Source organism: Neoarius graeffei, chromosome 17, assembly GCF_027579695.1.
Source record: "Neoarius graeffei isolate fNeoGra1 chromosome 17, fNeoGra1.pri, whole genome shotgun sequence".
Lineage (NCBI taxonomy): Eukaryota > Metazoa > Chordata > Actinopteri > Siluriformes > Ariidae > Neoarius > Neoarius graeffei.
The window spans coordinates 61,571,986-61,644,074 of record NC_083585.1 but is presented as its reverse complement, the minus strand read 5'-3'; the positions used below and the strand labels follow the sequence as shown (position 1 = coordinate 61,644,074).

Sequence of the window (72,089 nt, the reverse complement as noted above, 5' to 3'; positions counted from 1 at the left end):
AAAGGCCCTGAAACCTTGTTTGTCAGTAAGGGTAGTATCTCAGTGGGCTGCGACAGCTTGCGACAAATTGCGAACGTCATTCGCGAGAGTTTCAAAAGTGTCTTGAAACATTCACAGGGCTTCTCAATTTCCTCACATGAGTTGCAAAGTGTCGCTCCTTCGTCGCTGAAATTTTGAACATGTTCAAAAAATTTGTGCGACAAAATTTCTCTCAAAGTAGCCACAAATGCGTCGCTGGTGTCGCAAAGCCGTCGCGAACCCTTCTCAAGTCAGTTTCCATGAGGCTTCCTCTACTTCCCTGCCTGCTGAGGGAAAGCCGGGCTACAACAGCCTGCGACTAGTTGGAGACACAACAATTGCGGTAAAATATGCGAATATCAATTCAGTGTTATTCCAAATGAAAATTGTCGCTAATTCGCATATTTTATCGCAATTGTTGTCTCCAACTAGTCCCAGGCTGTCGCAGCCCAGTGAGATACTGGCTTAACAGTGTTGAAAACACAAGTTCGGAACAGCCTCCAAACATGGCTGCTCCGGACTACGATACCGAAGTGTCACAGTGCCCTCTGTCACCTGATTACTAATTGCACCTGTCTCTCGTTCCTCAGCAATCACCTCGCCGACTTAAGCCCAGTTCTCACACACTCGCATCGCAAAGCATTGTTTAGTGTTTCCGTGCCTAACTTTACAGAGCCGTTTACTTTCTACCTGACTTCCCATGTTTAGACCATTATCTACATTCAGTCCCTGACCTCACTGTATTGTTTTCTCTGCGTTATCCTGTTTGCTGATCGACCGACCCCTGCCTGTTACTCCGACTACGATTCTTGCTCTTCGTTTTGGCTCAGTCTGCAGTTTGGTTCTCCACACTCTCCCCTGCGCCTGCATCCATAAGTGCCTGCACCCTGATATTGTTAGGGTCCATGGCATCATGGACTCCATTAAATACCAGGACATCTTAAATCAGAATCTGGCTGCTTCTGCTAGGAAATTAAAACTGGGTCATAATTGGATCTTCCAGCAGGACAATGATCTGAAGCATGCGTCCAAATTAACAAAAAAAAAAAAGAAAAAAGGTTCACTGAGCACAGAATCAAGCTTCTGCCATGGCCATCTCAGTCCCCTGAGCTGAACCCTCGTGAAAACCTGTGGGCTGAGCTGAAGAGGAGAGAGCACAAGAGAGGGTCGCGGACCGTGGATGATCTGGAGAGATTGTCTAAAGAGGAATGGTCTCAGATGCCCTGCTCTGTATCTCTAATCTTATAAAATGTTATAGGAGAGACTCAGTGCTGTTAGGTGGAACCCCTGATTAATACCCCATAATATTGCTGTAGTATGGCTGCCCACTGCTTTGGGTGTGAGTGTGAGTTCAGTGCTTCAGATGGGTTAAGTGCAGAGGATGAATTTCACTGTGCTTGAGTGTGCATGTGACAAATAAAGGCTTCTTCTTCTTCTTTTACTGGCAAAGGAGGGTGTACAAAGTATTAAATGCAGGAGTGGCGCATGTGTTTTTGTTGAAGATAATTATTCCTTGATGAGTGATTTTGTTTTTCTCTGAATAAATGTATTTCAATTAAAGGTTGGATTTTATTCATTGTTTTCAGTGCGAGATGAAGCAATTTCACCAAAAGGTGGAAACTAAAATCTGTGCTCCGAGGTCCAGCATCCTCCAGAATAGGAGTGTATGTGGATCACAGTGCAGGAACTCTGTCCTTCTACAGCGTCTCTGACACGATGAGGCTCCTCCACAGAGTCCACACCACATTCACTCAGCCTCTATACGCTGGGGTCGGGATAGTTCATTATGACTCAATGATAAGGTTATGTTACCCAAAATGAAATGTGAGCAAAAACGTTCAGTGAAGTTGCATGTGTTGCGCAATCTTAACGCAGCATTTAATACCATAGATCACATTTACCCATATGTAGACAATTTACACAATGTTGGAGATAATGGAACAGCTCCTTCTTGTCTCATGTCTTATAAACCTGATCATTGTCAGTTTGTTCTTTTAAATGCTGACTTCTCTATGTATACAAATATACTATATTCATTATAGCTATGAAAAAAAATTAAGAGACTACTTGTAATGGTGGCCATCTCATAATTGTTTTCGTAGATGTACCGTATATGGCCAAAGGTATGTGGACACCTAGCCATCATAACTCATATGTGCTTGTTGAACATCTCATTTCAAAGTTATTTCCACTTGTGCTGCCATAGCATCCTCCACTCTTCTGGCAGGAAATTTTGGAACATGGCTGGAGGTATTTGTGCCTATTAAGCCACTGGAGCATTAGTGAGATCAGACCCTGAAGATCATGTATGTAAGTTGGTATTCCAGTTTAATTTTATACAATTTTCAACTTCCTACTTTGTGGCAACAGTTTGGAGAAAACCCACATATGGGTACCCACATACTTTTGGTGATAATATGTACATGACTGTGGCAGCGGGGGCATGGCCATGCATCAGTTTGTGAATGGAGGTCACATTATTTTTAAATACATTTCTGAGTGGACAGTATCGCCATCCTTGACTCTTGTATGCTGCATAAATGGGGAAAAAAAATTTTTTTTTGAGAGTTAAAATCGACCGCAAAGTTGGCATTCAAGCTGCCCTGTTGAGCCAGCCAGTCCTGAGTGCGTGACATCACAGCGGTAACCAGTTTTAAGGCCGAGGCCTTTTACAGCTATAGACCAAAGCCAGACTTGGCAGGCGAGAGTGGTTGCAATGGCCTCTTCGTTCAGATTTACTGGAGATTCTTCGGATTCCTCAGATAGTAGTACATCTGACTGTGATAGTCCTGAAATTGGAGTGTGTGCACATGCTACTGCTATACGCATAGAACCGTATCAGTTCGAACCGTCGGAAAGTGAATCGTCGGCCACGGAGGCCCCCACCTTACGAAATAAAGCCTGAGAACAAAGCCGCCTAGAGAATTGGATGGAATTGAACTGACAACCTCATGTGACTCATTAAAACAGGATAGGTGTGTTAACTTGTGCAACATACATGTACATGCATGCATTTTCACTGATAAAACATAAAAGGCTAATTAAATAATCAGATGAACTGAGACAATCACATTCTGAAGCAAATTAAATAAATCTTAGACCGGTAACTTAAATACACAATACAAGTTACATGTCTCATCTCATCTCATTATCTGTAGCCGCTTTATCCTGTTCTACAGGGTCGCAGGCAAGCTGGAGCCTATCCCAGCTGACTACGGGCGAAAGGCGGGGTACACCCTGGACAAGTCGCCAGGTCATCACAGGGCTGACACATAGACACAGACAACCATTCACACTCACATTCACACCTACGGTCAATTTAGAGTCACCAGTTAACCTAACCTGCATGTCTTTGGACTGTGGGGGAAACCGGAGCACCCGGAGGAAACCCACGTGGACACGGGGAGAACATGCAAACTCCGCACAGAAAGGCCCTCGCTGGCCATGGGGCTCGAACCCGGACCTTCTTGCTGTGAGGTGGCAGCGCTAACCACTACACCACCGTGCCGCCACAAGTTACATGTATTAATCTAAATGCAGGTAAATGACGAGTGGTGTTGTTGTTATGTAACCAAATGAGAGTCGGAGTTTACCCGTCTGTGTTCTCGTTTTTTGAAGGCCGATCTTGTGGCTGATTGTTTTGAAACAATCTGACTTTCAGTTCTTTGTTCAGTTCTTCGTTCATTCGCTTCTTCCACATAAGGGCTAGATGTTGCTGCTGAGGCGAGCATATCCAGCGGAGAAATCTGACAACTGGTCCACTCATTCTCCATTTTCTCCATACTGAGTACTCCGCCATTACTGCTCGGCTCACACTCCGGGAGAACTGGTGCAACTGAAGTTACTTTCCTTTTCTTGTAGTTGTCTTTTCTTTTAATTGTTGGTACTGCACCCTCTTTCAATACAGGCTTATAGCCAACGCTCCTCAACAGATCAGAGGTCTCGTACGAGTCTTCAGTAAAATATGCCCGTGAATTTCTCACAAAACGTGTCCAAATCTTTGCAGTTTGAACATTCTTGGGCCATAAATGCAACATAAATCCACCTTCTGTCGTGTTACTGCACCCACCAGCAACACATCTACGTGGCATGGCGATAAATTAGCTCAGAATGGAATATCAAAGTTGCAGCTAGCTGTGTTTTAGTATAGCGAAAATGGCGATGAAACCGATAGCCTTCCTGCTGTGACGTCACAGATGTCAAGGTCATTCACTCAGACCGCTACCTATATGAATCATTTTAATCATAAAACTTACTATATTAGATTTATTGTTAACACTTAAAACTATTTCTATGCCATTCTTGAGGTCTCAATAAACAAAAAGTGAGGCCATGGTTCTGTATATCTCCTTTAAATAAACGTGCTTCTGTACTCCACTCACATCAGGGAAAATGTTACAGTTTGTTACAAAGACATTGGAGACTCGTTCCATAAAATGTTAAGCTCACACACTTTATAAATAAAATTACACACTTTATAAATCTGTTTATGTGGAATGTTATCTGTACAAGTGGCCACTTGCATTACAAGATGACAGTGCAGTGTAGTTGGAAGCATGTTTTTTTTTCATTCCAAAGCACTGGAATTCACATGCAATTCACAGACAAGGAATTTCCTTTGTCATGTCCTTCTGGTCTGCAGGTAGCTCTGTAGTCTACGCACTGTGGATTCATCCAAGGAGAAAAGGTCGAAGTCAAACGTGGTTTTGGTGACGTTGAAGTGTCCCGTCTTTTCAATAAGGTTTACTATCTAAAACACAAACAAAGAAATGTTAACTATGTTTTTGGGTGAAGAAGCCACAATATTAAAAACAAAAGATATTTCAACCAAGCAAAATTGGGCTCTCAGGGAAGGAGGGGTGGCGTACACTCTCTCCCCTGTTCATTACACTGACGCTAGCCAATCATGGACATCTGTGAGCGGAGGTGGGCAGATAACACTTTCCTCTGAGTGTGTTATGCTGCCACTGATGATGCATGAAGAGCAGTTCAAGAATATCTGGTCAGCTGGCATCACACACCTCGGAGGAAGCATGTGATAATCTTTGCTTTGGTAGCTGTCATGTGGGTGGGAATTGGCCATGACTAAATTAGGGATAAATCTGGGACATAAATTGTATTTCATATGCTTGGGTCAGTTTGTCGAGAGATGATGTCCAGCTTATTTCAAATAAATACAAAGTAAGCTGGGCGGCACGGTGGTGTAGTGGTTAGCACTGTCGCCTCACAGAAAGAAGGTTCTGGGTTCAAGCCCAGTGACCGACTGGGGCCTTTCTGTGTGGAGTGTGCATGCTGTCCGCGTGGGTTTCCTCCGGGTGCTCCGGTTTCCCCCACAGTCCAAAGACATGCAGGTTAGGTTAACTGGTGACTCTAAATTGACCGTAGGTGTGAATGTGAGTGTGAATGGTTGTCTGTGTCTATGTGTCAGCCCTGTGATGACCTGGCGACTTGTCCAGGGTGTACCCCGCCTCTCACACATACAGTGTGTTTACATGCACATAGAGAAAATCGAATTTCTGCCGTAGCTCGACTGAAATCGAAGTTCTAAATGCCATGGAAACACCTTAGCTCGGCTGAAATCAAACCGAACTGGATTTCTCATAATCGAGCTACGCGACCTAGATTATGTGATTGTAGCCGAGCTACTTAGTGCATGTAAACCCTATCGAGCTACGTAGTCGAGCTACTTACTTCAGCACTGGAAGTGACGAGTGACGAGACCACAAGCGGGAAACACAACAGCCTCGGTCGGCATGACAACAGTAGTAGAAACATGCACTTCTGGAGCAATGAGGAGATAGAGTTCATGCTCATTCAGCTTAAGGAGTTGAGAATATATATATATATATATATATATATATATATATATATATATATATATATCGATGTTGCTGTCCTCGTCGTCGTTCTTCTTGTGAACACGGAACTGATAACTTTGTTTATACTCTTGAATAGCTCTTCTTCATGACGACAACCGGAAGTGTACCAACACGATGGGGCGTGTAGTGCCACCTGTGGCTCGGGTGCACAATGTACCTCACACAGTAGCTTGATTTCCTTGTGTGCATGTAGGATTGGATTTCTCTGGCAGCCCTGCTGGGACCCTTAGCTCTATTACCGACAGTAGCTCGATTTGGATGTGCATGTAAACGCACTGATAGTCAGCTGGGATAGGCTCCAGCTTGCCTGCGACCCTGCACAGGATAAGTGTTTATAGATAATGGATGGATGGATGGATGGATGGATGGATGGATAAAGTAAGCCTTTAAAATGACTGGTGTTTAGTAGTGTCAGTGAGTCAGTCAGTAGGTCAACTGGTCCAGGAGTGAGTCACTGAGCCGCTTAGTTAGAATTTCAGTGAATCAGTCAGTCAATCAGTGAGTGAAATCTAAACTGAGTTAGTGAATCAATCAGTAAGGTAATCGCTAAATTAGTTAGTGAGTCATTCAGTCTGCGAAACCAAAATGGGTAATAATAATAATAATAATAATAATAATGTACGTCATAAAAATAATTTTCACTGACACCCAATTATTTTTGTTTAATGGACTGAAAGCTGGGGCGGCACGGTGGTGTAGTGGTTAGCGCTGTCGCCTCACAGCAAGAAGGTCCTGGGTTCGAGCCCCGGGGCCGGCGAGGGCCTTTCTGTGTGGAGTTTGCATGTGCTCCCCGTGTCCGCGTGGGTTTCTTCCGGGTGCTCAGGTTTCCCCCACAGTCCAAAGACATGCAGGTTAGGTTAACTGGTGACTCTAAATTGACCGTAGGTGTGAATGTGAGTGTGAATGGTTGTCTGTGTCTATGTGTCAGCCCTGCGATGACCTGGCGACTTGTCCAGGGTGTACCCTGCCTTTTGCCCGTAGTCAGCCGGGATAGGCGCCAGCTTGCCTGTGACCCTGTAGAAGGATAAAGCGGCTAGAGATAATGAGATGAGATGAGACTGAAAGCTACTGAATTCAAATCACAGACTTCCAATTTTATTAGTTTTTTTTTCTTTTAAATGGAACAATTAATAAATTTAAGACCTTGTGGCCCTAAATTCTCCGCTATTTTTTCCTGCTTCATCATGATCCAATTCAAGATACTACGTCATGCATCCTGCGGTGGGCTTTCCCCGTTCGCACAAGGCATTGTGGGATACAAATTTGAAACAAGAGAGAAAAATGGAGGACGTGAGTGTGCGAATGAAACGTGAAAGACCGACTACAGTAACGGAAAGTGAGAAAAAAAGACATTATGTTATATATGAAGGAAAAGAAACGCAGGACCAAACTAATAAATATGGGTGCTCAGCGAGCACCTCGGTGTGATCAGCTGTTCGTTTAGCTACAGAATGATGGAACTGTCAGTGCACGCTCAAAGGGAAACCTGTAGATGGCAGTAACGCAACACTGTGGATGCCAGCTGCTGTAAAACCCAAAAGAAGAAGGTAAACCTGCGCATGCACACACGGACTTCCTCTGTCTGCTTGACTGCGCAAAGTGAGCGATTTCATTCACATTATTTGCTTTAATCCCCTCAAATTAAATAACTTCCCAGCCACAGAATGGCCTGATATTGTATGAGATATTACAGAAATAAACATATATCACAATCACCACGTTTCAGACGGAACTAAATTTCAGCGATTTTATGAAACCGAAAGGCCGTTTAGCTTTAAATCTGAAAACAATGATTTGTAAATAATCTTTGACCTGTATTGCACTCAAAACATTACAACAGCACATTAATTAATGTTCTACCTCATGAATTTTATTATTTTTTCAAAATAAACACATTTCAATTTTGATTCTTGCAACACATTTTTTTTTAAAAAGTGGCACAGTAAAGTATGTACCACTTTATAATGTTCCCATTCCTTCTCACAACACTTAAAAGATGTTTAGGGACTGAAGACACCAAGTGATGAAGTGTTTCAGGTGTTATTTTTTCCCATTCTTCCTGCAAACAGGTCTTAAGGTATACAACATTACAGGGTCATCGTCATAATTTTTGTTTCAAAGTTCACCACACATTCTCTACTGGGGACAAAGGGGACACACCCTCTTCTTCCACAGCCATGCCTTTGTAATGTGTGCAGAACCAGCTACAGATGAATGACGGTTCTTTATGCAGTGCCGTCTGAGATCACAGGTGTTCAGATTAGGCTTGCGCCCTTGCCCTTTATGCGCCAAAATTCCTCCAGACTCCTTGAATCGTTTAATGATGTTATACACCATCTGATATTTGTTGACAAACTGGAGAGCCTCAGACCAGCTTTACTCTTCAAAGATTCAGCCTTTCCTGGATGCTGATTTTGTACCAAATCATGATTACAATCATGTGTTGACATCACCTGTTTCAAATCACATCATTATTTAACTGTTTTACCTCATTACTTGCCCTAAATTGCCCCGTCCCAACATTTTTTGGAACGTGTTGCAGGTCTGAAACTCAGGAATGGATGTATATTAACAAATGAAATGAAGTTGACCAACAAAACATGAAATATCTTAGGTTCATTCTGTCTGCAATGACATATAAGTCAAAGTACACTTAGAAGTCACTGCTTTCTTTGTTTTATTTGCATTTTCCATACCGTCCCAACTTTTTCTGATTTGGAGTTGTTGGTTAATCAGTTAGTCCCTTAGGAAGCAAGCGAGTTTGTTAGTCACTAAATAACTTAAGCTGTGTTTACATATATACCGGTACGATAGTGGTATAACTGTATCGATACAAAGTATACCGGTACAGTTTAGTGCATCTGTCCACACTCGCGAGAAATGTTTGCGGTTTTCTTTCACGATAGCTGAAATGCGCGTGCGCGAAATGTTTCCGTGGTTACCGAGTAACTTCCTTCCGAGAATATGGCGGATGAAACGTGTGTGTGCTTTTTGTTGTCAATGTACAGTCTGTATTTCTGGTGGTCGTTTATTCAGTCGAATCGTATAAAACGCGCGAGGCAGTTGAGAAAGAAACAAAGAAAACGAATCTCCGTTCTTCACTATTTTATTCAGCGAAGACATCGATTGAGGTGTGTGACTTTGTGTATGCGCATTATATTTGTATCGATACAGAGCCGCTTCATCTGTCCACACTACAGCGAAGCGCTACAGTACCGATACTGTACCGGTACGAAATCCATACATTTGTGGGTTTCGTACCGATACAGTTATACCGCTACAGTACCGGTATAGTTGCTAGTGTGGACAGGTGTTGCGGTACGAAAGTAGTATCGTATCGGTACAAAATCCCTAGTGTGGACAGGGTAATAGTGAATTAGTCTGTAAATGAGTGAGTCTGTCTGTCAGTGGATCAGGCAGAGAGGCAGCCATTAGTCAGTCAATAAGTGAGTGATCTGTTAGTCACTCAGTCAGTCTTTAAGTCATTAAGTCACTGAATTACTGACTCAAAATTCCTCAGCTAGGTAATTTAAATAAATAACATTAATGACTTTTATAATTGTACAGTTTACAGAGAAGACCTGGGTCAGTGGAACAGAATATATTCAGACTTAAAAAAAATCTCATCTGGAAAAAAATTAGAGATAAAGCGCTGGTTTCTGACCTGTTGTAAGACGTTCCTCTCTCTCAAAGCCATCAGTCTGCGATGGAGGTCCACCAGCTCCTCTGTGTAAGACTTACAGGACAAAAATCGCAGTGGCACACCACACAGTCATGGTTGCAGTTACTGAAACATGTCCTTCATTTATTTTATTAATTTAATTATTTACCCTTCTTACCTTGTCCCCCTTAAGAACCTTTTCTCTTTCACAGGAATCTGGGTTCTTCTTCAACATCTACAAACAAACAAACAAACAAACAAACAAACAAACAAACAAACACAGGAACTCTGTCAGACCCGGTGAAAGAGGTATGGCCTCTGGGTCTGTCAGAAAGAATTCTTCTTCTTTTCCCAGCTTGTCCCAGTTATGTGTGTAGGGTTGCTGCCATGTGGACACACATCATATTAATTGGAGCATGGTTTTATGCCAGATGCCCTTCCTGCTGCAACCCTCCCATTTTCCAGGCTTGGAACTGACACCAAATGGTGGCTGGGCTCCCAGACAACCAACCATTCGCACACACATTCACACCTATGGGCAATTTAGAGTATGCAGTTAACCTAACCGCATGTCTTTGGGAGAACATGCAAACTCCACACAAAAAAGCCACCCATAGAGATCTTGCATGTGACGTCACAGCCGATCCAGATTGTAACAAACGCCATCTTGTCGGTCAAACGCCATATTTCCGCCTTCTACTTCTACCTTTTCTTCTGGAAAACCCTACTATATACAATTCTACTACAATGGCTGCGGCTACAAGCTCTCCCTACCTGTGCACGTTTTTTATGTTTTTTGTGTGTATTTTTGCATGTTGTTCGTCTGTACTGGACTTCAATATCCACTACAACCGTATGGACTTACTGGACATTGGTTTCCAGCAGAAAATGACGATTTGTAGCGATTTCCATCGCATGCACAACATTCCGGACGAGATAGCGAGATCAGCAGGGTCTCCGTGGATTGTTATCGGGTCTGGCAGGCGAAGGAGACGAGAGGAAGCAAAAGCGAGGCTACAGAGCCGGCCTGTTGACTAAGCTCAGGAAACAGCCACTCAAATCTCCACTGCTAAGCCTCTACCTCTCCAACGCCAGATCCATGGTAAACAAGACAGACGATTTGGAATTACAGCTGGAATTACCTTATTCTATTCTATTCTATAATCGGCTGGTCAGTGCTATACTAGATACTGATATAAATAGTATTAGTACTCAATACTTAAGTGACTTACTGTCCAATGAGGATTATTTTCTTGTTTACAAGATGCCGCGGCTGACAAATCCTGAATTTCTGTAAAGATAACTGTCCAGAGATTTATAAGCATGCAGTGCTTCACCACTGAACAGCGAGGGAAAGTTGATGAGGTAATTATACACGTCTGGGTATTCCGCTGGCAGTTCAATATCCACTGACACAGTTGTGAAAACTCCGTCCGGTAAGCCATAAGGGTCACGAATCTGTAGGTCGTTTATTTTAGACATATATCTAGTTATCTGTTCATTAGAAAAATGAGCCGTGTAGTCCGTTGGTTGAAATTGATCCATTCTGTACACGAGTGCAGCAGTATTCAGCTGTGTTTTTTACCGACAAGATGGCGTCTGTGTACTTTCCGGTCACGTGACTGCAAGATCTCTATTGGCTACAGGGCTTGAACCCAGAAACTTCTTGCTGTGAGGCGACAGTATTAACCGCTTCCTGCATCTGTCAGAAAGAATAACTTACCTTAAGGCCCTTTGTATTGAGTTTGGGTATGGGTGACAGCACCTCCTGGCTGTGTGGGTGAGACTCTTCAATATCATCACTGTCACTGTCCATGAACAAGCTGGAGGAGAACACGAGTAAAAACTGATAAATGACTTACACAAATATAACACGACGTTATGGTTCATGCTATGTAAACTCTTAGCATCTTGTGGCTCAAAAGAATATTGTAAACTGTGATAAAACCAGTGAGTGGAGGTTCAATATGTGAGTGGAGGTTCAATATGTTCAAAGTACAATAAGTTTGAAACAAATGCAAGAAGAATTCATCTTATAAAAATCAAAACAAACACAAGCAACAGCATTGACTGTAAATGCTGAGGAGTTCATGTGGCGTGTACCATGAGTCCTGGATTGTGGGTGTGGCTTTCATGGCTGCCTCCACCTCAGGGATTCTGTCCTCATCAGAGCGCTCTGATTGCAGATGGTTCACCATGGAGTGCAAAGGTCCTGCATACAATATTCTCATACTTTCAGTAATCTCACTCGCATAGTCTATTATCATAGACTCTACCAAGTCCATGTCCTTTAAATCTCACTTCTGAAGAACTCAAACTCCAAACCTGAGTCCTGTCTTCCCAGAGTCACCTGTTCTCAAAGCCTGGATTCCAAAGGTAAAATGTTCCAAGAGTCAACTGTTCGTAAGGTCACTTGTACCTCTCCTATATTCTCAATCTCAGGTTCTAAAATTCCTCACTTCTCAAAGTTTATGTTCTCAAAGTCCTGGGTTGCCAAAGTCCCATGTTTTCAATGTTATCCCTACTTGAAGTCCAGGGTTCTCAGTCATCTCTACTCAAAGTCCTGTTCTCAAAGCTCTATATTCTTAAAGTCCCATGTTGTTAAGGTCCAATGTTCCCAAAGTCTTTTTTTCTTAAAGTCCTAGGTGCTCAAATACCCATGTTCTCAAAAAACTAGGTTCTCCAGGACACATGTTCTCAAAGTAATAGATTCTCAACATTTTCTTTTTTAAAGTGCTATATTCTCAAAGTCCCATGCTGTGAAAGTTGGAGGTTCTCAAGCCCGATGTTCTCCAAGTCAAAGGTGATGAAATGGTCATGCTAAGTGAATTTCAGCCTGCACTAAATCACACTGCAGATACAAAAAAAAAAAAAAAAAAACACCTTTAGTACAGTACATCAGGGCCTAGATCCATTTAGTCTCTCTTAGTTCATACCTCGTCTTTGCATCTGGAAGGACTCAAACTCAGAGTCGGAGCTGGAAGAGGAGCAGGAACTGGATGAAGTGGACTGGACTGACTGCTTCAGGGAAACATAGTTCATGATCATGTTACATATACAAGTTTCAAATTAAATGCTTAAACAGCTAGCAAACACCGCGAATAGTCATTAGCTTGCCTCACCATAGATCTAGACAAAGTCTCATCATCTGAATTGGAGTCTGAAATTGTCCATCTCTTCCCTACCAGACTCTCATTTCTCATTTTTACTGAATGGCTTTTTTCTTTCATCCCTTTTTTCTCCAGGTTACTGGAGGGAGGAGCAGCAGTAGTTGAGAAGATCTGGGAGAAGACGGTGATGGAGCTTTCTTCTTTACATCCCTTCAAGCTTAAGGGGCAAATACATATCATCACAATGTTTTTAAGAACGTAGTGGAAATTTAATAGTATTAATATTTTTCTGTTGGATGATTGATTAAGCTATTACATGAAAAAAAATTGTCTAGATAATTGTCTTGCAAAAGTATTCATCCCCCTTGGTGTTTGTCCTGTTTTGTCACATTACAAGCTGGAATTAAAATGCATGTTTGGAGAGTTCGCACCATTTGATTTACACAACATGCCGACTACTTAAAGGTACAACTAGTTATTTTATTGTGACACAAACAATAATTAAAGTGAAAAAACAGAAATCTGGAGAATGCATAAGTATTCACCCCCTTTCGTATGAAACCCCTAAATAAGAGCTGGTCCAACCAATTCACTTCATAAGTCACATAATTAGTTGATTAAGATCCACCTGTGTGCAATCAAAGTGTCACATGATCAGTCATGTGACGTCTGTATAAATCAACCTGTTCTGGAAGGACCCTGACTCTGCAACACTACTAAGCAAGCAACATGAAAACCAAAGAGCCTCCAAACAGGTCAGAGACAAAGTTGTGGAGAAGTATAGATCAGGGTTGGATTATAAAAAATATCCCAAACTTTGAATATCCCACAGAGCACCATTAAATCCATTATAGCAAAATGGAAAGAATATGGCACCACTACAAACCTGACAAGAGAAGGCCCCGCCCACCAAAACTCACAGACCGGGCAAGGAGGGCATTAATCAGAGATGCAACAAAGACACCAAAGAGAACACTGAAGGAGCTGCAAAGATCCACAGCGGAGATGGGAGTATCTGTCCATGTGTGGCACAAACCCAACACTTCCCATCACCCTGAGAACACCATTCCTACAGTGAAGCATGGTGGTTAGGGTTATGACTGTGAAAGTGTTTTTCAAAATTTCTACTTTCTTGATGTTGCATTTGGTGAACTTTTACTCATATATTACTTTTTTGAAGTTATTTTTATTGGGTCATGCAAAAACCTCCCGCACCCAACATCAGCTCACTTTTGATAAATACATGTATATTAAATAAATAAATCATGATTATTAAATAAATTCATCGAAAGATGTGTAAAGTACTTTTATTGTTAAAGTATTAAATTATTTATTGTTATATAAAAGTACTTTACACATCTTTTGAAGAATTTATTTAATAATCATGATTTATTTATTTAATATACATGTATTTATCAAAAGTGAGCTGATGTTGGGTGCGGGAGGTTTTTGCATGACCCAATAAAAATAACTTCAAAAAGTAATATATGAGTAAAAGTTCACCAAATGCAACATCAGGAAAGTAGAAATTTTGAAAACACTTTCAGTCATAACCCTAGTGGCTACAGATAATGATATATGATATGATATATATACACACACACACTGTATGGACATGGGATCAGAAAACTATTTTATCTATAAGCAGCAGCCACATGGACCCATAGGGTACCTATTTTTTTCCGCGATATCTTCCTTCATATTCATCGGCACAGTGGTGTAGTGGTTAGCACTGTCGCCTCACAGCAAGAAGGTTCTGAGTTCAAGCCCAGCGGCCGGCGAGGGCCTTTCTGTGCGGAGTTTGCATGTTCTCCCTGTGTCTGCGTGGGTTTCCTCCGGGTGCTCCAGTTTCCCCCACAGTTCAAAGACATGCAGTTAGGTTAACATGGGGCGGCCCTGGGCTGAAGTGCCCTTGAGCGAGGTACCGAACCCCTGACTGCTCCCTGGGCGCTGTAGTGTGGCTGCCCACTGCTGTGTGTGTGTGTGTTCACTGCTTCAGATGGGTTAAATGCAGAGGATGAAACTCACTGTGCTTGAAGTGTGCATGTGACAAATAAAGGTTTCTTCTTAAAGTGCTACCGAGCGAGGTTTGTTTTGCCTGGCAACACTTATCGTTTGTGTCACAATAAAAAAAAAAAAAAAAACAATTTGCACATTTAAAGTGGTAGGCATGTTGTGTAAATCAAATGGTGCTAACCCTCCAAAAACCCAGTTTAATTCCAGCTTGTAATGTGACAAAACAGGAGAAACACCAAGGGGGATGAATACTTTTGCAAGATACTGTAAGTGTACCTGTATACTGACTGCTTAATCCAAAAAATACTGATGTTAGATTACAGCATGATGGCTATAAGATAGGTGTGTATTATAACAGGATTATGAGCAGATTATGATAGACACAAATAAAAATATGAGATTTCAAGTAGATTATAATGTATTTTATTTACAGATTATGATAAATATGAAATTACAAATAGATTATACACTTATTATCAGATTCTCTATAATTATAAATTGGTCATGATTTAAGGGTATGGAAAAGATTGACATACTGTATATAAATCAAAACTTATGTATGATGACGAGTATATCATGAATAGATTATAAAATTAGATTCTGAGAAAAGATTATGAACAGACTTAGATAAAAGATTCACAGATTATGACAAATATGAGATTATGAGTAGATTACAGGATCATTAACAAATAATATAAAACTGTAAACAGGTTGTCATTTGTGATAATGGAAATATGATGTAAGATTATTGATAGATTATAAGGTTATGATCAGCCTAACCGCTTCAGCTTTTTGGTGCTCAGGTTCGATGACTCCATAGTGGGTGAAGGGCGTTTGTTCACAGCTTGTAAATCCACCTGCCCTCCAGCTCCACCTTTGGACTCTCTTGTGGTGATCTTGGGTTCTTTAAAGGCCACTTTGGCCATGTTTTTGCTCTCCTCCTTCCCCCAGTTCTCTGTGCTTTGCTTCAAGGAGGAGGAAGATGGCAGCTCCAGTGTGGACTTCCCTCCTTCACGCTCTCTGCCTCTGGAAGTGGTCTTGCACTCAGAGTTTCTGTCTTCTCTGTGCTCTCTGTTTGGTTTGTCATGTTTGTGGCCTTTTCCCGCCCCACCTGCTCTGTCTTTATTTGACTCCTAAAGGTGAGAGGCTCGAAAGTATAAATGCTAAAAATGATGAGAAACTATCAGAGTAATGTTCTGCACTGTACTGATTTATTACTCAGAACTAGCGCTGACTGATATGTTTAACAAATTATTTACTGGGTTGCCAGAAAAGCTAATGGACAGGCTGTAGCTCGGGTTCTAACAGTTACACACAAGAGACAACATGCAAGAGTATGTCCATCCTGACTACTTTGGCTCCACCAATACTGACTGGGATTGGCTCCTAGCTTTGTTCAGGATTCATCTTAAAGTTTTAAAGCGCTGTATGTTCCCATATGTTTACTAAGATCTAGTACTGGTCAACATTCTGCACTTAAAATGCAATGATTTTCCAATTAAGATCAAACAGGTAATTATAGCATATAATTTTAAAAAGCATTAGCAAATTTGCAAAAGCAAACTGTATTCTTGTTTTAGTTTTAATTTTATTTTATTCATGCTTTTCTTTTACAAACTCTAGTTTTTTGATTTCCTCCATTTTTATTTACTCAAATCAAATCAAATCAAGTTTATTTGTACAGCGCTTTTAACAATAAACATTGTCGCAAAGCAGCTTTACAGAATTTGAACGACTTAAAACATGAGCTAATTTCATCCCTAATCTATCCCCAATGAGCAAGCCTGTGGCGACGGTGGCAAGGAAAAACTCCCTCAGACGACATGAGGAAGAAACCTCGAGAGGAACCAGACTCAAAAGGGAACCCATCCTCATTTGGGCAACAACAGACAGCCTGACTATAATATTAACAGTTTTAACAGGTATAACCCTCAACTGTCCTCATGGGGCCGTCCTTCACAGGAGTGGGGCGATAAAACTCCGACCAGACACAGGGCACCAGGATGGATCAAGCAGGTCCGAGGGGCAGAAGAGGCCAGCATCTCAATCCCAGGATCAACATGATCCTTATTTACTCTTATTCTTATTTCTCTCATGTTGGTTCTTAATGATTTATATTTTATTATTGCTGCTCATATAAACTCTCCATCAATGAAGAGTTTATAACTTCAGCAAAACAGACTTCATGTTAAAACTGTTAAAAATGTTATAATCACATCGTCTGTTATCACCCACATGAGGATGGGTTCCCTCTTGAGTCTGGTTTCTCTCGAGGTTTCTTCCTCATGTCATCTGAGGGAGTTTTTCCTCAACACCATTGCCACAGGTTTGCTCATTGGGGATAGATTAGGGATAAAATTAGCTCATGTTTAAAGTCATATTCTGTAAAGCTGCTTTGTGACAATGTCCATTTTTAAAAGCGCTATTAAAATAAACTTGAATTTGACATATTGTTTCTACCTGTCACATCTGCCCCGCTTGCTCTCAAGACTCTATTTCTCAGAATTCACAGCCTCACAGCCTCCTGATTATTGATTGCACACATCTGTTCACAATCACCACAGCACACCAATGTAGATATTTACTCACTGCCTAAAAGTGGATCTCCTGATGAGTTTATCTCATCTCATCTCATTATCTCTAGCCGCTTTATCCTGTTCTACAGGGTCGCAGGCAAGCTGGAGCCTATCCCAGCTGACTACGGGCGAAAGGCGGGGTACACTCTGGACAAGTCGCCAGGTCATCACAGGGCTGACACATAGACACAGACAACCATTCACACTCACATTCACACCTACGCTCAATTTAGAGTCACCAGTTAACCTAACCTGCATGTCTTTGGACTGTGGGGGAAACCGGAGCACCCGGAGGAAACCCACGCGGACACGGGGAGAACATGCAAACTCCGCACAGAAAGGCCCTCGCCGGCCCCGGGGCACGAACCCAGGACCTTCTTGCTGTGAGGCGACAGCGCTAACCACTACACCACCGTGCCGCCCCTGATGAGTTTATGAGCAAAATATTTGCAAAGGCACAAAATCTCCCTGAATAAAATATTACAGCACCATGAATGAACCATCGAATTGTGTCGTGTTTTTCACCTCAATAAATCACTGCATTGCCTTGTGACAGTGAGACCAATAATGAGATACACATCGCAGTTATGATACATACTAGTGCATTTCAAAAAATTAGAATATTGTGAAAAAGTTCAATATTTTCCATCAGTTATTTAAGAAAGTGAAAATGTTATATATTATAGACTCATTACACATAAACTAAAATGTTTCAAGCATTTTTCTATTTTAATTTTAATCAGTATGGCATACAGTACAAAAACATAAAAAACATCTCAAAATATTAGAATATTTCATTTCGAGTTTGAGTAAAACAGTATGAACACAGTGTATCTCTCGGTCTAGTTCAGTACACACAACCACAATCATGGGGAAGACTGCTGACTTGACTGTTGTCCAGAAGACGATCACTGATGCCCTCCACAAGGAGGGTAAGCCACAAAAGGTCATTGCTGAAAAGGGTGGCTGGAAAAGGTGCACAAGCAACAGGGATGGCCGCAGTCTTGAGAGGATTGTCAAGAAAAGTTGATTCAAGGACTTGGGAGAGCTTCACAAGGAGTGGACTGAGGCTGGTGTCAGTGTATCAAGACCCATCACAAACAGACATCTTCAAGAAAGGGGATACAACTTTCTCATTCCTAATATCAAGCTACTCCTGAGCCAGAGACAATGTCAGAAGTGTCTTATCTGGGCTAAGTAGAGAAAGAAATGGACTGTTGCTCAGTGGTCCAAAGTCCTCTTTTCAGATGAAAGTACATTTTGCATTTAATTTGGAAATCACGGTTCTAGAGTCTGGAGGAAGAGTGGAGAGGCACAGAATCCAAGGTGTTTGAAGCCCAGTGTGAAGTTTTCACAGTCTGTGATGATTTGGGGTGCCATGTCATCTGCTGGTGTTGGTCCACTGTATTTTATCAAGTCCAAAGTCAACACAGCCATCTACCAGGAGATTTTAGAGCACTTCATGCTTCCATCTGCTGACGAGCTTTTTGGAGATGCTGATTTCCTTTTCCAGCAGGACTTAGCACCTACCCACAGTGCCAAAACTACTACCAAATGGTTTGCTGACCATGATATTACTGTGTTTGATTGGCCAGCCAACTTGCCTGACCTGAACCCCATAGAGAATCTATGGGGTATTGTCAAGAGGAAGATGAGAAACACCTGACCCAAAAATACAGATATGCTGAAGGCCACTATCAGCAACCTGGGCTTCAATAACACCTCAGCAGCGCCACAGACTGATCACCTCCATGCCACACCGCATTGATACAGTAATTCATGGTAAAGGAGCCCCAACCAAGTATTGCGTGTATAAATGAATATACTTTTCAGAAGTTGGACATTTCTGTATTGTAAATCCTTTTTTTGATTGATCTTAGGGAATATTCTAATAATTTGAGATACTGGATTTCTGATTTTCATGAGCTATAAGCCATAATCATCAAAATTAAAACAAAAAAGGCTTTAAATATTTCACTTTACATGTAATGAACATAGAATACAGTGGGGCAAAAAAGTATTTAGTCAGGCACCAATTGTGTAAGTTCTCCCACTTAAAAAGATGAGAGAGGCCTGTAATTTTCATCATAGGTACACTTCAACTATGAGAGACAAAATGAGAAAAAAAAAATCCAGAAAATCACATTGTCTGATTTTTAAATAATTTATTTGCAAATTATGGTGGAAAATAAGTATTTGGTCAATAACAAAAGTTCATCTCAATACTTTGTTATATACCCTTTGTTGGCAATGACAGAGGTCAAACATTTTCTGTAAGTCTTCACAAGGTTTTCACACACTGTTGCTGGTATTTTGGCCCATTCCTCCATGCAGATCTCCTCTAGAGCAGTGATGTTTTGGGGCTGTCGCTGGGCAACACGGACTTTCTATGGGGTTGAGATCTGGAGACTGGCTAGGCCACTCCAGGACCTTGAAATGCTTCTTACGAAGCCACTCCTTCGTTGCCCGGGCGGTGTGTTTGGGATCATTGTCATGCTGAAAGACCCATCCATGTTTCATCTTCAATGCCCTTGCTGATGGAAGGAGGTTTTCACTGAAAATCTCACGATACATGGCCCCATTCATTCTTTCCTTTACACGGATCAGTCGTCCTGGTCCCTTTGCAGAAAAACAGCCCCAAAGCATGATGTTTCCACCCCCATGCTTCACAGTAGGTATGGTGTTCTTTGGATGCAACTCAGCATTCTTTCTCCTCCAAACATGACAAGTTGAGTTTTTACCAAAAAGTTCTATTTTGGTTTCATCTGACCATATGACATTCTCCCAATCCTCTTCTGGATCATCCAAATGCTCTCTAGCAAACTTCAGACGGGCCTGGACATGTACTGGCTTAAGCAGGGGGACACGTCTGGCACTGCAGGATTTGAGGCCCTGGTGGCGTAGTGTGTTACTGATGGTAGCCTTTGTTACTTTGGTCCCAGCTCTCTGCAGGTCATTCACTAGGTCCCCCCGTGTGGTTCTGGGATTTTTGCTCACCGTTCTTGTGATCATTTTGACCCCACGGGGTGAGATCTTGCGTGGAGCCCCAGATCGAGGGAGATTATCAGTGGTCTTGTATGTCTTCCATTTTCTAATAATTGCTCCCACAGTTGATTTCTTCACACCAAGCTGCTTACCTATTGCAGATTCAGTCTTCCCAGCCTGGTGCAGGTCTACAATTTTGTTTCTGGTGTCCTTTGACAGCTCTTTGGTCTTGGCCATAGTGGAGTTTGGAGTGTGACTGTTTGAGGTTGTGGACAGGTGTCTTTTATACTGATAACGAGTTCAAACAGGTGCCATTAATACAGGTAACGAGTGGAGGACAGAGGAGCCTCTTAAAGAAGTTGTTACAGGTCTGTGAGAGCCGGAAATCTTGCTTGTTTGTAGGTGACCAAATACTTATTTTACCGAGGAATTTACCAATTAATTCATTAAAAATCCTACGATGTGATTTCCTGGATTCTTTCCCCCCATTCTGTCTCTCATAGTTGAAGTGTACCTATGATGAAAATTATAGGCCTCTCTCATCTTTTCAAGTGGGAGAACTTGCACAATTGGTGGCTGACTAAATACTTTTTTGCCCCACTGTATATGAAAGTTTACCTTTTTGAATTAAATTATGAAAAAAAGGAACTTTTTCATGGTATTCTAATTTTTTGAGATGCACTAGTATTTATTCCTTTCTTGACACCACATGCCATGCGCCAGAAACAACACCACCACATTTATTATGGTGTGACTCTGCTGGGTGCCTGGGGGACAGCAATGAGCCAGCACTTTCACTTTACAGCACTACTGTAGCGTTACCATTCAATATCACACTCCATACATCAAACAGCTGTCTGGTTTCATCTCTCACATCCATGTGCAGCACCATTAGGACTAATCCCTATGCACCTGTTCCTGATTAGAGCTCAATCACAGCACAGACATTTATATAAGGACTCTGAGTAACACATAGACTTTGTAAAAGCCTTGTATTCTGTATTACTTTTCTGGTTTTGACCGTTTGTGTTTTTGGACTGTGAGTATCGTATTCCCTCTGATATCCTGTCTGTACCTCACTCCACCACTGCCTGTTTTTCAACTTGGCCTTCGTCTCCATTTTGGATCGGTTTGCTCACGTGCTTTCAGTAAAACTCTTCCTGCGATTACATCCGTCTGTCGCCCTTACACGACACAAACTGTCAACTGTCCAAAAAGTGAGTGGCCTAATAAAACGGTTTTAACTCATTTTATATGAAACTGTCACAAATATTTTCTGTAAAATGCGTTAGCAAATAATCCCACATTATTTTTTTTAAAAGCAAATGAAAAATAAGCACTGGATAAAAACCCATCTATCTTATGGAAATAAAACATACAAATTTCGCTGTCTGATGGTCAAGTGATTATGAGATATGTTGCCATGCACTTCTGATCAGGTTCCTTGTGGTGGGACTTGTTCGTCATACATATGGATGTCGTACAGTCAAGACATCAAAAACCAGGTCAATACTTTTTTATAAGTATGGGGCTCCACTAAAAAAGGATTCCATTTTTTTTTTTTTTTAATAACCAGTGTGAAGTATACGCTCAGTCCATTGTGTCTAACTTTATCGAGCCTTTGTTATTGCTCTGCTGATTTTGGTGTTGACTTTGTTTATACTCTGGATTTTGCCTTTGCCTCCGATACCCTGTTTGTTCCTCGTCTGACTATTGCCTGTTTTATGATGTGACCTTTTACCTCATGATTTGAATTTGTCTGCCAGCATTGCCTAAATAAACTCTCTTCCAGCTTTTATATTCATCTGTTGCCTGCTTTCCTGACACTACCTCTATCCAAATTCTTATCATTATGTCCTTTATTGTATCTTCATTCAGAAAGTGTATTTTATATATGAAATGTGCTATACAAATCAATTAATTCATTACATACACTATGTGGCCAAAAGTATGTTGGCACCTGACCACTGAACGTTCCCATTACAACACCATGGGCATTGATATTGAATGTTTGTGTGCCAAGATCAACCTCCAGTTTTCTGGGATGGTATTTGACTAGATTTTGATGAGTTTTTGTGGGGATTGTTTTCATGGAGCTCTGTTACGTTGGAGCAGGTTTGGGCCTCTTAGTTCTAAATAGTAGGAAATCGTAATGCTACAGAATGCAAAGACATTCTATACAATTGTGTGCTATGTACATTGTGGTAACAGTTTGGGGTAAAACTACATACAGTATGGATACAGTGCTCTCCAGGATTATTGCCCCCCGTAAAGATTAGTAAAAATATATATAATTAATTCATTAATTTTTAAAAAGGTTAGAAAAAAATCCACTTTTTGGTGAAGTCGCTTCATCTCACGCTGAAAAAATGCGAAAAATACAACCTTTAATTGAAATAAATTTGTTCTGAGAAAAACAAATCCATCATCAAGAAATCATTATTTTCAACAAAAACATGTTAGCCAGCAGAACGTTGTTTATTTATTTAAACGCGGTCTGTGTGATGCAGACTATGTCGGCTACACCTGCAGGCAACTGTACCAACAAACTGAAGAACCTCGCCACTCAACTATTGGTAAACACCTTAAGACTGAGCATGGCCTCCTAGATGTTCCTGATTTGAGCAGTCGATTTACTATTCTACAAAAATGCACTGGGAAACTGGACTGTTTGATTTCTGAGATGTTACTCATCCAAGCAAAAAAGCCAAAAATAAAACATTCAATCTGATTCTCTTGGGACTTTATAAAAACTTGAACTGACTCAATCACCTTAAACACTTTAGTTTACTCTGATGATGATTATGTCACTGACGTCGAAAAGTCAGTTTATGATATCGCTAGCTTTTATTTAGCTTTTATGCTCTATGAAAGTGGAACTCATGTCTCGCATTCAGGCAACATTGTGCGCATTTGATCGACTGCGGAAAAGGGTGTTTGACTCCGGTGATCTAACAATTTCGACCAAAATCACTGTGTACCGCCAATGCTTAAAGGAGACCTGAAGTCATTTTTAAACTTGCTTTATTTCTTAATTAACATGTTATTCAATTACGTTTTCGGTTTTAGTAACCTTATATCGTGACTCGTATTGGCAACTAATCGCAATTAAATATTATACTTATTGGCTTTTTCGGTTTTTAACCATGTTGAATTTAGTTCGTTTGGTCCACGGCAGGCGTCGCTTATCCGCGCGATCTTCACGAGACTTGTGCGAGACTTCGAAACGTGAAGCGTCAGCCAGGTGTCAGTGACGCCATTTTGAAAACTGTTTTCCAAACGAAGTATTGCACAAAAACGAGTTTAAATGACGATTACTGCCGACTTTTTTCAAACTTTCCTGATTGCTATCAAAACAAACAAAACTTCCAGCTTGATTACATCAGCATTCGAAAGAGGGCACGCGGCTTTTGACAACGTTGGCAGATGTTGGTCATTTTGATTTCCGCTGTACGTTTTACTTCTGTCCTACGATGTCTCGCACAGGTCTCAGCGAATCTCGTTTACGGCCATTGCTTTGACATATGGACTGATATATTACAGAGCAGATTTCAAACACTCACAACTTGCTATAGCAGCAACAAAATAGCGATCAAAAATGCATTAGGTTAACTGGTGACTCTAAATTGACTGTAGGTGTGAATGTGAGTGTGAATGGTTGTCTGTGTCTATGTGTCAGCCCTGTGATGACCTGGCGACTTGTCCAGGGTGTACCCCGTCTTTCGCCCGTAGTCAGCTGGGATAGGCTCCAGCTTGCCTGCGACCCTGTAGAACAGGATAAAGCGGCTAGAAATAATGAGATGAGATGAATAGAATTTTGATGATAAAAAATTTGCCTTCTGTTCTCCTTTAATGTTGCTTCTAATGTACGGCAGTGAAACATGGACACTGTATCAGCACAATGTCAGGCAACTCTGTACAATGCATCAGTGTCATCTCCACCTCATCTTGAACATCAAATGGGATCATTTTGTAAGCAATGAAGAGGTGTTAACACGCAGGTGTTGAAGACATCGAACCCATGTTAATCAGAAGCTGTCTACAGTGGCTCAGACATATTTGCTGGATGGACGACACAAGAGCACCCAAACAACTGATGTACGGTGAACTTGTTCATGGTTCTTGCCCAGTTGGTCGACCGAAGCGCCATTTCAAAGACACTTGCAAAAATGTGGGGATGTCCTTAACGGTTGGCAGTCTTCCGTCAACTATAGGCAGGAGTGGCAGAGCCTAATTGAGACTGTTTGTGGAAACTATACCAAGAAGAGAGTTCTTGCATACGAAAGGTGAAGGGTACTTCAGATAGAGAAGAGATAAAAACCGTGTATTTATCCGTCTGTGGGTGTAAAGTGTGTATATAGCTTTTATCATCAAATGAAAAACACATGTGCCACTGCTATTGGCACCCCTGCATTTTGTCAGTAAAACCGTTGAGAACGAAAGCAATAGCCAGACTACAAACATGGACACTTTGAACTACAACTCCCAAAAAGCACAGCGCCCCCTGTCACCAGCTGAATGATATCAGTGGTCACTCATTCGCATACTCATCAGCCACACTACTGAAGCCTCTCACTTACACACCCTCAGTGCGAAGTATTGTTCTGTGTTTCTCTAGTTCATACCAAGCCTTCTATTCTCTGCCTGCCTCTCGTTTTTCTGACCCTCATTTTATCTCTTCGTTTATGTTACCTGTCTTGCCTTTATTGCTCCGTTTGCTGATCGACCGACCCTTGCCTGTTTTCTGACTATGCTTCCTGTCTCACAATTTGGCTTTGTCAACAGTTTGCGCCCCGCTCTGCCCTGCACATACATCCATAAGTGCCTGCACTCTGACACATTTAATACTTTGTATAATCTCCTTTTATTGTAAACAATAAACTTTCTAGTTTAGCTAAAAAGGTGGAACACAACTCACTATTATTAACATTAGGATATTTATTACTAAACTATTTCACTTAATTAGCCTCTCTGACTGGTCACCTTTAAATGGGTTGAATCTAAATCTCACTAGCTCCTATAGCCTATAAATAACATCTACTGGGACCTGAGGCCATCCTTAAAAAAAATCCATTTCCTGTCCACCGGGTGAGCAAAAAAATTTTCGGGAGGGAGGGATTTTTTTTTATATATATATATATATATATATATATATATATATATATATATATATATGGATGGATAAGAAATCGCAATGCTGTGTTTGCTTTTTCTTTCAGTACTTTTTTATTACAAAAGCAGACACATTTAATAAAATGACAGTTTAATCAACTGAAACTTGTACAAAAACTAAGTTAGCATTTTAAATGCTGACTGCAACATTTGCAAAACTTTTACAAACATACTTAAAATGTCAGACACACGGACTTTTTGTAGTTCTAAATCGAGCGTTAGGCCTAGTTCGGATGAAATTACACTATTAAAATGATCACTGAATGATTTGTTTTTCTGAATCTTTACTATTTTGTTGTTCGCTAGAATACCATTTTGCGATTTCACACTTAAGCAAATGTTTGAAAACTCTGGATCTCCTTCCTTCATGGTGGCTGCCATTTTTTTGTGCCGCACGGCGCATGCGCAGAGCTGATTCAGTTCAGAGTACGCGCGCACTCGGCGGAGGCAGTAGTGTGTTGGAGGGAACAGAAGCAGAGATAACGCTTATTTTGTCTCTGGTAAACCAGTCTTCTCTCGTTCAATTACGTGCTGGCATCAAAAGACACCGTTGGTTGTAAATGAACCCAAACTGAGTGGTTGGAGTGTATTTTCATACACAAATGGAGAAATGTTCGCTGAGTGTGTAATTGTGTAGCCCCCACTGCAGACCGTTGTCGTTGTTAATTCATAGCATGCTCAGCTGCGTGAACGTGTCATGCACCGAAAATAAGAGATTTACAAGCCAGGAACTCCTCATGATGCAATACGCAAGAAAAGAAAGAAGATTTACTGCCATTTTACTTTGTATTTGAGTAAAGTGAATAAATAAATGGTCTGTGGAAAATACATTTAATCCTGGGAACTGCGTGCACAGGAGTTTATTTTGTGTTTACTCCCCCCCGGCTGGCTACTTATTTGTCATGGCTGGCTAGTATGAGCCTTAGTGGAAAGCCCTGGGAATGCGGAAATGTCAAGTTCGAGTTTAGATTTACGAACCCGAAAAAAATGTCGAAAAACCGGCGTTTAAAAAAAAAAAATTTTCAACCGCACAAACAGCACTCACCCGGCCGGTGGACCGGAAACAGAACATTTTTTAATAATGGCCTAATGTGTTCTCTCAATGGACAGTTCATGAATAGAAAGCTCTCTGGATCGAATAAGAAAGAACCATACTGTAATTGTACACATTTAGTGATTATCATGGAATTTGTTCTAACGTTAAAGGCTACAAAATGTTTGAGAACCACTGCTCCAGAACAGTAAAAGAAATTTTTGACTAGTGCTGATCCGTAACAAAATGTACTAACCTTCATAGCATGGTGCGGTTTGATCTTTTTGTGGTCTTAGATGGCAGATTGTTGAAAGGTTGGAGACAGCATGGAATCATCTGCAGCAGCTCTGGGCATCATTTTAGTTCCTTCAGATAGTGGAGTGGAGACACGGAGCAATGAAGAAGGAAATATCACAGAATTGGGAACGAGCAGAGAACCAGAGTGACTTGACTGAAGTCACCCCTCTGGTTTTGATGAGTTTGTGGTGGAACTTGTGTTTCTTGTTGTAAAATGTGAGCTTCTCATGGAGTAGGTGATTGACCGGGGGGTTGCTCTCCTGGTTCAGGAAAAGGTCGTGGTCAAAGCAAACTTTCCGACACGCCTCCTTTTGATAAATAAGGGTGGAGTGATGAGGGGGAAAAAAACATTTACTCACAATAGTAGAAGATATTTTCACAATACAGGTGTGACACTATATAAATTTAATTACGATGAAATCTGATATATTATATAAATACATGTACTTAGTAAACATTTTTCTTAAGTAGCTAAAGGTTCTTAAAAAAAGAAAGTAATTCAGTTAACTGATTTTATCATCTCATACACACTGATGAAGCATGTTAACGGCACACGAACGCTCGAAACACACACCCTTGCCCTTAACAACAGATTAAGAGCCGATAGTATAATATTCGAAAATCTATTCATGCCTCTGTTCCTGTGCAGTGAGACAGATGGTTGACGCTGTAAATATACTGTGTATTATTATACATACAAGAGACTTTTTCAATGGAATAAAAACGTATTCTATTCCCTTCTTGCGGGTTTCGTTCATTTGGTTTGATAGCATGCAATATTGTTAGCATATCGCTTACCTTACATGCATTACATCACTCTACCCAGTGGAGAATGAGCGTTGAATATGGTTTATGATATTGCACGGTTGTCAAGACAACATGACATCACACGTCGGAGACGTAAAACTTCCGCGCTAGCGAGTGACTGTGACAGTTTGTAAACAAACATGGCTGCCAGGTTTGCTTTGTTAAATACAGAAGATTTTGAGAGAACTTTGGCTGCCAGGTTGCTCTGTTGTGTGTAGTTGTTGATTTTAAAAGTAACTCAGTAAATTACACAGGGAAAATAATTATAATCGGCTTGACTGCGGTAGCGTGAGGCCAACTGGAAGGTAACTGGGCTGCCACACTAACAGCACAGAGTTGCAGGTAAGCTAGCGTTGGCCTTCGCTAACACTACTGATGAATGCTATGCTGGCTGGAAGGTGACTGCAGTGCCACTCTAACAACACCGAGTCATGGCTAAGCTTGCATTGGCCTTCGAGAATGCTAATATGAAGAGTGTGTATGTATAATAATAATAATATTGACTGGCTTTTTTTTTCATGGTCTATCAGATATATTCCATTCAGCTACTCGTCTTCGACTCATTCAGCATCATGCTAGCTGAATGGAATATATCTGATAGACCACGAAAAAAGCCAGACAATATTATTTAATTGTAACATAATTGATGGCTGCACTAACAAAATATTGTTGCATGTTTTGTCTGAAGCTCATCTCATTATCTGTAGCCGCTTTATCCTGTTCTACAGGGTCGCAGGCAAGCTGGAGCCTATCCCAGCTGACTACGGGCGAAAGGCGGGGTACACCCTGGACAAGTCGCCAGGTCATCACAGGGCTGACACAGACACAGACAACCATTCACACTCACATTCACACCTACGCTCAATTTAGAGTCACCAGTTAACCTAACCTGCATGTCTTTGGACTGTGGGGGAAACCGGAGCACCCGGAGGAAACCCACGCGGACACCATGCAAACTCCGCACAGAAAATCAGCCACGAGGTTCGAACCCGGAACCTTCTTGCTATGAGGCGACAGTGATAACCACTGCACCTCCATGAATTTGTTGAAAGTTCTCAGCATGTCTGCACACAATATTGGAGGGGATCCAGGTGCCTCCCACCTGCCCTCACCACACTTCCATATATATCTCAGGTTTTGCTCCGACACGAATCTTTTGACCTTCAACATGCACCATTTGCTGATTATTTTTCCACAAAAAAAAAGATAAAAGTAGCTGACAGGATCTCTCGTGTTGGCTTAGTGGTTAATGTGTCCTTCAGCAATGCTGACTCACTCCCAAAACTGAGAACCGTGAGAAAAATGTATTTTTTTTCCTTGCTCATATGGTTTCCTACAGTTAGCCTTCATATACGTACAATGTTTAAATTAAGAACAAATAAATGACAGGAATTTACAGGTAAACTTGAAGTGTTGTTAGTTCATCCAGCTGATAGGTGAGGAGTTTACGCCATCGTGTGTTGTCCATCCGGCGTCATCCACATTTCACAAAAATCGCTTCTTCTCTCTCAATTCTTCAGATCTTTATTCTTTTTAGCAGGAAGGTAGGTCTGCCTAGGGAGCATATAGCTTCTACCCAGATTTGCTTCATTACAGTTATTAATAAAGTTATGGACTAGTTAAGCCTTAATGAGCAGTTCAACAAAAATCGCTTCTTCTCGGTCAATTCCTCACCGTTTTGGATTCTTTCTGGCAAATAGGTCGGTATTCCTAGGGTGGATATCGCTTCTATATACAGCTTATAGTGTATATACAGTAGCTTGAAACATTTATTGTGCAAGGTGGCCCACTTTAGATCGTTCCTTCTGGACTAGACAGGGCCGGAGTGAGAGACACGCTCACTGACGGCCTCATTTCTCCATTGCATGACTTCCACACAATTTTTTTTTTCCAAAAGAAAATTTCAAGTGACATTAAGTGACACAGCTGGAGTCCAAAATATCAGGCTTCAGGGCTCTACATTAACTTTTGAAACCACTTGTCCTGTCGGGCAATTTGAAAGGAAATTTACTTGTCCGAAGAAAAATTTGAGAAAAAAAACCCACAAAAACTATTTGTAATAAACTAATTTCACCAGAATTACTTTAACACAAAAATCTATTCACTGCGGAAAAAAATTGGACTCCAATCAATCATTAATTTATTTATGAGAAATTGAAAACCAGAAAATTATAATTATACAGTATATTTTCATTTTTAAATTATTAACTTTGAATATATATCCTCCACTGATTAATTGTTGTTGTCTAATTATTCAGTGTGGCTCCTGTATGGTATTTAATGGTTGCGATGAAAGTTGCGGTGTTTTTTAGGTTTTTGTTGCGATTACATTGCGGGAGGAAGTGAAAGTTGCGAGAAATTGTTGCGATTTTCTCTTTTTGTGATTAAAATTGAGTGATATGTTAAATATTAAGTTATTACTGAAAAACTATTGATTAAAAAAACAAAGACACTGAGAAATGGTCCTATAAACAACTTTACCAATATAAAAGATTACCAGGACTACAAAAATGCAGAAAAATAGGCTTTACTTATCCAAATGATCCTGTTGGTTCAAAAGTTAAAGTGCAGAGAACCTCACAGCACAACATGAAGTTACCTTAAAATATAATATAAATGCCTCAGCTTTCATGTAAGAAAAAAACACTATTAATACTAGTACTGTGTGCAGGCAGTCTCTCCTGAAGACTAAATTAAACAATAATTATAAACTAATAAAATAAATGGCTCAGGCTTCATAGAAGAAAAAAAAAACAATTTGAACAGAATCTCACAGTATGATGCTGAAGCTGCCTAAACAATGGAAAATAAAATACCATTTTGGCAAAAATGTTGGCATCCATTAATTTCTTGTATTAAGTAAAAAAATAATGTAAAGTGCACACAGTCCTTCACTGTAAACATAACACTTTCAGTAACAGAATTTAAGCCTATATATAAACACTGACTTGCACATGCTGCTTCTCTTGAACGTTTACACGGAAGTAAGGTGGAAGGTAGTTTGTGACGTCACCTCAAGACGACGCCGATTGGTCAAATTTGCAGGAAAGTTGCGGTGATTGGATAGAATTGCAACACCGCCCTGAATTCGCGGGGATTGGTTGAATTTGTGTTGAAGTTGCAAATCGCGAAATCCTGGAGGGTCTGGTAAACGACCGTTTACTTTTCAGCTCAAATACACGAAGCGGTATTGGCCGGTTTTGCAAGTGGAATATTGCGCATGCGCACATTGCTCTTTCCGAAGAGAAACATCCGGCGATTCATCAAAACAATATGTCGAGTGAGATGCTTCGGAAATCATGTGAATAAACTGATAAATCTGATATGTAACCTGAATATCGGCGTATTTTGGCACTTGTCCTATCAGACAAGTAACCGAGACGATGAACTTGTCCGACATAAAGGATCACTTGTCCCGGACAAGCGTTAATGTCGAGCCCTGTGGCTTGGAAGTGATAACATTAGGGATAAAGTTATAAATCCATACATTTAAAATGTATATCCGGAATTGATATTTCTCTAAAACTGCTTTGCAACATTTCTATTGTTAAAAGCGTGATACAAATAAAAACTGAACTGAATAGAATAATGCATATATAGGAAAGGTTTTTTTTTTTCAAGCTTGTCGTCAAATGTTGTTTATTTCAACTATTTCCCCAACAAGTCAAAACCTTCAGCACTCTGAAACCTTTTCCACCAACATGGAATGGGTTCTATTCTGGTTTGCGTGTAAAGTTCAGAGTATTTCGACCAAAATAAATTGGTTCAGAACGGTCTGGTTTACGCCTATACTTACCATTTTATTCGAATTAAAAATTCTGAAAGCCTAGCTGGAAGACTTCTGGATCTCTTTATTGTCAACAGAATCATCTGTACAAAGCTAAATCTAGAACTAGTCAGCTAAAATTTTTAATTTCTAACTATCGATTTGTCATTTTTAAACAGAGCAGATAATCACCAAGTGGCATGCTTTTCACTTGCTTGGAAGTTAGTAAAGATTTATACATTTTTAATGAAGTTCACTGGGAGAAAAATAAATAAAAAATGCAAATTTGAAAAATACCTACAACTAAAATGCTTTCGTGAAATGAATTTTTGACTTTGGCACAGTGTCACTTTTTAGGCTGAGGTTTGAATATTTGTCTCACAATTCTTTATTCTTCATAACTACTTGCAGAAAGTCAATTTACCCAATAAAAACCTTCTACTTTAGCAAGACCGAAGACTGAGAAATAAGGAGGGCAGGATGAATGCAATTTCACACCATTTTAATATTTTACTTCGATGTCAAAACATTGCAAGAACAAAAATGATGCACTTACATCCGTGTACAATCAAATTTAAATCAGCTACAAATCACTACTGAGGCAAATACGAGCTTCTACTGGATGCTTAAAATGAGCTACAACACCTACGGTAAAAAACAAACAAAAAACACCCCACACTATATTTACAATCAAAAATGAAAATAAGTGGAACATCAAGTTGTTGGAGGGATTCGGTGATAAATTAATTACTTAGTCGCTTTAAAATACGAATGTGCATGCTGCATTACTGACTTTTCCAATCTGTTCATGTCATGTGAGCTACAACATCCTTCCAGTTCTGAAGTTTATCATCTGGTGCGACTCTAAAGCTGGGTGTAATTCGTGTTCTCAGGATGTGTTGAGGTTTTCACCAGGGATGAAGGTGAACCGACTGCTGGATCTATAATAAACAAACGAACACAAAAACATCCAATGTTATTCAGAAGTATGGAATGATTTCTGTTCAAAAAAGATCCATCCCGATTCATAAACCAGAGCCACGTGAATGAAACTTCCAGCCGCTGTTTAGTTTCGATCTCCCAATGACTGTAAAAAAAAAAAAAACACCCACTAACATGGACGGTGTGGCTCCATGTCCCTCCATTCTACAGAAATGAAGCCCAAACTCCTCAAATTTGAAGACAAGCCTTGACGTCAGGTACGCCTACTCATTTAATAGGCCCTGCCCCCTTTACCCAATACCAAGGTCCAGCGTGCCAATCAGGCTGCCAATCACTTCATTCCCAAGTGTATCCAGGTCCTCTTACAATATAGGAGAATAACGTTTAAAAACTCATTTCTGTGGGAAAACAAACCAGAACGTCAAGGCCGTAGTCGCTCATCTGACCCGCCATGGCGACCAAAACATCAAACAGAACTGAAATGTAACGATGTGAGACAGGACCAACCTCCACGACTAACTGTTCACGACAGGAAACTCAACAAAGGACTAGAGCTGTGCAATATATCGTATTTTTATCACGATATCGATATTGGTGTCAAACGATATCAAAATTCATAATATCGATATGAAACGATTTTTTGTCATTTGTCGAAAGGGACGTGCACAATATTTCTACAATGGCAATAAAACAACAATAACATTGACGTGACAGTAAGGTAAAACGAACCCTTCTGTCCCCTAAGGCACACCGTAGCCTTGCATACGTCATCCATTCTACTCCCGCGATATCTCCGCAACAGTAAAAAATCAGTTCTTCTGTTTTCATACGTGTCGGGTGATTTGATATATTGATTTCTTAATATGTTGTTTGATTTGCTTGCTAATAGTTATAACAATACAATTAACATATATTTACGTCATATTTTTGGATGTGGGACTGGGTAATGTAAAAATGGCATCTACGGAAGAAAACAAGCACAACAATATTAGCACATATCCAGCTTGCTAGCTGTGTTAGATGTGTTAAACCGTGTGGATTTAAGTGGAATAATTGCGAGTCGTCCTGCGGTCAAGGCAGCGTTTTAAGGTAAGGCAATCTGGTTATTAATGTTGCCCGCCGCGGCATGTTTACTTGGGTTCATTTGATTTTGACTTGTGCATCTGCAGCTAGCATCATGCTTTGAAGTAGGTTCTGCTAAGGACGGGTTTATTGCGCGATGTAGACGGACTCAGATGTAATTACATTGTTTTTAAAATTCCGTGCACTTAAAACGGTGTCCCCCTGCTAATCATGTAGCCCTAATCATGTGTTGCTTTTACTTTTCTTAATGGCGAGTGAAATATCTCTGCAAATGGTATTTCAATGCTGACATGCCGAAAAGATAGCGGAGTCCACATTTGGAAGATGAAGGAAGAGAAGCCTATTTTCATGTATGTTAATTCTTAAGGACTTGTCTCTATATTGTGCGTGTTTAATGTTGGTGTCTTAACAACACACAAGCTTACGTTGTAGTGTGTGTGTGTGTGTGTGTGTGTGAGAGAGAGAGATTTTATCCTTGGCTGGCTACGAGCCAGTGTGGACATTACGCAGTAATCACTGGTAATACCAGCGCTGGCTCCATCCTCTGTGATCGGAAATGTTGAGTGAGGAGAACGTGAGCCTTGTGCAGGCTATAGGACCTATGCAAAGTACGTGCTTGCACAGTAAATAGTTTAAGTAAAAGGCGTTTCAGGGTACAACGGGAAGGGTTGACAGGTAGCCTATGAGGCCTGTACTATAAAAATGTGGCCCGGTGCCTCAGGTGTTGATGATCAGGGCTTTAAAAAAAGGTGTATAAATATCGTTTTAAAAATTCGCGATATCGATATATACTGAAAAAATCGTGATATTGATTTTTTACAATATCGAGCAGCCCTACAAAGGACTAAATTTTGTTCCCCAAGGGAAGATCGACCCGAACCGAATTCACATGATCAACGAGAGAGGAGATACAATTCTAGTCAGAAGAAGTGTGTGAAGTTGAACTAATTAATCTGTTCACAAAAAACTGACAATACAATGACCAGGTGTTGTGCAGAAGGTCGAGTTCTTTCAAATGAAACAATCAGAACTGAAATCAATTGAGAACTGAGGGAGGGAGGAGCCACGATTTAACTGAAAATAAACAAAGTTGTAAACAAATGTTTACAACAAGAAAATCAACCACGTTTTGTTCCCCGAGGGAAGATCGACCCAAAACATCAATCGGCGCTGGAATCGGATCAGAAACGAGATACAATTCTAGTCAGAGGCCTGGAAAATTCATTAATTTGGCCTAATTAGTAACTTGTTAGCAAAAAAAAAAAATTGACAAAATAACGACCGAGTTGTGTGTGGAGTGATGAGTTCTTTCAAACAAAACAATTGGAACTGAAATCCGTTGAGGACTGACGGAGGAGATACGATTTAACTGAACTGTGGACGACAGACGCAACGCCATGGCAACAGCTCATCAGCCTTATGGTCAGACGAGTTAATAACGTGCAGACATCAGAACTGGGAAAATAACTGCTCGGACTAGACACTGCAGATGGAAAGACAGTTTAGATGAGAAAAAAAAAAAATCGCCTAGATTTGTCACTTTTATCACTGAAACACATGGGGATGGGTGGAGCTACATGCTATACTGCAGCCAGCCAGCAGGGGCACTAGAGCTGATGGAGCGCCACTTTTTAGACTTTTTTTTTTTTTGAAAGTCATTCAATTGAAGATAAAATGTCTTTGCCTGAAGAAGTAACTGTGTAAACAGCTAAAAACAAGATTTTCCCCACTTTATAATGAAGCTTTGATTATTTGCCTTACTTTTCCTTTTAAATTAGCTTTTATTTATACACACACATTTTATACCGTTATTTCTTTTCTGACAGTGCTATTACTATTTTTTTGGATCACTTGCCTATTTTACTATTTTATTTTGGCTACCTTTTGTTTCTTTCAGTTTACGACAAAAGACTGAAACCTAATTTCCACAAACACAAGGGGTGCTCACACGGCACATATTTGCATCGATGCTGCACCGATGTATTTTGTTGCGATATACAACCCCGATTCCAAAAAAGCTGGGACAAAGTACAAATTGTAAATAAAAACGGAATGCAATGATGTGGAAGTTTCAAAATTCCATATTTTATTCAGAATAGAACATAGATGACATATCAAATGTTTAAACTGAGAAAATGCATCATTTAAAGAGAAAAATTAGGTGATTTTAAATTTCATGACAACAACACATCTCAAAAAAGTTGGGACAAGGCCATGTTTCCCACTGTGAGACATCCCCTTTTCTCTTTACAACAGTCTGTAAATGCCTGGGGACTGAGGAGACAAGTTGCTCAAGTTTAGGGATAGGAATGTTAACCCATTCTTGTCCAATGTAGGATTCTAGTTGCTCAACTGTCTTAGGTCTTTTTTGTCGTATCTTCCGTTTTATGATGCACCAAATGTTTTCTATGGGTGAAAGATCTGGACTGCAGGCTGGCCAGTTCAGTACCCGGACCCTTCTTCTACGCAGCCATGATGCTGTAATTGATGCAGTATGTGGTTTGGCATTGTCATGTTGGAAAATGCAAGGTCTTCCCTGAAAGAGACGTCGTCTGGATGGGAGCATATGTTGCTCTAGAACCTGGATATACCTTTCAGCATTGATGGTGTCTTTCCAGATGTGTAAGCTGCCCATGCCACACGCACTAATGCAACCCCATACCATCAGAGATGCAGGCTTCTGAACTGAGCGCTGATAACAACTTGGGTCGTCCTTCTCCTCTTGAGTCCGAATGACACGGCGTCCCTGATTTCCATAAAGAACTTCACATTTTGATTCGTCTGACCACAGAACAGTTTTCCACTTTGCCACAGTCCATTTTAAATGAGCCTTGGCCCAGAGAAGACGTCTGCGCATCTGGATCATGTTTAGATACGGCTTCTTCTTTGAACTATAGAGTTTTAGCTGGCAACGGCGGATGGCACGGTGAATTGTGTTCACAGATAATGTTCTCTGGAAATATTCCTGAGCCCATTTTGTGATTTCCAATACAGAAGCATGCCGGTATGTGATGCAGTGCCGTCTAAGGGCCCGAAGATCACGGGCACCCAGGATGGTTTTCCGGCCTTGACCCTTACGCACAGAGATTCTTCCAGATTCTCTGAATCTTTTGATGATATTATGCACTGTAGATGATGATATGTTCAAACTCTTTGCAATTTTACACTGTCGAACTCCTTTCTGATATCGCTCCACTATTGGTCGGTGCAGAATTAGGGGGATTGGTGATCCTCTTCCCATCTTTACTTCTGAGAGCCGCTGCCACTCCAAGATGCTCTTTTTATACCCAGTCATGTTAATGACCTATTGCCAATTGACCTAATGAGTTGCAATTTGGTCCTCCAGCTGTTCCTTTTTTGTACCTTTAACTTTTCCAGCCTCTTATTGCCCCTGTCCCAACTTTTTTGAGATGTGTTGCTGTCATAAAATTTCAAATGAGCCAATATTTGGCATGAAATTTCAAAATGTCTCACTTTCGACATTTGATATGTTGTCTATGTTCTATTGTTAATACAATATCAGTTTTTGAGATTTGTAAATTACTGCATTCCGTTTTTATTTACAATTTGTACTTTGTCCCAACTTTTTTGGAATCAGGGTTGTATCTTACACCGGTGTAAATTTTGTGGAGCGTTCACACGTCACAAACCTGCTTACTAGAGAGAAGCGTGTTAGCACCGGTGCAGCCCCACTTGCGTTTACACGGCAGTTTTCGCGACCGTGCTATACGATAGTAATAATGCGGAAATGAAATATGCGCATGCGTGAAAATGTACTTCCTTTTCCCGGTTGTCATGGCATCACCAAGCGCCGGGAAAACAACGTGGATGAAGACACCAGTGTTGCCAGATACTGCCGACGTTTTCCAGCCCAAAATATGTTCAAATCCGCCAAAATGCACTTAAAACCGCCCAATCTGGCAACACTGGAAGACACGCAGTTCTGCCATTTTGGAAGCGCAAAATACCAGGATGCAAATTATGCAATGCCCGTATGTAATCAGCTCTCCTCACGCGTAGCGAGTCTACCCCTGTAGCGTTCAGACGTCCCATTTTATATCGGTGCTGCCCCGCAAACTAGCATTTACTCCGGAGTAAATTTCTTAAACCACCTCCCGAGCAGGGTTAGATTTGCACCGGTTTAAGCAGCTTTCAGGGGTGACACCGGTATAACTTTGTACCGTGTGAACGCTCTACCGGGGCAGCCCCGGTGCTACACCGGAGTAAAAGTTGCCGTGTGAACACCCCTACAATCCTCATTTTACAATCACGAATATGAATTCATATCCACAGTTTGCGTACTTGTAGGTTTTAATTGGAACACCTCACTCGCAACTTTGTGAGAGGAGGGGCTTAATGAGAACTAAAGGGGGCGGGGCATAACCAGCAGTTTTTCCAAGCACGCATGCAAAATTTAACATGTTTACAAAAGCGAGATGTCTCAAGTTACAGCTTATAATGTCGATATATTATGATTATTAATAATATAATATTTGAATTATATTTAATTATTATTATAATAATCTTAAGTCATCATATTTTGCTCCACCCACTTTAGGACATAGTTACAGGAAAACTGTCCAGCACTAATGAGAGCATCAGCGATACCCGTGTCGTTAGTTTTGGCCCCTGGGCTCCTGTGCTGGCCCTCGATATGTGCCGTCATCTCCTTGCGCTCAGCGGTGGAGTGACCACACTGAAGGCAGCTGTAGCGCCCCCTGGTGTGCTCCCAAAGGATCCGGCTGTTAAAGGACTGACCTGTGAGAGACGGTTTACACACGCACACAGAACTGAGACAACAGAGATGATGGATCCTTTACAGAACCCAAAAGCCTGTATCTCAAAAAATAATCAACCCAATCAGTCTTTCAGCCAATAACTGCACAATTTTGTACATGCATTTGACGACTAAAAATAATAATACATGGTGAACGTGAGCTCAGGCTTTTGGATTCACAATAAATGGTAGTGTCCAGGACGCAGATTAAGCCTAAACACAGACTACAGAACACGCGTTAAAATTATAGTTTTTCCATCTCCAATTCTGATTTACTGGACTAGGCTTGATCCGTGCCTGCAGGAAAACAGCAAAATAAACCCAGATAAAGCAAAAAATTCACTCCAAAAAGTATGCACAATTTCACCTTTACCTCAAATGCAGCCAATCAGCTCGAAACATGTTTTGTACTGGAGCTACAAGGCTAATATAGCTAACAAGGAAGTGAAAAGTGAAGCCTATAGCGATATGGTTTTAAAATAAAATACAGAAGTTGTTGTCGGTATTTATAAAACGTAATATGAATCACAGCTCCAGTTTTGGACACCAAACACATCTCGGGATGATCAAGTACATTTGCGATATGAGGAAAATTTCGTACATTTATTTAATTCTCACGATTTATGGCTTGCTTTCAAACCTGCCTTTCCTCCCCCTCTTGGAAAAGTCACAGGCTGGAGCAGCTTCTTGTGAGCGGATCTTGCAAACTTTTCTCTTGATTAGGTTTATTCTTAACAGTAATGCAGATCAAAAGGTGGTGATGAAGACGTTGGCGTCACTCAGAGCATTGTGGGGTTGAGGTGGGGGAGACAAATAAATAATAAAGTTAAAATGGCACAGGTGTGAAAGCAGCCGGGAGCAGGGATGTGAAAGCACTGTCAGCGTCTCAGCACACGTCCACCAAGAAGCCCAGAAATCAAGCTGCTGATTAGCCACGGGAAGGATGGGGGTTCAACCAGGAGGACAGAACAGAATTGTGGGTAATAATTATATGATAATCTGTGATGTGCTGTAAACCTGTTAGTAATAATGAGATTAAATCACACAGCCACATGATTTTCCAGGAAGCGCAGAAGCAGCAGCGGTGATGAGAGCTTCCAAAGCAGATTGGAGGGTTTGGGGTTTTTTCCCCCCTCCCCCCTCTAGCATCATTCATATACGTGTGTGTGTGTGTGTGTGTGTGTGTGTGGTGGGTGTATACGCGCTTGTCCATTCCTCACCTGGACTTCCTCTCTACTCAAAGCCTGAGGAGAGTTCCATCTGTGCAAAATGGGCGCAGGCAAGTCTGCTGGGGGTGACAGTGTGACACGACAAAAACACAGTTCACTCAACAGCAACGACACAGTTTAACCCTTACGACTCCGAGAGTGCAGAGGTGCGAGGGGATACGTGGAGGGAAGATTATGTGAGAAACTGAATGGAGGGGGGGAATATATATATATATATGAGTGATTCCACGCTTATGGGTACTGAAATGGGGACATGAACTTATTTTTAAAAATTCACCTAAAACCATTTCTTTTTTATGATGAATGATATGTTAAAAGATAACTTTAAGGCCGAATCCCATTTCACCCCTTGGACCAACCCCTTGGCCCTTCCCCTCCATTTTGCGCGTTCACGTGAAGGGGTAGGGGTATCCCAATCCCAGTTAACGCAGAGGGGTAGGGGAAGGGGTAGGGCTTCTGTACCCCTCCAAATGGAGATTTTCCTGGAGCTGACTCCGAACGAAGGGGTTTGAGTGATTTCCCACAATGCCATGCGGATTTCAGCGAGATTTCATGCGGATTTCAGAAAGATGGCGGTTCCCGCGGCGAAAGATTGTCATAAATGTATTTTCTTCATTATTTACGTGTTTTAAGTTGTTATCCAGAGGAAACACGCCGCTTGATTCGCTTTCGAGCTGAGAATGAGCAGCGATTTCTGAAATCCAAGCTGCTGCTAAAAAGCTTTGGGAGTGAGTATTGTTTTCGGTTGCTTGACTGCGTACGTTTCGTTCTGTTATTCTCGCTTTTATTGTTTACATGAGTGTTCTGACACCTCATTCTGTCGGATGTGGTGCACGAAGCGCCAAAGATATCCCATTCAGTGGTGTTAGTTAACAAATCACACCCTGCCAGCAGAGATTTCTGTTCTGTCTCTGACTGTAGCGGCTGGTCGCAGCCAATGACGCATTTGGTCGCGTTTTGCTAACGTAAACGCTGACGGAGGTACGCGATGACGTATGCGATCGTTGAAGGGCTATCCCAATACGTAAGGGTTGAATTTCAAGCCCTATCCCTTGTAGCTCAGTTTCAAGGGGAAGGGCCAAGGGGAAGGGGGAGGGGTAGAAATTAGAATTGGGATTGGGCCTAATTTTCTGAGATGTAATAAAAACATATTTATATGCCAAAGTCAGAACGTAACAGAAGTGTTGTGGACATATAGATTCTCAATTTTAACAATGTAGAATTACTTTTTGAAACATAGGAAGGTGATGTTTTAGCAAATATAATTAATAAACATGTGTAGTAGAATAAACATACACATTCTTTCAATAAGATTAACATGGTATAGAGCTAGATTGTAATTAATTTGTAACAGACGCGAGATGGACAATCGTAACAGAAGTAATGGAACAGACATCATTTTGGAACTCATAGGCTTGACTTTGGCATATAAAGATGTTTTTATTACATCTCAGAAAATTAAAGTTATCTTTTAACATATCATTCATTAAAGATTACATGTTTTGTGACCTGATGGTAAAAAAAAGAAATGGTTTTAGGTGAATTTTTAAAAATAAGTTCATGTCCCCATTTCAGTACCCATAAGCGTGGAATCACTCATATACATACAGATGGGCCACTCAGAAAATGTAATAATTCAGTTTTAAACATGAAGTTTGTTTGTTTTTCCCCCTAAAACCATTAATCCTGGCCCTCTATTATACATTTAAGAAAAAAAAAATAACAGAGCAGTTTAAATAAAAAATAATAATAAAATCAGGCAACTTGTCTGCATTTGCAAAAACTTTATTTGGCCTAAATATACCAAAATCTCATTTCCGCCCCGTGTCTAAATGAGGATCAGTGAAATCTGAATGAAAATAATTCCTTTGTTTTTAATTTTACTTTCACTTTTCCTTTCTGAAATATTCAGGGATGAGAGTGGGTGGTCACCAAAAAAAGCAGAAAACAAGATGGCGCCTGAAGCCGGGGGTCTGGGAGGGATACCCCCACAGGAAATTTTTGAAAAATAAGGCCTTACAAACCACTTTTCCTGCAATCTGAGCTGTAGTAGATAAAAAAATCTGTTGTCTTTTTTATATATTTACATGAAAATGTGTTTCAAGTCAATAGGAGTATAGTTTGAATTCAAAACAAAATCACATTCTACATTCAAGGGTATGGTTATAATTCATGATCAACAAAAATGACACTAAATTCACATTAAACGTCAGTTTTATTCATTATCAAAATGTTCATATATTAAATAAAATTTCTTAGGGAGAAAAGGTCAGATGTCCTCATTAGTTGCATATGATTTCAAAGACTTTTGAAATATTTAAGTTTTCAAAACTGTCAGCATTAATTCAGATTTACTGACCATCATATACATGTTCAATGTATTAAATCAAATGAATGCTAAGTTTATGAGATAATGTCTATGTACACTTTATACAATTATTTATAGTTCACAGTCACTTCTCATTTTCATTTAATCATTTCGACGACATCAGCGGGCGGCACGGTGGTGTAGTGGTTAGCGCTGTCGCCTCACAACAAGAAGGTCCTGGGTTCGAGCCCCGGGGCTGGCGAGGGCCTTTCTGTGCGGAGTTTGCATGTTCTCCCCGTGTCCGCGTGGGTTTCCTCCGGGTGCTCCGGTTTCCCCCACAGTCCAAAGACATGCAGGTTAGGTTAACTGGTGACTCTAAATTGAGCGTAGGTGTGAATGTGAGTGTGAATGGTTGTCTGTGTCTATGTGTCAGCCCTGTGATGACCTGGCGACTTGTCCAGGGTGTACCCCGCCTTTCGCCCGTAGTCAGCTGGGATAGGCTCCAGCTTGCCTGCGACCCTGTAGAACAGGATAAAGCAGCTACAGATAATGAGATGAGACTTCTTCAGCCTTTTGGCCAAAGACAAGAGCCTGTCAGTCCTCTCTCTGTTTTTTATACCAGCATCGAGTTCACGTACCTTCGTTTCGTCTCGCTTGTCAATTGTATTCGGCATTTTGAGTAAAAAAGCCGATACGAAAGAGAAATGTATTTTTGAAGCGCAGCAACGATGAACACGTGCAAGTTTCGATAAAATAGAACAGATGCGGGTACTTTTGTAAGAACTGTTATGATTGGCTTTTGTTCTCTCCCACACTCTTGTAAGAACTGTTATGATTGGCTATCATGCTCTCGCCAGCGATGTTTTGGCCAATTACATTGTAGATAACATGTATTCTACTGCGAGACTTAGCGAGACTAAAGATGGCGAAAATGTAAACATGTAACATCGTCGTACGCTTGAGTATCATGAAGGAACATACCCCAACCCCCCTCAATGAAAAAAAAAATCTCAACGGATTTGGCATAATATCGATTTTTGCTCAGAAAAAGCGGAAATCCGCCGAAAAGCGGAAAACTCTCATCCCTGAATATTACCTCTATACCTCCACTTTTTATCGTAGAAAATATCATGATCTTTGCTTCAACGGTTTTTTGGCGTAGAGCCTAAAATATACGCGCAAGAATGTGTACTTTCCTGATGTCTTTACCGTTACCCAAACGGTAAAATCATGCTGTAACTCAGGGCTTTGACAACAGAGGGCAGTGCAGCTACAGGAGGAAGGACCAGGATGTCGAGCAGCCATTTTGAAAAAATAAATAAATAAAAATCACCGCTGCATGAACGTTGGAATCCAGGATACTGATCAGGTGAATATGAAATTTCGAGATGTCAGGGAAATTAACGGTCTTTGCTGTTACCCCTGAATGATAAAGATGCTGCATGTTGAAAAAGTTTAGCTCGCCAAGTAGCAAGTTAGGATGGGATAATAAATGCATAATTTGTTTCCTTTTTTCCTGCACTCAGTGACCCAAAAATGCCATGAGATGTCTTTACCGTTATCCAGTGTTGACTTTACTGTTGCTCTATAGGGTAACGGTAAAGACATTACAGCCAATAGTAAAGACAACTGGGCATTTTTTTTTCCAATAACGATGATCTCTTGCTTTGTAAATTCATGAAATATGCTTTTTTTTTTTGTCTGTTAAAATATTTCACAGGGATTAACTAAAATTGACGTATGCAAATTTTTTAAAAAACATCTCTACCACTACTAGTCACATTTTCTGAGAATGGCCCAGATACATAGCAACTAGGGAACTGTAGAGGATGATAATGATAACAAGAACACTAAAGAATGCACGGATTAAACCAGGATGTTTTCTCATAACAGTAGTGAATCATGTGTAATAATAATAATAATAATAATCATGAAGACGTTTCACCACTCTAGCGGTTTTAACGATGCACTGCTTCATATTCATACAGCGTTCTTAATATTTACAACCTCGTCAGTTTTATTAAGATCACAAAATTCGACAACTCTCGGGATTCTTTAAAGACGCCCAGAGAAAAGTTAGCGATAGAAATGCGTGCGTAAATTATTCTGCGGCTGAAGAGAAAAAAAGTTTACGTACGTATTCGTACGAGTTTCTCTTTCGGAGCGTAAAATTTGGGGGAGGAGTGTATTCAAATGACTCAAGCAGCAGTCAATTTACGACAAATTGTGCCATTATTTATTTAACACCAAAATAAAGAGATGTTCAGGAACGAGGCATGAAAGAAATGACTGTGTGGGAAAACGAAAAGAATTTTCTCCACTCATGTTAATTTATTTGGAATGACCAAGAAAGACGTTATCAGAATCATAGACATATAAACATAGACGCCGCCTTCTGCGTAGAATCATACGTCATCCTCGCCGCCATATTGGATGTGGCAAAGTGGAGATTCTTCACCCGTCTCTGGTATAGCGTCTAGACAGTAGCCGAGAATAAAGATGCCTCATTCATGTGCTGCGTTTAACTGTACCAACAGGTTTACCGTCCAAACGAGATCACATGGGATTACCTTTCACAGGTGAGACTGGAAAAATACTTTTCATTGTATTTGGTCATCATAATTTTACGAACAGATTTTTCTGACTTTGTGGCTAATATGAAGTCTCGCGCATAATAGCCGCTCGGTGAAACCTGTCTGCAAACAACGAAGTATTTCCTTCGTAACTACGCTGATTGTTGTTAGTTGCTTAGCTAACTTTTCACATACTATGTAGGTTTCCCAAAAATAAAGACATGAAAAAGCAGTGGGAGACAGCTGTGCGACGGGAAGGGTTTTCTGCTACTCCGTCATCCATGCTCTGCAGTGAACACTTCAGAACGGAGGATTTGGACAGAACAGGTCAGACAGTCAGGATCAGAGAGGGAGCTGTTCCTTCAGTCTGCAGTTTCCCAGCTCATCTCCACCGGGGAGGTGTAGAGTTATAAGCAGTGAGAATTAGATAATACAGTGCCACACTATGATGAATGTTTTTAACCTCTCTGAATGTGAAGGAATCAGTGATGTATTTTGTTTTGGTATGACGTTAGAACCTGGCCGAACTCAGTTTGGCGGTCATTCAGCTCACTTTATTCAGCGACAGCAGGTCTGTGTGGTGACTCAATAAATAAAACAGTACATTTTTATTTTCATTCACTTTTTCCAGTTTTTCCACTATTTCCATCATTTATCATATTCAGTCTTGTAGGTTGGTTATTGTGGCCTCAGGTTTTGGTAGCTTGCTACGGTATGCTGACTAGGGCTGGGTTCAAAAGATCGATCCACAATCCGATATCGATTCACGTTCAAAAAATACGAGATCGATTCAAAAATGTGTGGATCGATCTCTTCCAGGTGGCTATAGGCACTATTTTCTCGACCGCACAAGGACCGCTATAAAAAGCGGGTGCCGGCAAACGAAACCGAAACTTAAGAACGCGAGATGGCTGAAGCTGCACAGCTAAAATCACCGCCTGGCCTGAAAGCTGATGTATGGCATTACTTTGGATTCAAACATTACGAGGACAGAGACGAACTCGACAGAACAAAAGCAGTGTGCAAACTGTGCCACATAGAGGTAAAATATAGTGGCAATACAACCAATCTCCGCAACCACTTATCCAGGCACCACGCCGACACAGTTTCAGCTAAACCTGCGGCGAATCAAACTGCACTGGAGAAGGCATTTGGTGTTAAATTACATGCACAAACACATATGGGGCTGTTCCTGTCAATAGGGACAGTTTTTACTTTAAAGTGACAATCCAGCAATATCTAAGTAAATCGATATCGAATCGGATCGTGACCTTATGAATCGGAATCGAATCGATCCAGGAAATCTGGATCGATTCCCAGCCCTAATGCTGACTGATTAGCTTACCTGAGCTATCTATCGCGCATCTGTCACTAGTTTGCAGTGTACAGGGTATTTCGCACACTATTTATAACCATCACATTAAAAGTTATACATGTTGTTTTGATGCCTGTTTGTTTCCCAAATATATACGTGTGTGTCTTAAAAGGATAGTTCGGGATTTTTGACATGAATCTGTATGGCATCCCCATCAATAGTGTCGTGCAAACACACTGACTTACCCCCGACAGCATCCTGCGAGTCCAGTTCTTGTCCAGTTTTGGTCCAGACGAAAGTAGTCCGGCAAGTTTGTTGGGGTCACGAAAGTAAAACGTTTTTCGTCTCAAAACAGTATGTGTTCAAAAGAGTGATATATTTGCATCACAAAACCGTTGCCAAATAAAAAGTCAGACCTCGAAATCGCTTGGCACTATTTTCTCTCCTTTCTTATCACTGCGCGCTGCCGCCAGGTGACAGCCACGGCTGTTTCATTCATTGTTTACTAGTGATGGGAATTTCGGCTCTTTTGGCTCTTCTTACTATAAGGAGCTGGCTCTTTCGGAAGATTTTTTATAATTATTTCTCATGACTTGTACATTCACATCGAGTACACATATCAATGGAAATTAACACGAAGGGATTTACTAGACCAATTTATATCTGGAACTATTTTCAGCCACAGCACAGACAAAGCACCGCTGCAGGCGCAAAGACACCGCGCAGCGCCTGAAAACGGGTGCGCAGCGCCTGAAAACGGGTGCGCAGCGCCTGAAAACCCGTTTTCAGGCGCTGCGCGGTGTCTTTGCGCCTTCCTTTTCCTACCTATTCCTTTAATTGCTGCAATTAACTAGTTAATTCTGATTCTATTTCTCCTCTCAGTTATAATCTGTCCTGCTTTTGAAAAGATCCTCTCTGGGGGGACAGATGCTGCCACTATACACATCCTCCGTGCCATTACGTGTGTAAGCCGTGGATAGAGTGCAGCCTTGGTCTCCCACCAGCTTAGTGGGTCTGCGTTTCGCTGTCACCTGGCGGCAGCGCACAGTGATGAGAAGGGAGAGAAAATAGTGCCAAGCGATTTCGAGGTCTGACTTTTTATTTGGCAACGGTTTTGTGATGCAAATATATCACTCTTTTGAACACATACTGTTTTGAGACGAAAAACGTTTTACTTTCGTGACCCCAACAAACTTGCCGGACTACTTTCGTCTGGACCAAAACTGGACAAGAACTGGACTCTCAGGATGCTGTCGGGGGTAAGTCAGTGTGTTTGCACGACACTATTGATGGGGATGCCATACAGATTCATGTCAAAAATCCCGAACTATCCCTTTAATGGGTGAATAAAAGGCATCGAGTTAAATATTATTGTAGAAAGGGGCTTTATGAAGTTCAGTCCATTTACTTGCATTGGTTTACGGGGAAGATTTGCCACATCCAATATGGCGGACACTCTGACGTATCCCAGCAACGGGGCCACCAGCTCAATGCGGCGTCTATGTTTGTATGTCTATGATCAGAACATATCAACTGCCAAGACGTTTATTCTGTACCGGTTTGCGACCCTGTGCTAACGACCGCGGTGGTTGTTAATAAAATGTGTTGAGTTTAGTAATGTGTGCGTTGTTAGTAGATCATGTACAGAATTGGCCACTCCCATCATTGCTTTTTTTTTTTTATCATGGCGCATTGTAACTGTACGGCTGGGGAAGAATTTTGTCGCGACCTTCATGCATATGGACTTTGTGAGGAGTAAACAAAAATAGCTGGGGACTTTAGCACTTCGTGACTAAAAAAGTACCGTAAAATAACGACATATAGCAAGAAAAGTACTCGGAAAACACTACGGACAGAGCTGAGAGGGAAATACAAACCTTTCACCAAGCGATCACTGCAAACTCGAGCATGCTTCGACTCGGCTCCCTTCGATTTCACCGAGAGGTTCAAAAGTCTTGACGTCTTTTTGTGAAATCCTGTGTTCGTTCACTCTTTTTTTTATTATTATTATTATTATTATTAGTTCACGGTGAACCCTGAAGAAACTTCTCAGTTTCACGGTTTGATCAATTCAAACAACCTAAAACAACGCAAGCGTAAGGCGTTTTTCATGCGAGCAATGCACCTTCTTCAGACAAATGCTTTGTCAACTGAGCTTTGGTCAACCACCAGCTAAAGTTTTGAATAACTATAGGGGTGTTCACACGGCACATATTTGCATCGATGCTGCACCGATGTATTTTGTTGCGATACATCTTACACCGGTGTAAATTTTGTGGAGCGTTCACACGTCACAAACCTGCTTACTAGAGAGAAGCGTGTTAGCACCGGTGCAGCCCCGCTTGCGTTCACACGGCAGTTTTTGCGACCGTGCGATACGATAGTAATAATGCGGAAATGAAATATGCGCATGCGTGAAAATGTACTTCCTTTTCCCGGTTGTCATGGCATCACCAAGCGCCGGGAAAACAACGTGGATGAAGACACCGGTGTTGCCAGATACTGCTGACGTTTTCCAGCCCAAAATATGTTCAAATCCACCAAAATGCACTTAAAACCGCACAATCTGGCAACACTGGAAGACACGCAGTTCTGTTGTTGTTGATATTCGCCATTTTGGAAGCGCAAAATACCAGGATGCAAATTATGCAATGCCCGTATGTAATCAACTCTCCTCACGTGTAGCGAGTCTACCCCTGTAGCGTTCAGACGTCCCATTTTATATCGGTGCTGCCCCGCAAACTAGCATTTACTCCAGAGTAAATTTCTTAAACCACCTCCCGAGCAGGGTTAGATTTGCACCAGTTTAAGCAGCTTTCAGGGGCCACACCGGTATAACTTTGTACCGTGTGAACACTCTAGCGGAGTAAAAGTTGCCGTGTGAACACCCCTAAAGAGGCTGATGGGACGTCACGTGAAACCTAGCAATACATCAAGCTGAACGGAATTAGCGCCTTCTGGTGGCTAAAAGTGTTCATGACTAAGGATAAAATAAGCTTTTTGATTTTTATGATTTTTCTTTGACAAAAAAAAAAAAAAAACCCGGCGGATATTGAAGGCTGAACGATATTATTGATCCAGCCCTGAAACACATCCTGTCCAGCTCTAAATATAATAAAATGCATTTTCGCACACTAAACTGTAAATAACGTATCAAGATGTGCATCGTATCATCCCAACAGGACAGATACACCGTACTGAGTGATAAAATATCTTCAAGATTATAAAACAACCCTCCCCACAGTCTTAACCCTTTACTCTTAGCCGTAGACGTGTTTACCTTGGTTCTTTCTCCAGACGGCGTTAGATCCTGGCGGAGTTTGTGGTGGGGAGGTCACCGTGCCGACCGGTCCGACTCTGGGCGAGCGCTGTGGCTCGGGTTCAGGTGCAGGAGACAGGCTGGGGGGAAACGGGCTGTAGGGAGCATCCTGCTGATTCTGATTCTGGGGTTTCACAGCTTCAAAAGCAGGGGCAGATTCTGCCAGAGGAGCCGAGGACGCTTGTTCTGACGAAGTTGCCTGGATCAGAGCTTGAGACGGCACCGAGGGATCAGATTCCATCTGCTGAGATTCAGCTACAGCTGGGACAGTAGCAGCAGAATCGGAATCAGTGCTGGGAAGAGTCGGGTCGGGGATTGGACCTCCCTCCACTTTCGCCACTTTGCTTTTGGCGACCTTGGCGCACGTCTGGAGGTGCTTGAGGAGGGTGCGGTAGGAGCGGAGCTTGGCCCGACAGCTCTCACATCTGTAGATTAGAACGAAAAACACTTCGAGCATTAGCAACTCGCTGTATTTAAAATGCAAAACATCATGATACGTTTTATTTCGACAGCTCTAAAAGACGCACAGGAAGAAATAATTTGGCTTGTGGTGATGCCTCATGTGATCCATCAGCTGCTGCATGCTGGAGAAAGATCCGTCACATCCTATCGTCGAGCACAAGAAGGACTTACCTGGAAAAGAAAAAAAAAAAATGCTCCAAGATACTGACAGCATGACCACATTTGATCCTTAGGCAATAAAACAATAATTTGATATTAACCTTTATAATTACAGTGGTGCTTGAAAGTTTGTGAACCCTTTAGAATTTTCTATATTTCTGCATAAATATGACCTGAAACATCACCAGCTTTTCACACAAGTCCTAAAAGTAGATAAAGAGAACCCAGTTAAACAAATGAGACAAAAATATTATACTTGGTCATTTATTTATTGAGGAAAATGATCCGATATTACAAATCTGTGAGTGGCAAAAGTATGTGAACCTTTGCTTTCAGTATCTGGCGTGACCCCCTTGTGCAGCAATAACTGCAACTAAACATTTGCGGTAACTGTTGATCAGTCCTGCACACCGGCTTGGAGGAATTTTAGCCCATTCCTCCATAGAGAACAGCTTCAACTCTGGGATGTTGGTGGGTTTCCTCACATGAACTGCTCGTTTCAGGTCCTTCCACAACATTTCCATTGGATTAAGGTCAGGACTTTGAGTTGGCCATTCCAAAACATTAACTTTATTCTTCTTTAACCATTCTTTGGGAGAACGACTTGTGTGCTTAGGGTCGTTGTCTTGCTGCATGACCCACCTTCTCTTGAGATTCAGTTCATGGACAGATGTCCTGACATTTTCCTTTAGAATTCGCTGGTATAGTTCAGAATTCATTGTTCCATCAATGATGGCAAGCCGTCCTGGCCCAGATGCAGCAAAACAGGCCCAAACCATGATGCTACCACCACCATGTTTCACAGATGGGATAAGGTTCTTATGCTGGAATGCGGTGCTTTCCTTTCTCCAAACATAACGCTTCTCATTTAAACCAAAAAATTCTATTTTGTCTCATCCATCCACAAAACACTTTTCCAATAGCCTTCTGGCTTGTCCATGTGATCTTTAGCAAACTGCAGACGAGCAGCAATGTTCTTTTTGGAGAGCAGTGGCTTTCTCCTTGCAACCCTGCCATGCACACCATTGTTGTTCAGTGTTCTCCTGATGGTGGACTCATGAACATTAACATTAGCCAATGTGAGAGAGGCCTTCAGTTGCTTAGAAGTTCCCCTGGGGTCCTTTGTGACCTCGCTGACTATTACACGCCTTGCTCTTGGAGTGATCTTTGTTGGTCGACCACTCCTGGGGAGGGTAACAATGGTCTTGAATTTCCTCCATTTGTATACAATCTGTCTGACTGTGGATTGGTGGAGTCCAAACTCTTTAGAGATGGTTTTGTAACCTTTTCCAGCCTGATAAGCATCAACAACGCTTTTTCTGAGGTCCTCAGAAATCTCCTTTGTTCATGCAATCAAACACTTCCACAAACATGTGTTGTGAAGATCAGACTTTGATAGATCCCTGTTCTTTAAATAAAACAGGGTGCCCACTCACACCTGATTGTCATCCCATTGATTGAAAACACCTGACTCTAATTTCACCTTCAAATTAACTGCTAATCCTCGAGGTTCACATACCTTTGCCACTCACAGATATGTAATATTGGATCATTTCCCTCAATAAATAAATGACCAAGTATAATATTTTTGTCTCATTTGTTTAACTGGGTTCTCTTTATCTACTTTTAGGACTTGTGTGAAAATCTGATGATCTTTAGGTCATATTTATGCAGAAATATAGAAAATTCTAAAGGGTTCACAAACTTTCAAACATTACGTCATAATGAAACATCCAAACATTACGTCATAATGAAATTCTGAGCCGGGATCTAACAGACTTAAAATACTAAAGCGCCGCTGCATCGCTCTCTTTCGGTATAGATGAAGCGAAGGTTGAATCCCACTGCATCGTGACCAGCAAGTAATCAAACTGCATTGTGGGTAATCCATAGTTTTCTTTCATCCTCAAATACTTCCAACGTACCAGGCAGGGACTGTACAGGGGCCTTATGATGATCCTTCAGGTGGTTGTTGAGAGAGTCGGGGTGCGTGAAGGTCCGCTTACAGTTATAAAACGAACAGGATAAATGGCAACCTAAACAAGACAGAATGAACACTGTGAATTAAAGATTATTGTGCAGATCTATGCGATTTGGTGTTGTATTAAAAACGGTGCATACCCTCCATGGTGGCTCAGGATTGCACTGATGGACGAGACGCAGAATTGCCTGCACACAGATGTCGTTTTTAAATATTTAGCTTATAACAGTAAATTAAAAATATATATATAAACGGGTCCGTCTCAGAAACTGGTCTCTCATTTGGGACATGGTCAAAAAATAAATTTTCTAATTTTACTTTTTTTTTTTGCATTTACCTAACACTCAATGTTTCTTTTGTCATGTTTAATAAGAATAAAGATAGTATCTTGCTTTATCTGGCCTCCACTGTGGAAGATTTTTTTGATTACAATTCAAATGCTTTTGTAAAATTGATTTTCCATATAAAATAACTACATCATGAAGAATTAAAGCCCCTCCTTCACAGATGAGTGAAAATATTGAATAAATTTCCTCTTTTTGATTGCTTGGGTTAAAAATCCCAAGTTATGATGACTGAATTGATTATTCACTTAAATATGAATAATATGATACAGTTTGGGTATTTGATATGGCGAAATAGGACACAATGGAAAAATCAAGAACACACCGGAAAGATGAGAATAACGGCGGTGGTAAAAGAACAGCGACTGTACCGGCTGAAGGTCGCGCGGGTCTCTGCTGCGGCGCGCAAGCAACGGGACATCGCTACTGCACTGGACGGAGCGCGAGGCGGGGGCGGGGCAAAATGACCAGCCGTAGATTCTGTCAAAATTTCGATCTAAATTAACCATGGTTGCAAAATATTGGCCAAAAATACGCAAACACTACGAAATATGAAAGTAAGATGAAAAAGAAACAATTCTATTGCCTTATACTGCAAGACTAAAACAAAATAAAACTGTCAAAACTCACCTTTTCAGCGATAACGTCCGAACAGATCACTCGCGTAACAGAGAGACCGCAAATGGAAGCACGATCAACTTCTAACTGTTGGAGTGGAAAATTCCATTCTACACATGCAAATTGTTAATGTGTGTCCTTCCCCGCACACAAATAACACGCTACGGTAAAAAATAGACCACAACTCATTTTATAGCTCAGAAATTCATACAAGACCAGCTACCATCGTAACATATTCTGTAAGAAACATATTCTATACCTCTCAGCTTTCATTTTAAAAAACAAAATCGCAGATTTATAACTAAATTTTTATACGGCGTAGTGACTTTAAGTTCCTGCTTTTGGTGAGGTAGTGACCTCGACCCTGAAGGCCAATTTATGCTGACAACCCAGTCCTCACAGATGGCGTCGCAGATGGCGTCTGCGAAGCCCCCCCCCTTCGCAGACGCTCTGCGGGCACCTCCCAAAAATTGTGACCACCGCAGACAGCGTCGCAGACAAGAGGGCTCCGATTGGTCCACTCTACATCCGCTGTACACGCACTTCCGCTTCCCTTCTTTCCCAGTTTGGTTTGTTTTCACGACCGGCATTTTTAAAAACACGGGCGAAGATGAAGCAGCACGAAGAGCGGTTGATCGAGGAAGTGAGGAAGTACGTACATCTATACGACTCCAGTTCTAGTCATTATAAGTAACCAGAGGATAAACACTCCACTAACCACACCCACCAACTACTCCTAGCGATTTCGCGACTTCATGCCCCCTTGCGTTGTGGCGGTAAATAACATCGTGCACGCCTATTACTCCCCGCTCAACGATAAATTACAACTGTCTGCGAAAAGCTATCTGCGAAAGCCTTGTCGCAAGAGCATGCAGAGGCCCTGAGGCTTTCCGTTTAGATCAAAATACACGATCGTATTGGTTTTGGGTTTGCGGAAAATGGAGTTACGACGGTGATGAAATATTTTGCATGATGTTTTATTACGGTTATGATTATTCTGTGAGCGCACCAATCCTTAGGTGGATAAAGTTACAACTTAAAATACAATCAGTGATAACTGTAGACTTTTCAGTGGACTACAACCTTTTTAATGGAATGCGATGGAGTCGACCGTTTATCATGTCCCAGATCAAGCCGCCATTTTTCCACAAATTTGCAGAATTTTTGCCAAATTCTGAATAGAGTATTCACATCAAAGATTTAGTTTTATCTGTATTATTTCTTTCATCATTTTATTTCAAATTAAAACCAACATCACCATTCAAAACCGGACAGTTTACTGAGTGTGAGTATATTTAGTGGCTTCCCCCACAGCACCCAGTTTCTGAGACAGACCCAAATCCAAGCTAATCTATTAATTGAGATGTATTAATAATACATTTTTATACAATTTTTATATAATAATACAATTCCTTACATTTTTTATAATCTTTACTTTCTCTGCATGTTTTAAATTTACTTTAATTTTAACTTTATTCTATTTTATTCTTTATTCTATTCTGCTGGTTTCTTTTTTTCTCCTCCTATTTGAACTTCTACTTCATTTTATTATTTTATTTCTACTATTGTTTAATTCTTATTTTCTTTTACTTCTTTTAATTAATTGTTTTAGAATAAAAATAAATTTATTTTATGTAATTTTATTTCTCTATTGTTTACTGTTTTTACTTCTGTAAAGCACACTGAACTGCCATTGTGTATGAAATGTGCTATATAAATAAACTTGCCTTGCCTAATAATAAACCATTAAGAGATAATATAGAGGCCTAACCTCGCTAACATTCACTGTAATCATTATAATGTATATAAAAGTGTTCTATAACTTAAAAATAAAGCGCATTATTCATTACTAGCTGTCATTTATATTTATTTGTAATTAATTAGCTGCTAAAGATATGAGCTAACTCACTAAGACACTTGCTAACCAGACAGCACACTACCGAGCCGCTTGTTATTATTGTTATTCATAAGTATTGCAAAATATGAATTAAATATAAGTTTTCTTACTAAATAACTGTTCTGAGTTGATAAACTATTACAAATCTTCACAAATTTTAGATTATATTTGCTTGGTAGCTCGACATACTCACTGTACGCGCACTATGTTGTGTACAAAATGGCTGTGCTGTTACGTCATACATACGTCAGACGCAGCAAACCGATTCGACCAATAGAAAAACGCGCTTGATATGAAACCCGGAAGTAAACTTCCAAAAGGATGAATGGAGTCCTGATGATAAAAAATGACCAGAGCATTGTGTGTGTAGGAATGACATGCGACCTTTGACAATTATCGACATCTTAGCCATCTTTTGGCCGTTGCAAAAGTAGAAAAGACTATCAATATGTAAATTGTGCATGAATAATTACTCAAACTTCCACTGGGGGGGAGGGGGAGTTGTTTCCCGATTAATTAGCGTATCAGATCACGTGGCAACGTTCCACAAGTATTGACACCTTTGTCCACAGTTATCGACATCCAGATGATTATATATAATAAAAATAATTTCTGATCCAACTGCATGGAATAATTTGCAGTCAGAGCTCAAACTCCAAAATCTGGTATCTCTGAATGTACTTAAGTCCATGATAAATCCCATGGGGTGGCACGGTGGTGTAGTGGTTAGCGCTGTTGCCTCACAGCAAGAAGGTCCGGGTTCGAGCCCTGTGGCCGGCGAGGGCCTTTCTGTGCGGAGTTTGCATGTTCTCCCCGTGTCCGTGTGGGTTTCCTCCGGGTGCTCCGGTTTCCCCCACAGTCCAAAGACATGCAGGTTAGGTTAACTGGTGACTCTAAATTGAGCGTGAGTGTGAATGGTTGTCTGTGTCTATGTGTCAGTCCTGTGATGACCTGGCGACTTGTCCAGGGTGTACCCCGCCTTTCGCCCGTAGTCAGCTGGGATAGGCTCCAGCTTGCCTGCGACCCTGTAGAACAGGATAAAGTGGCTACAGATAATGAGATGAGATGTCTAACGTGACAATGTGTTGAAACTGTTGTTTTTTGCTGCCATTCTTGCCCAGGTCTCTCTTGTAAAAGAGATCTTCAATCTCAATGGGACAAACCTGGTTAAATAAAGGTAATAATAATAAATAACAACAACAACAGGGATAAGACTGCATGTTGAGAAAAAAAAATCTGAAAAGTAGTGGGGGGTCTGGGGGCCATAGGTCCCCGGTGGGGTCCAGGGGGCGAAGCCCCTGGAAGCTGATGGATTTTGGCAATTTAAACACCCAAAACCCATTAATTTTAGCAATGAAATATATGTATTTTTCTAGAAGTTAATATCCCAATTCAACATGCCATCAACTGAAGCTTTTGTATCATGACAAGCGTTCTTTCTTAAATATCATATCCCACCTTGTTTGAATTTTTCAGCATTTTTCAGTGCAACCTTTTAGGTTTTGTAATAATATACCCATAAATGAAATGTTTCAAACAAAAAGTTTTGACTTATACCTACTGGTGAGATACCCTGTCTGATATCGGCACGACAGGTTTCACGGACGAAGTCATTGAAGCTGAGCCTGTGGTGGTGATCGCAGCAGTACCAGTCGCCAGCGGGTTGCTCGTGCCCGGCTCCGCGGGTGTAGTTGAACTTGAAGTATGCTTAAAAGCACTTGATATGGAGTAACTGCTCTTTAGCAGAAATGTTTTCTTACGGTGTTTCACTGATCTGGCATGACTCTGTAGAGCCCTTAATCCTCTTAATCCATAAAATATTACATTGTCACACACTGTACAAAGAGCTTTACCGGGAACATTGAGTTTTTTCACGAATTCACCAATGGTCACCGATACCGATCCATGCTTGCTATCTACCAGGGCTAGCATAACTTTATTATCCAACCAGTACCATCTGAACTTATTCTTCACACTTGCATCTATTTCACGCACCTTAGCTTCATCTCACTTGTCAATCGTATTCGGCATTTTGATGTTTAAACAATATTATGAACACAATAACTATCGAAATGTAGAACACAAGCAAATTTGGAAGCCACAGTGAAATAGCGGGAAAGTTTTCACGATGATGAATGTTGGTTGGTTGTTATATCCTTAATGTCGATGTTTTGACCAATCATAAAGCAGATAAGTTTTACTTCACATACAAGCTATCGTTAAACGAGATTGTGCGGGAATCAAAATGAAGGCATTCAGATACAAATGTAAACACTGGTCTACATCTATCGACTGACGAGTTCAGTCTCAGTCACCAGGATAAACAAACCCTCCCCCCCCCCCCCATAAATCAAAAAATTCTCAACGGACTTGCAATAATATAAAAAAAAAAAAAAAGCATTTTTGAGTCCAAAAAAGCGGAATGGAAAAATCTCATCCCTGTAATAATAATAATAATAGGTATGTGGTATTAAGTTAACAAAACAGTTTTTATTTCAAATTTGTTTTACATAGACTTATATTGAGTACAAAATATCTTTTATATAAATACATCAATGTTGGGGGGCAGCACGGTGGTGTAGTGGTTAGCGCTGTCACCTCACAGCAAGAAGGTCCGGGTTCGAGCCCCGTGGCCGGCGAGGGCCTTTCTGTATGGAGTTTGCATGTTCTCCCCGTGTCCGCGTGGGTTTCCTCCGGGTGCTCCTGTTTCCCCCACAGTCCAAAGACATGCAGGTTAGGTTAACTGGTGACTCTAAATTGAGCGTAGGTGTGAATGTGAGTGTGAATGGTTGTCTGTGTCTATGTGTCAGCCCTGTGATGACCTGGCGACTTGTCCAGGGTGTACCCCGCCTTTCGCCCGTAGTCAGCTGGGATAGGCTCCAGCTTGCCTGTGACCCTGTAGAACAGGATAAAGCAGCTACAGATAATGAGATAATTTCTGTCAACAATCATTTCAAACGATTTGGTGTTCCATGTTTCATGAAGCTTCTTTTCACCCATTACTTGTTTATACTTTTGTGAAACAATTCATAAAAATAAATGTATAGCGGCGGCTACAGTTATCGACAGTCCATGATTATCGACACCTTTTCAGATTTACGAATAAAAAACAATTTTACAAAGGTGAGCTTCAGTTCCAACAGTTATTATTGGTTAATTAATCAACCGGAAGACCGCCCTCGCCCTTTGATCTTGTCGTCTGATGACGCAGCTCGTTACCTGAGATGGAATTTTTTTTTTTAGCATGATCAGCAATTTGAGGAAAACTCAGACGTCATCATCACAGGTAAACATGGTGGAAAGATCATGGACATGTTTTTACTGATCAAATTCACCGATATTTCATGATCTCCTCATCGAAACCTACTTTGTTTCTTACTCTTTCATTTGAGAGTCACCGTTTGGTATCTAATCACGCGTTTGAGAAGTCAAGTGAAGTGTCGATAATAGTGATCACTTTCATCACCGGTGTCCACCATTATCGACACCTTGTGAAATTAAGTGACATTTACAACCGTTATGTATTGATCTTTGTGTAAAAATAAATAAATAAAAAGTGCTGTGATTTATATATTTTTTTTCTGATTCATAACAGAATGGAATGCTTATAGAGTATTTGGAATCTTATTGCAGTAAAAGAATTAGACCAGAATTAAATTCCTAGCATATAAAAAATTATATACTTGAAATATTCATATTTAATAGATCTATTTTAACACTATAAAAATGTACAAAAGTATAACAGAACAAGTTTACGATGACCTAGCTTGACAACAAGGTACCTACAGTTTTGGTTCAAAGGAATTGAACCTGGATTTTCATGTGGTTACAATGTCAGTTGCCTGTTGACATTTATTGGTAAACTACAGAACTAGAAATTAATAAAAACAACAACAAATGATTAACAAAAAGTGATCTACGAAAATACTTAGAAAGTGGAACAAAGATTTTCTGACACAGGTTGAACATTATCAGTTCATTTGTTTACAAACGTTAGAATTACTTCTGTATTTATGTAAACACCAACATTGATATGTATCGATCCATTATCTGTAGCCGCTTTATCCTGTTCTACAGGGTCGCAGGCAAGGTGGAGCCTATCCCAGCTGACTACGGGCGAAAGGCGGGGTACACCCTGGACAAGTCGCCAGGTCATCACAGGGCTGACACATAGACACAGACAACCATTCACACTCACATTCACACCTACGCTCAATTTAGAGTCACCAGTTAACCTAACCTGCATGTCTTTGGACTGTGGGGGAAACCGGAGCACTCGGAGGAAACCCACAGACACAGAAAGGCCCTCACCGGCTGCTGGGCTCGAACCCAGGACAGTGCTAACCACCACACCGCTGTGCTGCCTATACATACATATATATGTGATGGAGGACTGAGGTGCAACTGGAGGAGAGCCTAGGAGAGAAGAGAAAACAGAAAACAGTTGATGAGGATTAGAGATGGAGTTGTGAATTTTGGAATGATAAAACTTGATCTGAGTTGATGTGAGTGAAGCTGTGAACTCAGACAGGAGGGACTGATAGTGAGACAGATCAGCAGGGGCCCTGGATTTTCTCCACTTCCTCTTCACTGCTCGTAGGCTGCTTCTGTTGGAGTGAAGTATTTCTAACATCCAGGGACTAGGAGGGGAAGATCTTGCTGGCCTGGAAACAAGAGGAGATAATGTGTTAAGTGATGAGGAGAGCAGAGAAGATGCAGCGGATTCAGTGGGAAGATTGGAGAAGGAGTCAAAGTGGGGATAGAAGCAGTGACAGAGGAAGGAAGAGAGAGAGCGAAGGTTACAACAGACTATAACAGTGGGGGTAGGAGGGGAGAGGAAGAATGAAATGAACTACTAAAAACGGAGCTCCCGATAAGCATAAAATGTGTTAGTCAATAACCTCATGTTATTTTTTTTTTAAAAAGCAAATTAAAAATAACTGCTGGATAAAAAAAAATATTATGCAAATAAAGATACAAACATCGTTGCCCAGTGGTCAAGTGTTTATGAGATACACTACCGTTCAAAAGTTTGGGGTCACCCAGACAATTTAGTGTTTTCCATGAAAAGTCACACTTTTATTTCCCACCATAAGTTGTAAAATGAATAGAAAATATAGTCAAGACATTTTTCTGGCCATTTTGAGCATTTAATCGACCCCACAAATGTGATGCTCCAGAAACTCAATCTGCTCAAAGGAAGGTCAGTTTTATAGCTTCTCTAAAGAGCTCAACTGTTTTCAGCTGTGCTAACATGATTGTACAAGGGTTTTCTAATCATCCATTAGCCTTCTGAGGCAATGAGCAAACACATTGTACCATTAGAACACTGGAGTGAGAGTTGCTGGAAATGGGCCTCTATACACCTATGGAGATATTGCACCAAAAACCAGACATTTGCAGCTAGAATAGTCATTTAGCACATTAGCAATGTATAGAGTGGATTTCTGATTAGTTTAAAGTGATCTTCATTGAAAAGAACAGTGCTTTTCTTTCAAAAATAAGGACATTTCAAAGTGACCCCAAACTTTTGAACGGTAGTGTACGTTGTCTTGCACTTATAATGAGGTTCACTGTCAAAGTCCCTCCCGTGCCAAGACCTGGTCTTCCCAGGCAGTCTCTTGTCTCAGTACTAAACAGGCCTTAAGGCGCATTGGGCAGCGCTGATTTCAGCTTCTGTAGCCCTCAGCCTCTTGCCTATTATACAGCTGGGGTTACAGTGGGGGGCAGGTCCTCTGGTAACCGCGAGAGTTTGACTCCCCACTCGCATCTGTATTGGAGCATGCCTTGCCAGGCGGCAGTAGGTAACATTTTTATAATGGTCTTTGGCATGACCTGACCGCGAGTAGAACTCACGATCTCCCAGTCGAGAGGCGGACACGTATGTCGTATGTTCACAAAAGCCATCAAAAATCAGGTCGATGCTTTATCATATTATCTTAAGTATGGGGCTTCACTCTACTATAATAGAAACAGAAACTTCAGGATTACATCATCACTGTATAAAAAGTGGTTTGTGTATTAAAGGAAAGGCAAGTTTATTTCTATAGCGCATTTCATACACAGTGGCAGTTCAATGTGCTTTACAGAAGTAAAGGCAAAACAGTAAACAATAGAAAATAAAATTACATAAAATAAAGGGGGAAGAAGAGAGAAAAAATAATAAGAATTAAACAATAGTAGAAATAAAATAATAAAATGAAGTAAAAGTTCAGTAAAAACAGCAGAATAAAATAGAATAAAAGTTAAGTAAAGTTTCAAACATGCAGAGACTGTAAGAGTTAAGTAAAGTTTAAAACATGTAAAGATGATGATATTAATCAGTTAGCAGAAAGCATCTGAGAACAGCTTGGTCTTTAGTCTAGATTTGAAGCTGCCAACAGCAGGAGCATTTTTGATGTCCTCTGGCAGTTGGTTCCATAGCTGTACTGCATAGTAGCTAAAAGCTGCTTCACCACACTTTGTTTTAACAACAGGTTTTACCAGTAAATTTTGCTGCTGCGATCTGGTAGATCTGATTGGGTTAGGCCGCTGCAACATATCAGAGAGGTAATTGGGCCCTGTACCATTTAGAGATTTGTACACCAGCAGCAATGCTTTAAAGTCAATTCTGTAGCTTACTGGAAGCCAGTGAAGGGACCTTAGAATTGGAGTAATGTGCTCTGTTCTTTTTGTTCGTGTGAGAACCCTACCCGCTGCATTTTGAATCACCTGAAGTCGTTTGATGGTCTTTTTTGGCAGGCCTATGAAAAGGCCATTGCAGTAATCAACCCTACTAGAGATGAAGGCATGTATAAGTTTTTCCAGATCATTTTTTGACATAAGTCCTCTTAGTTTGGAAATGTTTTTTAGGTGATAAAATGACGATTTAGTGATTGCTTTCATGTGATTGTCAAAGTTTAGCTCGCTGTCAATGAAAACACCAAGATTTTTAACCATATCTTTTGTTTTAATCCCCTTTGTGTCAAGAATAGTGGTAATCCTGAGTCTTTCATCTTTTTTCCCAAATAGAATTACTTCTGTTTTATCTGTGTTCAGCTGAAGAAAATTTTGTGACATCCAGTTGTTGATTTGGTCGATACACTGGTAGAGACATTCAAGGGGGGCATAATCATTAGGTGATAGAGCAAAATAAATTTGGGTGTCATCTGCATAGCAGTGATACAAAATTGAGTTGTTCTTGATTATTTTCCAAGTGGGAGCATATATTAAATGCATCACTACCAACCTGTTTGGATGCAAGAAGAGCAAACCTAAACTAAGTCACACTGAAATGTTTATTTTATTCATTATAAACTCAACCCAGCTAGCTAATCTGACAGGATTATACGAGGAATAAGAGTAATATACATAATATTCACTGTGTACAACAGCCAGCTTGCTAACAATCTAACCTGACCACATTTTAAGTTATATTAAGTCATAAACTCAACTATGATCTCACTCCTGTAGATGGTGCCATGAAGTGCACTAATAGCACATGAAATTTCCTATACCACGAGTTCCTCATTCCCAAAATGTCCCAAAAATCTGACAGTTCCATTGGAAAATATTTAATTGTAATGTATTGTAGAAATCGTCAAACTTTTATTCTGAGATTTTATTTAACAATGGGCCTGTGAACAGGGTATTTGAGAATTTTGGATGCAGGCAAGTCTGCCCATTTCCTACACCATTATCTCGTTAATACATTAATACAATTACACTAATTTGCATATGAAATGGCTTCAAGTGCCAAGTTCCATTATTTAAAAAAATTTCTACAGTAAATTTCTAGTCCAGTTTTATTTGTATAGCGCATTTAACAATGGACAGTATCACAAAGCAACTTTACAGAAAAACATTTAAGATAAGTGTGCACTTTAAAGTGGTGCATACATTAACACTCAAATGCTGAAGTGATGTAAGCTGTTGTGCTAGCATGACATTAGCAAGAAATGATAGCAAAGTTTTTTGATATACAGATACATCAAAATCGTGCTGTAGTTCCTCAGTCGCATATAGACTCAATAACGCCTGGACTTTACTGTTGGTCTATTTGTCTGGTGTTTTGTAATTTCCTGTGAACACAAAAATGTCCAAGAGATGGTAATGAACTCTTCAAGATTCCACTTGCTTCTGATCTGACGAACATACTAGTGCATCTCAAAAAATTAGAATATTGTGAAAAAGTTCAATATTTTCCATCAGTTATTTAAGAAAGTGAAAATGTTATATATTATAGACTCATTACACATAAACTAAAATGTTTCAAGCATTTTTCGATTTTAATTTTAATCAGTATGGCATACAGTACAAAAACATAAAAAAACATCTCAAAATATTAGAATATTTCATTTCGAGTTTGAGTAAAACAGTATGAACACAGCGTATCTCTCGGTCTAGTTCAGTACACACAACCACAATCATGGGGAAGACTGCTGACTTGACTGTTGTCCAGAAGATGATCACTGATGCCCTCCACAAGGAGGGCAAGCCACAAAAGGTCATTGTTGAAAAGGGTGGCTGGAAAAGGTGCACAAGCAACAGGGATGGCCGCAGTCTTGAGCGAATTGTCAAGAAAAGTTGATTCAAGAACTTGGGAGAGCTTCACAAGGAGTGGACTGAGGCTGGTGTCAGTGTATCAAGACCCATCACGAACAGACATCTTCAAGAAAGGGGATACAACTTTCGCATTCCTAATATCAAGCTACTCCTGAGCCAGAGACAATGTCAGAAGTGTCTTATCTGGGCTAAGGAGAGAAAGAAATGGACTGTTGCTCAGTGGTTCAAAGTCCTCTTTTCAGATGAAAGTACATTTTGCATTTAATTTGGAAATCATGGTTCTAGAGTCTGGAGGAAGAGTGGAGAGGCACAGAATCCAAGGTGTTTGAAACCCAGTGTGAAGTTTCCACAGTCTGTGATGATTTGGGGTGCCATGTCATCTGCTGGTGTTGGTCCACTGTATTTTAACAAGTCCAAAGTCAACACAGCCATCTACCAGGAGATTTTAGAGCACTTCATGCTTCCATCTGCTGATGAGCTTTTTGGAGATGCTGATTTCCTTTTTCCAGCAGGACTTAGCACCTACCCACAGTGCCAAAACTACTACCAAATGGTTTGCTGACCATATTACTGTGTTTGATTGGCCAGCCAACTTGCCTGACCTGAACCCCATAGAGAATCTATGGGGTATCGTCAAGAGGAAGATGAGAAACACCCGACCCAAAAATACAGATACGTTGAAGGCCACTATCAAAGCAACCTGGGCTTCAATAACACCTCAGCAGTGCCACAGACTGATCACCTCCATGCCACACCGCATTGATACAGTAATTCAATGTAAAGGAGCCCCAACCAAGTACTGAGTGTATAAATGAATATACTTTTCAGAAGTTGGACATTTCTGTATTGTAAATCCTTTTTTTGATTGATCTTAGGGAATATTCTAATAATTTGAGATACTGGATTTCTGATTTTCATGAGCTATAAGCCATAATCATCAAAATTAAAACAAAAAAGGCTTTAAATATTTCACTTTACATGTAATGAACATATGGCCCTTTTCCACTACCCTTTTTCAGCTCACTTCAGCTCGCTTCAGCTCACTTCAGCCCGACACGGCTCGCGTTTCGACTATCTAAGAACAGCACGACTCAGCTAGCTTCAGCCCTGCTCAGCCCCCAAAACTCACACGGTTTTGGAGTGGGGCTGAAGCGAGCCAAACCAAGCTGAGTGGGGCTAGGGGCGTGAGCAGACACTCCCCTGTGCACTGATTGGTGAGGAGGAGTGTCCTCACATGCCCACACATGCCCCGCGAGCATGCTGGGATCTGTAAACACCGTAAACCCGGATGAAGGAGAATTACGAATTACGAGAATTATGAAGCCTTATGCGCCTCGCCTCATCTATACGCTCTTGCCAGTATCTGTTGGCGTTGTCGGTGACAACAAGCCACAGCACCAAGACCAGCAACACTAACGACTCCATGTCCTCCATGTTTATTGTTTACTCTCCAGGTTGTGAGACTACCGCTTAAAAGATCACTGATGTCACTGTTTGCGCCGCCTAACGACATCACCTGACGTCCACCCACTTTCGCTAACTCCACCCAATGTGTCCACCCACTTCCAGCCAGCATGGTTCAGCGCGGTTGTAGTTGAAATGCTACTCCAACAGCCCCGCTCAGCTCGACTCAGCCCAACTCAGCACGGCACGGCTCAGCCCAACTCAGCCGCGTTGGTAGTGGAAAAGCGGCAATAGAATATATGAAAGTTTACCTTTTTGAATTAAATTATGAAAAAAAGGAACTTTTTCATGGTATTCTAATTTTTTGAGATGCACTAGTATATTGTAATCTTAGGTCTGTTTCAGAAGCTCACTCAAAGTGAGATAAGGCAGATAATTTTTGTGCGGTTTCTCAATTCCACGCTAACATAGGACAGTGTTTGGCCAACAAAACATGAACACAGTGGTTAATGATGATACACGGCTGGAACATGATTAATGCCTAGTTCAGTAGGAGGAGACTTCAGGCACAATTAGGATGAAAGACACGATAAAAGGCCACTGTTGCTCAGTAGTAAGATGTTGGGGGTGTTGTTTAAGAACAATGGCAAGTACAGGGTTAAGTTTGGTGCTTTTTCTTGTAAGCAATACATTTGCATCCTTGCTACCTGTAAAACTACCTCCTCAAGGTCCTTGGGTTTCCTTGAAACCTACTTTACAGACACCTGGTCAGGTTGATAAATGCCAAGTGCAAGACTATGAAAGGGTTCCTTGTGGGGAACCTGGTATAAAGGCTACACCATGCAATGCTATAAACTGCTGTTTTGATAGACAGGGGTGCTATTATGGGAAAATTGGTAAGTGTCACATTTTACTTGACTTAACTGGTAAAGGTTCAATTGACTTCCACTTCTCTCCTGTGGTGTTGCCAGTGACTGTCCAGTGTACCCTTGATGGCCAGTTTGTGGTGGTGGTAGCCAGAGATGTAACAGTTCCCAGGATAAGCCTGGATTCTATCAGCCTGTTGGGAGGAAATGCAGGACCCTGTAGTCCTGTTGACTCCAATACAGCCTTTGCTATATACCAGTTTCCTGTAACTGCTTGTGGGACTACCATGAAGGTTTGTAACCACCCTGCCAAAAAGGATGGCCTTAATTTTGCTCAGCATGTTTATAAAACATGTTCTACTCTCTTCAGGTAGAACTTGGTTATGTGGTTTATGAAAACAAGATGCTTTCCTCTTATGAAGTTGGAGTTGGACCTCGTGGCTCAATTACAAGAGACACTCACTATGAGTAAGCCAAATCATCATGGCAGAGGATTCTTTAAAGCTTTTACTGATCAAATTGTGTTGTCCTCTAGGTTTTACTTCCAGTGTAAATATTCAGGTGTTGGTTTTGGGGCTCTAGCTATTGAGACTTCATCCAATCTTGATCCTCTGCCTGTTGTTGCTTCTGGACCATTCCAAGTAGAACTAAGGCTAGGAAAAGGCTTGTGTGTCACCAAGGGTTGTGTAGAAGGTGAGCATCTTCTGGATATTTGCATGCAGTCTAAATTTGTCAATGGCTTCAACAGGAACTGACTCTCCTGCCCCATTTCTCAACAGAACAAGTAGCTTATACCTCCTACTACAGTGCTACTGACCACTCTGTGACAAAGGTTCTGCGGGAGCCTGTGTATGTTGAAGTACACATTGCTGGGAGAACTGACCCAAATATTATCCTTGTTTTGGGTAACTGCTGGGCAACCACTTCCCCTAACCCCTACAGCCTTCCCCAGTGGGACCTTCTGGTGAATGGGTAAGTTCTTCCCAAGTCTCACTTGTTCAGTCCAGTTCCTGTACTTCACAGAAATGACAACCTTGTCTATTCCATAGATGCCCATCTGAAGATGACCATTATCTGACCAAGCTGATACCAGTGACTGGGGCATCTGGGCTTGCATACCCTACCCATTACAGACGCTTTGTCCTGAAGATGTTTACATTTGTGGATCAGGCCTCTGTGACTCCACTGCTAGAGATGGTAAAAGCTTGTCTTCTCTTCCTTAGATAAAGGAAATGGGTTCCATTGCTTAGACTTGTCTCCTCCTCTTAGCTCTACATCCACTGCAGTACATCTGTCTGTCTTCCGAGTACACAAGACTCCTGTGAGCCAATGTGCACTAGAAGTAGGTAGACTCCCGTCACACTACTTGCTTCTCTTGACTGGCTTATGGACTTTTTTGTTTTCTTCTGCAGGAAGGGATGTTGCTGAAACACGAGGGCGCTTTCCTGGTGCATCAGGAATAGTGTCCCGTGGAGGTATGAACTTTACCAGTTTATGAATCTCCTGGAATAAAGCTGCCCTACTGTGGTTCTGTGACTTGGCTTGTTTCCCTCTACATTGTCCTGTTGGTTGTATAGATTTGTAAATGGGTAGCGTTCATCTATCCTTGAGCAAACTTGGTGCACCAGATGCACCGTTACAAGTTTCTTCAACTCCGTGCAGCTTTTGACGCTTTACATCATTCTGACAGACTAGGTGTAGGGGTGTCCAGCCTTCTCCAGAAAGGGCACGTTTGTGCAGGTTCATTCAACCACACAAGCCACATCACTTTAGAGCCTAGATCAACTGATTGAATAGTGGAAGCAGGTATGGCTCCTGCTCAATTGGACTACAACTTCGCTGGTGCTTTTGTGGCTAAGGTTGGACACCTCTAGCATAGGTTTGTTGGAACTAAGAATTGCTCTTGCCTGGCTGCTATTGGGTTTTTCAGTAGTGGTGTCATCTTGAGCTCCAAGCTTGCTGCTGGATACCTTGATTGTAAACAAGGTAGTGGCTTCCTCTGCATGTTAGACACATGGCTACCTTACATGGAATCCTGAATAATTATTCCTATCCTCCTCCTGAAAGGACAGCTCTCTAAGGTGGGGTGTATGGGATGGCCTTTCGGTTACATCATGTGCTGCAGACCTCAGTTATTAACTCAAGCCCTTAACATAGCTTGCTTCTTTCCTTGACTGGCTTATGGATTTTATTTTTCTCCCCTTCATCAGAAAGAGATCTTGCTATAACAGAAGAGGGCTCTCCTGGTGTATCAGGAATGGTGTCAAGTGGAGGAGTGATCTTTACTCAAGCTCAGAAGTTTCTTTGAATAAAGATGCCATACTGTGATTCTGTAGCTTGTTTCTCAACACTGTTCATGTTGGCTGTAGATTTGTAAATGTCTGGTGTTCATCTACCCTTGAACACACTTGTTGCAAAGATGATGCAGTGGAAAATTAGTACACATTTCAACTTGATGTTACATATCATTCTTCTAGACAGACTAGGTACAGGGATGTCCAATCTTCCCCCAGAAAAGGCTGGTGCGGGTGCAGGTTGTCCTTCCAAGCAGAAGCCCTACCTCTTGACAACCTAGATCAACTCCTCTGAATGGAGGGTATGGCTCTGGCTCAATGGGACTACAGCTACACTGGCCTTTTTGGTTGGAAGCATTTGGAATGGGTTTCTTAGAATTAAAATGGCTTTAACAAGTTCATGTTCTAATGAACAAGAAATATCTTGAAGTTTGGAAAATGTACTTGACTGTGGTCTCAAACCCTAGGCCATTGCTTGGCCCCTCAGCCTTTCAGGACTGGACATCAAAAATATAAGCTGGTCTGCAAGGGGGGTGTTTTGTATGGGGTTGGGGTTGTTTGTGGTTTTTTTTGGATAATTTTAATCTACCCCTTCTGGTGCAATTGAAATAAAACCACTTTTTTAAAAGATGCACTTCCTATGTCCCAGGTATATGGTGCAGCTATTGAGGAGAGTGGGTCCAGAGCAAAAGCTTTTGACTGGCTGTGAACAAAAGATATCTTTACAAATCTGAGCATGTATATGAACACAGCCAGTGCCAAGAAAGATGGCCATTACAATATCCACTTTTGTGGAGTTCAGTGTGAAATGTGAGCTGCCTGATCTGTAAGGACAAAGTTGTTGGTTTTTTTTTGTTTTTTTTTTTTCTTTTTTTAAAGAATTTCAAGCAACATAACTGGACTATACATGTTGAGAAGGATGAGGAGAAATGAAGTGATGCAGTTACAGAAAAGCCTACCTTCTCCGGGAGGTCTCTTTCATAAAGCCAGGCAGGTGGCTGAGCTGCAGTTGAAGCAAGTTCCAGGGCGAGTGAATTTAATCACCAAAGTGGGAAAACATTCACTGAAGGAGTTTCTGAAGGATTGCATGTTGCTGGTGTACAAGAGAGCTTATTCAAAGATCTCTACTGGCAAACACTGGCAGAGCAGGTTAGTTATCAAATGTTTACAAACTGAACAAGGCTGAAGTGTCACAGCATACTCTGTAGCATTTGATGAAAAACTGACTGCTCAGCTAGCCGTTTATCAGGAGTGTAAATGACAAACTTGAGGTTGCAGAAGAGTTGCAAAGTTTGTGTCCGATGCATGGTCATGCCACAGCCAGTGATGGGAATAACGGCGTTAGAATAAACGGCGTTACTAACGGCGTTACTTTTTTTAGTAACGAGTAATCTAACTAATTACTTTTTACATCGTTATAACGCCGTTCCCGTTACTTACAATAAAATACTATGCGTTACTTTATTAAAGCTGTTTTCATCTGGCACGCTGCTCGTTCAGCCTTTCTTTACTCTGCTTTAGTGTGGGGCGGGGAGACACGAGACAACGGCATAGTCAGCCAATCAGAGTAGATTTGGACAACATATGTAGGTAGGCCACGCCTACTGCACTACTGCGCACGCTTTCAATCGGAAGAGCCAGCGATGGCGAGCGGTCAGACCAGCACTGCGCTTTCACACTGGAAATACAGCCAGGACTTTTCATTACTTGAAATAAAAGGTATGAGTGTTTACGTGCAATGCACATTATGTCGAGGAACAAAGCGTTTGTCCTCGTCAGTGGCCAGTAATTAGTAACATAATTTTAATAACTGCAAAAATATATTATATTTAATAGATGTCTTATCTCACATTGTCCCACAAAAATATTAATATAGTGTAGATAATGTTACTAACTGGTTCTGTTAAGTGTCCATTTCAGTCATTAAACACATTTAACATTCACTTTTATTATGATTACACTAATTGAATTTGATTTTTTTTTTGGGGGGGGGGGGGGAACAAAATGTAACGGAATAATTACTTTCCCTGGTAATTAGTTACTTTTATGACAAAGTAACTCCGTTACTAACTCAGTTACTTTTTGGGAAAAGTAACTAGTAACTATAACTAATTACTTTTTGAAAGTAACGTGCCCAACACTGGCCACAGCAAATATATTTCAGCAAATATGTGGTGCAATTGAGCAGACTGGTTCTAACATTACCTCCCCTCCTGATAATTCTATTGCAGTTTGTGGGCAAGTTGCAGCTACATTATTCTGGTGGTGAACCTTTCCAGCCAGTGGGAGTTTTTCATTTGGAAATGAAAACTTTACCTGATCCTTTGGGTCAGATCAGTTTTCACAATGGACATAACTTCAATACATTAGGGAATATGACAGCTGTATGCTTCTTGTGCTCTTCTGCCATTCAGAAGAACCTGGTCAGTGTAGACAATGAGGTGAGATGGAGACATTGTGAAAGTTGGGTTTAACAACTGGTGAAAAGCAGGAGAAAGTTTTGGGAGCATGAGAAATCCTAACTTCATATAGAAGCCAGGTGGCTTTCAGATGACTTGTTCATTGTCTTATTCTTTGTGCTGCTGGATGACTCTAGGGATGTGCTGATCATGATTTTTCATGGCCAGTTCTGATTCCGTCTCACCAGTTAGAGCTTATGGGTTGTGTATTGTCATGGAATTGTGTGTATTCAGATCAAAGGGCAGGAGAAAGAAGCTTCACAGAAACAGAAGGGCTCTTGGGAGACTTTAAGACGACCAGCAGAATCTCTTGATCAGTGACAAATCAGGCTGATGAAGGAAATTGAAGCTTTGTCTGCTCGACTGCATTCTGTGAAATTTGTCTTGTACTAAGGCCAAGTTTTACATTAGACTGTATCTGTCTCGTTTTCTTCGCGGATGCACTGTCTGTTTACATTAAAACGCTGGGAAACGGGAATCCGCCAGGGTCCATGTATTCAATCCAGATTGTGTCTGGTCCGGTGCTGTGTAAACATTGAGGATACGCTGTGCTGAGCTCTAGCTGGCGTCGTCACTGTGACAGCCACCTTCCTGATTCGCTGGCGTTGGTCATGTGACACGACTGCTGAAAAACGGCGCGGACTTCCGCCTTGTATCACCTTTCATTAAAGAGTATAAGTGTGAAAATACTGCAGATACTGATGCAAATACTGCCCATTGTGTAGTTATGATTGTCTTTAGGCTTGCCATCCTTCCACTTGCAAATGGTAAGTGACGCGCATGCCTGATATGCACTGAGATCACACACACAGCGGCTCAGTCCCAAATCACTGCTCGTGCACTTCACTCGCGTGCTCTGTGAGCTGCACAGGGCTGGAGTGCGCACCCTCCAGAGGGCACTCGCTGTTCAGGGCAGAGTGATTTGGAGCGCAGGATGCCTGCGGAGCCGAGCGTATCCATGTATTGGCGTTGCTGTGTGCACGCTAATCGTTTTAAAAACAATCTGATGATCTGCTGATGCGGTCTAATGTAAACCCCACCTAAAACCTGTAGGGAAAGGCACCTGCGGCTGACAAAAGTGGGTCTCACATGTGTAAACAAACTGAAGGATTATTGGTAAAGAAACATTTTGCCTCTTACAGAAGAACTATATTTAGTCTGTCTTGTAAAAGATAAAATGGAATGCTGCTGTTCCTTTTATAGACACTTGCTAAGGATGTTCTGTAGCTTATGGTTTATTTTTGGCTGGGTTCATTAACTATAAAAGACCTGTAGTAAGCCCCAGTAGAGTTTGGGTTGCCTTGGGTGTTAGGATACCTCACAATCCACATTTTGTACAGGCCTTATATAGAAGCCTTTTTATTGACTGTTTCAGTCACACTTTTTTGCTCTCTGGTATTATGCTGAGTTTATCACAGGCTTACTGTTGATAGAATTGCTCACTGTAGTCATGCTTTTTTTTAACTCAAGATTAAATTTTGTACCTCATACCAATTGCTTTACACACCCCTTTAAGGGTGATTTATTAAGACAAAGTTTGAGTTCATGAATTGATCTGAAGACTTCACTGAATAAGACAACCCCATGGATAGCTCTTCAAAGAAGCTCTGAACCAAGGTAAGAACACATTTCCTGTTTGAGCATAACTCTCTCAGACTCTTATGCCTTGGTGGAGTGCAATTTACCTTTACACAGGTTTATCTGGCACTACTGGACTCTGATCAGTTGCACCAATGATCATTCAGTGCATAATTTAGTAAGTTATGTTATTGGTTTCTGTCACAGATCCTGTTGTATAACATGTTTTAATAACAGCAAAGAGATGTCTCCAGGGTGAAGTTAGCATTTGAGTGCAGTCTTCAGTGAAAGCCTGTTTACAGTAACTCAATGTTTGCTGTGTGCACATGTCAATTGTTCTATTGCTGCCTGTATCAATGCATTAGTCAAATCTATTACTGCTGAATAAACCTGCATTCCATGTGTGAACCATCCATTGGCTAAATATACTATGCTGGCATTCAGGTTTGCTGACTTGGTGTAAAATACTCTGAAGCCAGTATGAAATGTGGTTGGCTATCCAAATGAACATAACATTGTGCTGCTACGCTGCATTTAACAGACTTTGTCAGCACCCCCAACTCTGACTTCCAGCACCCTTGCTAGCATTTCCTGCAAATGTCATGCTAGCAAGCCAG

At 41.0% G+C, this 72,089-nt stretch overlaps 3 protein-coding genes across 11 annotated transcripts; 1 reads left to right on the top strand and 2 right to left on the bottom strand.

Annotated features, from left to right (window-relative positions):
• Positions 1–4,346: 4,346 nt before the first annotated feature.
• On the bottom strand, positions 4,347–21,137 carry LOC132901256 (protein ENL-like). The gene is made up of 9 exons (XM_060943576.1): positions 21,120–21,137; positions 15,465–15,817; positions 12,681–12,885; positions 12,495–12,579; positions 11,662–11,770; positions 11,282–11,381; positions 9,737–9,793; positions 9,562–9,633; positions 4,347–4,768 (listed from the first exon to the last, which is right to left on the bottom strand). The coding sequence occupies exons 1-9, from the start codon at positions 21,135–21,137 to the stop codon at positions 4,640–4,642; spliced, it is 1,128 nt and encodes a 375-aa protein (XP_060799559.1). The 3' UTR covers positions 4,347–4,639.
• Positions 21,138–31,805: 10,668 nt separating this feature from the next.
• On the bottom strand, positions 31,806–54,569 carry znf414 (zinc finger protein 414). Of its 9 annotated transcripts, none has more exons than XM_060897811.1 (9): positions 52,443–52,584; positions 52,184–52,292; positions 51,609–51,656; positions 51,413–51,523; positions 49,394–49,499; positions 48,828–49,291; positions 39,343–39,410; positions 37,954–38,098; positions 31,806–32,261 (listed from the first exon to the last, which is right to left on the bottom strand). In XM_060897811.1, exons 3-9 carry the CDS (start codon positions 51,613–51,615, stop codon positions 32,185–32,187), a joined length of 978 nt encoding a protein of 325 aa, XP_060753794.1. In that variant the 5' UTR covers positions 51,616–51,656; positions 52,184–52,292; positions 52,443–52,584; the 3' UTR covers positions 31,806–32,184. The 9 variants fall into 9 exon arrangements, 3 of the variants coding, with proteins under 3 accessions (XP_060753794.1, XP_060753792.1, XP_060753793.1); XR_009650212.1 differs by having other exon boundaries at positions 32,171–32,261; positions 37,954–38,103; XR_009650211.1 differs by having other exon boundaries at positions 32,173–32,261; positions 37,899–38,103.
• Positions 54,570–64,918: 10,349 nt separating this feature from the next.
• Positions 64,919–67,449, top strand: LOC132901255 (zona pellucida sperm-binding protein 4-like). Its single transcript, XM_060943575.1, has 8 exons — positions 64,919–65,171; positions 65,247–65,434; positions 65,512–65,609; positions 65,677–65,834; positions 65,921–66,113; positions 66,191–66,338; positions 66,411–66,483; positions 67,352–67,449. Exons 1-8 carry the CDS (start codon positions 64,919–64,921, stop codon positions 67,447–67,449), a joined length of 1,209 nt encoding a protein of 402 aa, XP_060799558.1.
• The last annotated feature ends 4,640 nt before the right edge of the window (positions 67,450–72,089 follow it).

Coding starts and splice junctions, on each gene's coding strand:
- LOC132901256 (XM_060943576.1), bottom strand. Junction 11,771..12,494: donor CTTCCAGATGCAAAGACGAG/GTATGAACTAAG, acceptor TATTGTATGCAG/GACCTTTGCACTCCATGGTG. Junction 9,634..9,736: donor AGGTTCTTAAGGGGGACAAG/GTAAGAAGGGTA, acceptor TTGTCCTGTAAG/TCTTACACAGAGGAGCTGGT.
- znf414 (XM_060897811.1), bottom strand. Junction 49,500..51,412: donor CCCTGTACAGTCCCTGCCTG/GTACGTTGGAAG, acceptor TTTCTTTTCCAG/GTAAGTCCTTCTTGTGCTCG. Junction 49,292..49,393: donor AAGCCAAATTATTTCTTCCT/GTGCGTCTTTTA, acceptor TCTAATCTACAG/ATGTGAGAGCTGTCGGGCCA.
- LOC132901255 (XM_060943575.1), top strand. CDS start 64,919: ATGGCAAGTACAGGGTTAAGTTTGGTGCTTTTTCTTGTAAGCAATACA. Junction 66,114..66,190: donor TGGGACCTTCTGGTGAATGG/GTAAGTTCTTCC, acceptor TCTATTCCATAG/ATGCCCATCTGAAGATGACC. Junction 66,484..67,351: donor TGAGCCAATGTGCACTAGAA/GTAGGTAGACTC, acceptor CCCCTTCATCAG/AAAGAGATCTTGCTATAACA.